Genomic DNA, 72,089 nt, shown 5'->3' with positions numbered 1-72,089 from the left:
AAATTCGACGTAATTGATGTATTGTAAATGGAAAACGTAGAAACATTACCGGTAACTGCAAAAAGTATTAGAGATGAAATAAATAAAGATGCGTTATTATTAAAAATTCGTCAAACCTTGATAAAAGGCAAAAGTTTAGTTCCGCTGGGTTATAATGATGGCGAGTTTGCGTTACAGGATGGTATCGTGTTTAGAAAAGAGAGAATAGCTATCCCGAAAAGCTTAAGAAGTAAAGTATTAAAAGAATTGCACGCAGGTCATTTTGGAATGGTAAAAATGAAAAAACTTAGTCGAAATTTTTGTTGGTGGCCAAAAATAGACAAAGAAATAGAAGAAATAACTAAAAATTGTAAAGCATGTGCCACGTTTTTAAATAATCCAAGAATCAAAGTTAAACACGCCTGGGAAGCGGCGTCAGAACCTTTTGAGCGCGTACATATAGATTTCGCGGGGCCGTTTATGAGCCACACTTTTCTAGTATTGGTCGACTCGTACACAAAATGGCCTGAAGTTCACATTGTAAAAAACATGTCCGTCCAAAACACGATAGAAAAATGTAGGGATATATTCGCAAAATTCGGATTGCCACGAGTCCTAGTGTCGGACAACGGGCGAACATTTATTGCAGAAGAATTCGAAAATTTTCTTAGAATAAACGGAATATACCATAAGCGCACAGCACCCTACCATCCTGCTACAAATGGTTTAGCGGAACGTTTCGTACAAACGTTAAAAAAATCACTACGAAAATTAAATATTAGTAATGGCAACATTAAGACCAATCTATAGAAATTTCTATTTCAGTATAGAGTAACACCTCATGCAGAATTAGATAAATCTCCGGCGGAAGCCATGTATAACCGTAAATTAAGAAGCAGATTGGAGTTAATGTTCCCGAAAACTAATAAAGAAATTGAAATGGAAAATATAATAGTTGTAAGAAATTTTAAAAAAGGCGAAAGAGTCGCCGTGCGAGAATATTTAAACAAAAACGTAAAATGGCGATTTGGGAGAGTATTAGCTAAGCTAGGGAAATTACATTACTCAGTTAAATTAGACAACGGAAAAATTTGGAAACGTCACTCAGATCAAATAAGGAAAATAGGAGAGAAAATTAGTGCCCCGATTGATGAGGCGAATAACCTTGGTGAGGCTGACCATTATGGTCCAGTCGAGGTAGCACGGGATGTTCTAACTCCAAGCGATAACGAGCAAGCGAAAACTGTGCACAAAAACTCTGACCCTGCCAGCTCGAGTTGCTACTCCGAAAATCCCAATACAACGGAATCCGAGGAAGGGGAAGCTGCAAGAGCCGACGACACACGCACGCGTAAATCAAAAATAAGTTTGGAACAAAATGTAAACGAAAACAATGAGGGCCGACCTCAACGTTATAGAAAACCGCCTGATAGGTACGGTATATATTTATCGCAAATTTAAGGTGTATACAAGGAAAATTATATATTAGTTTTAAGTAAAATTGTAGCTGCGAAAGTTATGATAAAATTGTTAAGACACTCAGTTCAATTTCACAGGGGGAAGAGCTGTTATGTATTTAAGATGTATATGGAGAGTTGCGCGCCGCGAGGTAAAGGAGCCTAATCGTGACACCTTTCGGCGTTATCGTTCTAGTTTACCCCCGAATATCGGCTAAAGCCCGGCTTTTAGCCGAGTCATCGTCTCCCGCTGTCGCAGAGACCAGGACAGGCGCGTAGCGAGCGGATGCTCCGTTTATAAGCTCCGGTTACTCCGATTGTGTTCTAACTAATAAATAGTTCTGTGGTTAAACGTGTTCGAATCATTAGCTCCGGTTCTCCTTCTCTCAAATATAATATTCGAATATACAAGAATATAACATATATAATTATTAAATATAATTATTATATATAATTATTAAATATAATTATTATATATAATTATTATATATAATTATTATATATAATTATTATATATAATTATTATTGTTACGTCCGCGACCACCCTTCGGATTATCTCGAAGAAATGTCGCGCGCACTCAAACTCTCACACGCCGGAAATGAATACACTCGCGTAGTAAAGCAATAAACTTTAATATTAGAAGCCAATAAACCGTAGCGATACAATATAATATTACGTGCATTAATCCTAATGCAAATATATCCGCCGATCAGCTGTCAGAGGATACGTCCTCACCGCACGACAGCTAGACCAAAACAAAACGCATCGATAGACATAAACAGCTTCTTAGCGACGATAGAAGATCCTGATAGAAGACCCTGATAGAAGACCCTGATAGAAGATCCTAATAGAAAATCCTGACGATCGTATAATACAGGGATGTATCGTCAAACGGGCGGGACACGGACATAACATTATATATAATTATATATAATCATATATAATTATAAATGTATATATAATTATATATAAATAAAAAATTCTCCTGCAATCTTTCAAAGCGAAAGCGAAAGACACAGGAAAGAAAAAAAAGAACATTGAATATGTGTGTGTGTGCGCGCGCCGTGCGGCAACACCTTATTTGCAAACAAATAACAATCAGCCGCGCGACACAACGCACGAACTCGGGAGATGCGCAGTCCACTTTTCGTCGCCGAAGACAAAGGAACCAAAGATGCCGCGACGTAAGTATTTCACATAATCTCTCTCTCTCTCTCTCTCTCTCTCTCTCTCTCTCTCTCTTTTTTTATCTAATAATTTTTTTTTCTAATTATTTTAGCAAGAAGTGAAGGATACGTCATCCCGAAGAGGAAGACAGCGGACGCGAAGATGGCGACGGCGCCGCTGCCAGCGGACGCGAAGACGGTGACGGCGCCGCTGCCAGCGAACGCGAGGACGGCGACGGCACCGCTGTCAGCGGACGCGAAGACGGTGACGGCGCCGCTGCCAGCGGACGCGAGGACGGCGACGGCGCCGCTGCCAGCGAATGCGAGGACGGCGACGGCGCCGCTGCCAGCAGATGCGAGGACGGCGACGACGCCGCTGCCAGCGGATGCGAGGACGGCGACGACGCCGCTGCTAGCGGACGCGAGAACGGCGACGGCGCCGCTGCCAGCGGACGCAAGGATGATGATGACTCCGCTGCCAGCGGACGCGAGAATAATGATGACCTCGCTGCCAGCGGACGCGAGGATGATGATGAGTATGTATATATCCGGTCTTTTATGTACACTCTGTGTATGTATATTTACACACACACACACACACACACACGCACACACTCACACATCTCTGTGTGTTTTTGTCTCTGTCTCTTCTCTCTTTTCTACATTGCATTTTTTCATACATGCACACGTATATAATAAAAAATATTTTTAACATTACATAAATAAAAATAATTACATACATGTATGTATGTATGTATGTAATTATTTTTATTTATGTAATGCAGAAAATATTTATTATTATATACGTCTGCATGTATGAAAGAATGTAATGTAGAAAAGAAAGAAGAGACAGAGAGACAGGAACATATATATGTATAGATACATAATAACAAAAATTGGGAACATTCTAAAAATGATGGCCTCTCTCAATATTTTCACTCAGGAAAAATCGGAAATATATATATATATATATTAGTATGTATATATATACTGGGTGCCCCAGAACTGGCGAAAAAGTTTATGGCAGATTCCTGGTATCATTTGGAGACGATTTTTCCTGAGTGAAAATATTGAGAGAGGCCATCATTTTTAGAATGTTCCTAATTTTTGTTATTATGTATCTATATAAACCTTATAAATTCTACAAGCAAACTATCTAAAATTAATTGAATATTGTAGTTCTATTAATTTCCACAAGGCTTAGTTTCCAAAAAAGCCTTTATTTTAAACTGCTCTAATTCGAGAATATAATTTGATAAATATAATTCGATAATTATTGGTGTCTCGACATTTTCACGGAGGAAAAATTGTCTCCGAATGATACCAAAAATCTGTCAAAAGCTTTTTCGCCAGTTCTGGGACACCCTGTGTATGCATATATATATATATATATATATATATATATATAGAAATTTTATATTTACATATATATATATATATATATATATATATGTAAATATAAAATTTCTTTTTTTTGCAGCAAATTAACACCGCGGTGCGTAAGGCGGTAAACAAGGAGCGGGCGCGCCAATACGTAAATACGCCGATCGCCGCCTTCATACTCCCGCAGCACCAGGATACGTGCTTGCGCCGCCGACAACACCAGGATATATACCGCCAGCAGCACTAGGATACGTGACTGTACCGCCGGCAACATCAGGATATATATTTGCACCGCCGGCAGCACCAGGATATATATATGCACCGCCGACAGCACCAGGATATATATCCGCATCGCCAGCAGCACCAGGATATATATCTGCACCGCCGGCAGCACCAGGATACGTGCCCGCACCGCCGGCAGCACCAGGATACGTGTGCGCACCACCGGCAGCACCAGGATACATATCCGCACCGCCGGCAGCACCAGGATACGTGTCCACACCGCCGGCAACACCAGGATACGTGTCCGCACCGCCGGCAGCACCAGGATATATATCCGCACCGCCGGCAGCACCAGGATACGTGTCCGCACCACCGGCAGCATTAGGATACATATCCGCACCGCCGACAGCACCAGGATACGTGTCCGCACCGCCGGCAGCACCAGGATACGTGTCCGCACCGCCAACAGCACCAGGATATATATCCGCACCGCCGGCAGCACCAGGATACGTGTCCGCACCGCCGGCAGCACCAGGATATATATCCGCACCGCCGGCAGCACCAGGATATATGCCTGCCTAGATTTATTTTAGTCATTTATTTTATTACATTTTTTTTCATTTTATTTTATTACATATTAGTCACACTTATTCGACTTTTCAATAACTGTGTACTTGGAGGTCGATGAAGAACTCGTCCCACTAAGAACAGAAATAATCCTTCGATCGGTACAATCGTTGAATAGTTAGAAATCATTTATATGATTTCTTCCTTGTCTCTTAAAATGGACTAGTTATAACATCATCAACGATTGTACCGATCGAAGGATTATTTCTGTTCTTAGTGGGACGAGTTCTTCATCGACCTCCAAGTACACAGTTAGAAAATAAACTATTTTTCTTGAAACGTATTACAAGTTTAATATAAAGCCAATTTCTCTTCAAGATGACTTCGAGTATATTAAACTTATTTTTTATTTATGTATAATTGTTGACAAATTGGTTAAATATGTTCTTTTTTATTTTTATATAGTCAATATTACTATTTTTCTTTTTATAAAGTCAATACTTAGATTAAAGATTTCTGATGTGAATGTAACTTGTCACACATTTGCATACACTCGTCTGGATGGCATATTATATGTATTGTTATACACATGGATGTGACAAATTTTCAACTAAGTGTGACTAATGTGTGATTTGTGTATTAATTTAGATATGTCGTATGCAGGACTATGACATAAGATATTGCAATTTTTTTTACAATTTATATATGATAATATCTGTGAAACTGATCGTATAGCCCCCATCATTGAATAAACCGAATTTGCAGATCACCCTATAAAAATTATAACATATCCTCTAATAGTTATAAAAACAATTATTAATAAAATTGAATAATTTAAAAAATAAATATTAGTAATATAAGGAAATACTAATCATATTATTATTATTAAAATAAATCTAATTATTGGGCATATATAAAAAAAATTATAATTAGATTTATAAACATAAAATAATTCTTTATTAAGTAATTTAATAGCATCACTAAAAGGTTGAAATATACCAATAAATCCTACTTTATTAGGCCCTTTACGAATTTGTAAATATTTTAAAATTTTACGTTCTAATAAAGTTAAAAAAGCTACCCCAATTAATATAATTAATAATAAAATCAATAATCTTAATATATTTAATATCCCATAATAATATAATCTTAAATTTTGATAAATTATTACTTGTATAATTTATTTTCATACATTATTTAAATTCTAAATTTAATACACTTTAACTCTGCCAAAGTAATTTAATTCATTAATCTACGTTCAACAATTAAATTTATTCATTTAAAAAAATTCAATTCCAAAAAAAGTCCTTTCGTACAAAATTTTTTTTATTTTATTATAGATAGAAACCGATCTGGCTTACACCGATCTGAACTCAAATCATGTAAAATTCTATTAGTCGAACAGACTAAAATATTAAACTTCTCCATTTAATTTTTATTTTAATTCAACATCGAGGTCGCAATCATTTTAATTAATATGATCTTTTTAAAAATATTACGCTGTTATCCCTAAGGTAATTAATTTTTATAATAACTATTATAAAAATAAAAAAATATTTTTTTAATTTAATAATTAATCTTTTATTAAAATTTCATTAATCAATGTTAAATTATATTAAAATTAAAGTTCATTTTATTTATATAAGAGTTTTAACAAGGCTCTGTAATATAAATATAAATTTAACGTATAAGACGGGCAACAAGAGCCAAATCGCGGATGACAATGCGTTATCCTAACGAAACTAAATAATTTTTCGTTAGAATTAAATACCGGTGCACAAGGCACCAAATTTTACTTGGACACGGCCAAGATTTTAAAATATGAAATAATCTCATATTTGAGATTTAATTTCAATACCCCCTTTAACCCCCCTACGGAAAATAAATAAATGAATGCAAGAGAAAAATATAGATCCGAAAATCGCTGAATCGGGAAGCGAAAGGTCTCGGGTTCGTTTCCCGATTCAGCGATTTTCGGATCTATATTTTTCTCTTGCATTTATTTATTTATTTTCCGTAGGGGGGTTAAAGGGGGTATCGAAATTAAATCTCAAATATGAGATTACTTCATATTTTAAAATCTTGGCCGTGTCCAAGTAAAATTTGGTGCCTTGTGCACCGGTATTTAATTCTAACGGAAAATTATTTAGTTTCGTTAGGATAACGCATTGTCATCCGCGATTTGGCTCTTGTTGCCCGTCTTATACGTTAAATTTATATTCATTTTATTTAATTATCCTCCCAATAAAATATAATTTATAAAATAAAATTTATCTTACCTTAAATAAATTCAAAAATTATATTAAATTCAATAGGGTCTTCTCGTCCCATAATTTCTCTTAAGAATTTTAACTTAAAATTTAAATTTTAAATTTATAAATTAAAACAGTTCTAATTTCATCAATTCCTTCATTCCAGTTTTCATTTAAAAAACAATTGATTATGCTACCTTTGCACAGTCAATATACGGCGGCTATTTAAAAATCACTGAGCAGAAATAATTTTAAATTATTATCAAAAAAACCATGTTTTTGTTAAACAGGTGAATTAAAATTTTAATTAAATAAACTACATTTGCCTAATTCTTTAACTATAAATATTATTTATTTTAAATTTAAAAATTTTTATATAATTAATTATTTATACTTATACTTATTTTATCATTATTTCCTAAAATAATTAATTTATTTAAAATATTTTTTTATTTAATTAAATTAAACTCTCAAATTATTATTATTACAAATAAATTAATACAATTGTCGCTCGTATATTGAAAACAAAGTGATAAATATAAGGCCAACTTATCGAGCTGAATAAATGTTATTCAGCTCGATAAGTTGGCCTTATATTTATCACTTTATTATTATTACATCCTAATTTAAACAATTTTATAATAATAAATTATTAAATTTTATAAAAAATTTTTAATATTAAAAACATTTTTTTATTTTAAATTTTTTATACTATTAAATATTTTAATTATAATTTATAGTTAATTCCATAAATTTTTTATATAAATTTATTAATTAAATTTAACTAATTTTTATTAATTTAATTCAATTCAATTCAATTCAATACTTTATTTGCCCCCTCAGGGATTAAAGGCGCTTTTGAGGAGCGTACCCAAACCTTACAAATATCTTACAATCTTAACTTATAGACTACTCTTACATTCTACTCTTACATCTATCTTACAATTATCTTATCTCTAACTTAATCTACCTATTTACTAATTAAGAGAGAGAAAGAGCTGTCCCTAACCTATTCCTCGCTTCGCCTCGGCTTCCAGTTCCCCATACATTCCCCAACACCTCATTCATACTTTCACACATTCTCCTCATACCTCCTTCCTCCTCTTCCCCTTCCACCCTCCCCTCCATCCTCTTTTTCTCTAATTCCCTCATCCACCCTTCTCCCTCTCCTCCTTCTTGCAGTATTTCCCTCATTTTTTCCCACCAGTTTCCCTTATTCCCCTCTCCCCCACATTCTCCTATTACAAGTTCCCAAGTTTCATCTTCCATCCCACATAGTCTGCATCTTCTTTTCCCCTCCTCTTCCCAGTATCTCGCCCCCCTCATTTCATTGTTCATTCTATACCTCACTATCCTTCTCCATCTGCTTTCCCCCCATCCCTTTCTCAAGTATTCCGGTAAACCCTCCTCCTTCCATTCTCCATACCATCTATTGTATCTCGACTCTCTTATCTTCTCCCATCTTTCCTCCTTTTGCCTTTCTCTGTCCTTCTGCTCCCATCCCTCATATACTTCCTCCCCCCTTTCTCTTTTTTCCTCCATCTCCCTCTCTTCTATCCCCCTTCCTTCAAAAAATTTTGCCCTCTTTTCTTCCCACACCGTTTTCTCCTTTCCTTCCTTTACCCTCTCCTTTATCTCCTCATAGCATTTCCTCGCTAAACTTCCTCCCATTCCTTCCTCTAATTTTTTCTCATACCCTATCGCTCTTCTTCCTGCTCTTATCCTGAATTTATCCTTTCCTATCTCTTCTCTTACCATATACCCCGGCGTACACCAATCTACTCCTAACATCCACCTAATCCATCTTTCCTGCATTGCCTCTACTTCTCTCCTCTCCTTCCACCCCCATATTTCCGCCCCATACTCCATCACCGTTCCCACCAACCTTTCCATTAACCATACTCTTTTCATCCAGTCTCCTGCAAATCTTCTCTTTCCCATACCCCATACTTGTCTCATCACCGCTCCTGCTTTCCTCACTCTGTCCCTCACCTGCGCCTCCTGTCCTCCATTCCTTTGTAACTTATATCCTAGATACTTGAACTCTTTCACTTCCTCTAATTTTTTCCCTTTCCATCTCCACTCCATTTTCCTCATTCTTCCTCCCCCCTTTCTAAACCTCATTATTTTTGTCTTATCCACATTTACCTCTAGCCTTTTTTTATCCATGTAATTTTCCATTTTCCCCAACATATGTATCATCCCCTCCTCCTCCTCCGCCAACAACACCATGTCATCCGCATATGCCAAGCAGTGCATTTTTTCCCCTTCCAACTTTACTCCTCCCAGCCTCCTTTTTTCAGCACTTCCTCTATATCCGCTATCAACAAATTGAACAAGTGTGGGCTTATTGGACATCCTTGCCTCACACCCCTTGCCGTCCAGAAGTTTTCTCCTTCCTCCTTCCCCGCTCTTACTTTACTCCTCGTTTCCTTGTATACCTCTTCTATCCTACTACTTAACCCTTCTCTTACCCCCCTCTTCCTCATCGCCTCCATTAACACCTCCCTATCCACTGAGTCAAACGCCTCCTTCAGATCTATGAAGGCCGCTACTACCTTACCTCCCTTCTTCTTCACTTTTTTATTGATCAGGTAGTTTAGCACATATATACTGTCAATCACCCCCATTCCCTTCCTAAAGCCTGTTTGACTCTCCGGCAACATATTCCCCCTCTCTATTTCCTCCTTTAACCTTTCTGTTAGAATCCCCACATACACCTTATATAACGTTGGCATCAAAGTCACCCCTCTGTAGTTTTCCACCCTATTCCCCGTTCCCTTTTTTAACAGTGGTACTATTATCCCCTCTTTCCACCTCTCCGGCCATCCTTCCCCTCTCCAGACTCTGTTGCACATTTCCCATACCCACTCTTCTACCCTCTCTCCTCCATATTTCCATACCTCACTCGGTATCCCATCCTCCCCCGCTGCTTTTCCTTTCTTCAATTTTCCCAATATCCTCTTTACTTCCCCCCTGCTTATCTCCTGCTCCTCATCCCTCTCCCTTTTCTCTTTCCCTCCTCTTACAACTTTAACCTCTACCCCTCCCAATAAGTCCATGAAATATTTCTTCCACTCCTCCGCTTTTATCTCCTCATTCACTCCTTCTCTCTTCTTCCTTTCCCTGTTTATAATTTTCCATACCTCTCCTTCCGTTCTTGCCTCTATCGCTTCCTTGTACCATCTTATCCTCTCCTCCTCTCTTTTTCCTTTACACATTAGCTTATATTCTGCCCTTTCTTTTCTGTATCCTTCTCCTCCTCCTCCTTTCTTCCTCCATTCCCTTAGCTTTCTCCTCACTTCTTTCCTCTTCTCCTCACATTCCTCATCCCACCACCCTTTCTTTTTTCCTTCTCCACTCTCTTTTTCTCCTTCTCTCAATTCCTCTTCTATCCTTCCTATTTTTTCCTCTAGCTCCTTTTCTATTCCCTCTTTTCACCCCTCTCCCCATTCTATTTCCTCTCTTATTCTTTCTCCTCCCCTCTTCGTCCATCTCCCCTTTTTTCTTATTCCTTTTCCTTCCTTCCTCTTCCCCTTTTCAGCATCTCCTCTTCTTTCTAACGTTACAATCAAAGGGTGATGGTCCGACTCTATGTTATCTCCCACCTCCATTCTCTTTATCTTTTCCTTTACTCTATCCTCTCCCACCACATAATCTATCACCGATACCCCTCTTCCTCCTGTATATGTGTACTCCCCCTCCATATCCCCTCTAATCCCTCCGTTAAAAATTCCCCATCCCACTTCTTCTAGCTCTTTTATCAACTTTCTCCCATCCTCATTTACCTTCTTGTCCTTCGATCTTCTTTCCTCTTCCTCCTCTCCTCCTATCACTCCCCCCCTTTTACCTGTCCTTGCGTTGAAATCTCCTCCTAAAATCGTCCATTTGTCTTCTTCTTTCTCTTCCATCCATTCCTTCATTTCCTCCATTTTCCTTTCCATGTCCCCGTTAATGTATATACCTATTACCCTCCACTTCTCTCTTCCTACCTCTAACTCCGCCATCATTATTCCCTCCGCCTTTTCTCCCATTCCTGATACTTTTATCCTTCCCCTCTCCTCCTTTACCCCCATGATCATTCCCCCCATCGGTCTTCCTTTCTTCTTTCTCTTCTTTGCTGCTTGCTTCTCCCATCTATATCCTTTCGGTAACCTCTTTTTACTCGCCTCCCACCCCTTTTCCTCTATCCATGTTTCCATCATCACCACTACCTCCCAATCCTCTATTTCCTTCCAGAATTTTTCTTCCTTGTTTTTCAACCCTTCCACATTCCAAAAACATATCTTCCATTCCTCTCTTACTTCTCCTTTTTCCTTTCTCTCTTGCTCCTTTCTTCTTTCTATCTCCGTCTCCCTTTCTCCCTCCACCTTTCTCTTCTTACTACTCTTCTTCCTTTCTCCTTTCCTTCCTTCTTCTCTTCTCCCCTCTTCTATCCCTTTTTTCCTCCATTCTTGTCTTCATGCCCCCCTCTTTCACCTCCATTTTCTCCATTCCTTCTCTAATTTCTCCTTTCCAGTTCTTGAGCATTCTTTCTTCCTCTTCCCATTTCCACCAAACATCATTGATTTTTATCCTACCGTAGTTTGTCCACACCTTGTTCCCTTTCCTCTTTTCTTCCTCCGCAATTTCCATTATTCTCCATTTCATCTTTCTTTCCTTCCATGTTAGGTCGTCCTCTATCCTCACCCTCTTTCCTCTTAACAGACTCTTTTTTTCCATTACCTGTCTCTTTTGTTCTCTGCTGCCTAGTCTTACAACCACCATTTCTCCTTCCTTTCCCTCCTTTCCTTTCAACCTTCTTATCCATTCTATTTCCGTTTTCGCTCCTATTTCTTTCATTATTTTCTCCACTCTTTCTTTTATATCTTCCTTCCCTTCTTCTATTCTTCTTATCACGATGTTATTCCTTCTTTCTTCTCTCTCTTTCCACTCTAACTTCTTTCCTATGTCTCTCATTTTCCCCATTATTGACTCACCTAACCCCTTACTCCCTCCTTCTCCCCCCTCTCTTTCTCTTTCTTCCTTTTTACTTCTCTTCTCTATTCTTGCCTCCAACTCTATCACCCTTTCCTCCAGTCTTTCTATCTTTTTTCCCATTTCTTTTCTTTCTTCTCTCCATTCCCCCTCCTTTTTCCATATTTCAATTTTCAATTTTCTTATTTCCTCACCCAACTTCTCTGTAATCTTCTTTCCTATCTCCTCCATCATCCTCTTTAACTCCTCCTTTTCTATCCCCCCTACTTCTCTGTTCAGCCTTTCTGTTTTTTTGCTCCTTCTCAGACTTCTTTCCTCTTCATCCTTATCCTCCTCTCCCCCTTCTTCTCTTTTCTTTTTCAAGAAATCCTCTATACATCCCATACTGCTCCTCCTCTCTTTCGCTAACTCATCTACTCTTCTCGGCCTCCCTGCCTTCTTTTTTACTTCCTCCTCATCTCCCTTCTTTCCCCCTTCCTCAACCATCCTATCTCTAGTAGTCTCTATCCTCCTATCTCTCTACTATTCTCTTCACTACCATTCTTTTCCTCCTTATTCATTTTTCTCTTATCGCTTTCTTTCTTTGGTTCACTTACTCTATGTTCTAATTCGCTCCAACTCGCTATTGAATTCCCTAGTGAATTCCCTATTGAATTCCCTATCTTTCTATCTGCACCTGCTCTCTACACCTACTCTCTTTCTTCCACGTGTCTACGTGTCCACGTGTCTCACCTTTTCCTGCTTTCTATTTTCTAACTCCTTACCCCTTTTCCTTCTCCTATCCTTTCAATCTATCCTCCTCTTTTTCCTACGCCCTCTCACCTCCTATCTCCTATTCTCCTCACCCCTTTTCTCACTCTTTCCTCACAAATACCTGCCACGCTTTCACACACCTGTCACTCACACTCTCACCGGAACCGGAAGCCTTTATTAATATTAAACCAATCTATGTATATTATGTTATTTATAATTTTGAGTGAAATATCTAAAAAACTTATGCTACGGTTATCTTCTCTTTCTATTGTGAATTTTAATCTATCGTGACATTATAATATATATTATAAATAACATAATATACATAGATTGGTTTCAGAAAAAAACATTTTCGGGTAGAACACTCTCATATCATTCAAATCATTCTATATGCCACAAAAAAGTGTAATATATAATTTAGTAGACCGGTCAATATTATTATCACATCCCCGTTTTCATAGTAAAAATTTAACATTAATCATAGAGATTTTATTGAGCAATAGTTATCCTCTTGATCTCATTTTCTCAGAAATCAATAATAGACTGAAGTTCCTTATTGTTAATAGATTAAACAAAGAAATGACTCAAGATATAAATAACGAAATCATAAATGATGACAATAATAAAAAATTCATAGCAATACCTTATATTGAAAGAATCTCGGAACTAGTAGCATCAGAATTAAAGAAATCAAATATAACAGTAGGCTACAGATGTCTAAAGAAATTAAACAGAGTCATAAAAACGCAAAAAGACAGAGATGAGCTCCAAAATAATTCGGGGGTCATATATAAGATTTCGTGTAATAATTGTGATGCTACATATGTAGGACAGACGAAAAGACAATTAGGTACAAGAGTAAATGAACATAAAAATAATATTAGATTAGATTCAGCAAGGCACTCGGTGGTTTCTGATCATATTGTAAAATTTACACACAATTTCAATTGGAACGACACAAAAATCCTAGATTATGAAAAGAATTATTATAAAAGGTTGATATCAGAAATGATATATATTAAAGAAGAAAACAACAGTATCAAACTAAAAAAGGACACCGAGCGTCTTGACGGTTCTTATTATGATATTCTAAAAAAATTGTCTACGTCATCTTAAAAATTGGGTATATATACAGCGCGCCGACATTGTAAGATACAGATATCGATTTGTTTTTTAAAAAAGTACACATTGTGACTATGTTAAGTAAAAAGAAATAATTTTTTTAAAAAAAGTGTTATGTTCGTTGACAAAAAAGTAAGTTAATACTATTTATTAAAAATCTAAATGTAATATTTGAGCGGATATATTAATTTGTTCACAGTGTCGTTACATAATATAACAGCATCTGACGCTCTAACTCATGCCAACAAACATGAATTTTGTACTGCGTTCGTCATATAATCTCATAATTGTTGTATTTATAATAAGGTCGAAATGACTAAATTAATTTTTTAACATATTATTAGGATATTGAGAAAGACTGTCGTACAGTCGAAACGTTTATCTTAACTTTTGTATAGTATGACGTAAATTAATAAATAAATTTTTCAATTAATAGCATATAAGCTCGTTAAGTTGGCTTTTATTATATCACATAACTTAATTTATATATTGATTAAAATAAAAATATTAAAATTCCTACCTCATTAACTAATTTTTCATATTTATTTAACTAATTTATTTTTTAATCAATATGTAATTTTTTTAATTATTAAATTTAATAAATATTTAATTTATATATTGATTAAAATAAAAATATAAATTTAACATATATAAGATAGGCAATAAGAGCCAAATCGCGGATGACAGTGCGTTATTCTAAACGAAACTAAATTTTTTCGTTAGAATTAAATACCTGTGCACAAGGCACCAAATTTTACTTGGACACGGCCAAGATATAAAATTGGAATAATCTCTACAAGAGATTTTTAATTCCATGTATCCCCTATTCCCCCTAAAGAAATAAATGCGAGAGAAAAATATAGATCCGAAAGTCGCAGAATCGAGCGAAAGCGAAAGGTCTCGGGTTCGATCCCCGAATTAAATTAAAGATAAATATAAATAAAATAAAATTTAATAAAAAAGGAAAAATAAGAATCATTAAAAATTTTATGTGAATTTTTTAAAATTTAATAAAAATTTATATATCTTTAAGTTTATTTATTAATAATTATTTAATAATTAATAAAATTTATATTTATTTTATATATATATAAATATTTTATTAATTACTCACTATTACTACTTCTTTTCCATTTATTCTCCTCCTTTCTTTCCTTCCTCATTCCTTCTTTCTCCTCCTACTCCCTCTTTCTCTCTCGCGCGCTCGCGTCTTCCTTCTTCCTCTCTTTCCCTCCCTTCTTTCTTTCCTCCCCTTCTTCTCCTCTTCTCTCCCCTCTTTCTTCCTCCTTCCCTCTTTCTTTCTCTCCCTCTCTCTCTTTTTCTTTTCCTCTACCTTTACCATATCTAGATAGGCAATAAGAGCCAAATCGCGGATGACAGTGCGTTATTCTAAACGAAACTAAATTTTTTCGTTAGAATTAAATACCTGTGCACAAGGCACCAAATTTTACTTGGACACGGCCAAGATATAAAATTGGAATAATCTCTACAAGAGATTTTTAATTCCATGTATCCCCTATTCCCCCTAAAGAAATAAATGCGAGAGAAAAATATAGATCCGAAAGTCGCAGAATCGAGCGAAAGCGAAAGGTCTCGGGTTCGATTCCCGTAACTAACTATATTAATATATTCATGTTTAAGTTGCTTAAAAATAACAATATGAAAATCAAATTATATTTATTCAATTATATTATTTTTAATTATAATTAGAGGTTTACTAATTATCTTTCTTTATTTTTAAGATTAATTTCAAATGAACAAATAATCTTAAAATTTAATAATTTTTTATTATACTCTTTTATTTTAAATTTTTTAATTATAACATCATTAATTTTAAATCTAATACACTTATTTCCGATAAAACAAAATTTTACAGAAATTTTGCCAATTAATTTATTAAATAAAAAATTTTTTCAAAATATTTTAAATCTTTATGAATATCCATTAAATAATTTAACTATTATAACCATAATATATCTTCTTATATCTCTATTCATTATTATCAAAATTTGCTCAACTAAATCTTTATCTTTACGAAAAATTAATTAAATTCACTACATTAAATTATGAATAAAACTTTAATTAATATAATTAATAATACTTTATTAAAATTACCAACTCCAGTAAATATTTCTTACTGATGAAATTTTGGTTCACTATTAGGTTTATTTCTTTTGATTCAAATTATTAGAGGATTCTTTTTATCAATACATTATTGTCCAAACACAAATTATGCTTTCAATAGAATTATCCATATCATTCAAAATATTAATTTAGGATGATTAATACACAATATCCATATTAATGGGGCATCAATATTTTTTATTTGCATATATATTCATATAAGACGTGGATTTTATTATAACTCATTTAAACTTTATAATACTTGATTAATTGGTGTAAGAATTTACCTTATTTCAATAGCTACGGCATTTTTAGGATATGTTCTCCCCTGAGGACAAATATCTTTTTGAGGGGCTACTGTAATTACAAATTTAGTTTCAACTATTCCTTATATTGGTAACTTAATAGTTCAATGAATTTGAGGAGGATTTTCTATCAATAACGCTACTTTAAACCGATTTTTCTCTATTCATTTTATCCTCCCATTTATTATTATAATAATAGTTGTAATTCATTTATTCTTTCTCCATTTAACAGGATCCTCAAATCCATTAGGAACAAATAGAAATTTAAATAAAATTCCTTTCCATATTTATTTTACATTAAAAGATATATATGGATTTATATATTTTTTTTTTTATTATTAACTTAGAAATACCTTATATTTTTAGTGACCCTGATAATTTTCTCCCAGCTAATCCAATAGTTACTCCAATCCATATTCAACCTGAATGATACTTTTTATATGCATATGCTATTCTTCGATCTATCCCTAATAAATTAGGAGGAGTAATCGCACTATTATCATCAATTATTATCTTATATTTTTTACCTTTAATTTCTATAAAATTTAATTCATTATCATTTTATCCTTTAAATCAATATTTATTTTGAATTTTTATTAATATTTTTATCTTATTAACATGAGCAGGAGCTCAACCCATCGAAATACCTTTTATTCTAATTAGACAATTATTATCATTTTGTTACTTTTTTTATTTTATTATTCTTTCTCTTCTTATAAAAATATGAAATTTCTTAATATTTAAATAAATATCTTAAATTTTATATATATATACTATTATACTTATTTATTAATTTTTTTATTATTAAATAATAAGTTAATGATCTTGAATTTAAGTTTATGTTTTGAAAACATATTAAAGAAATTTTAATTTTCTATTAACTTTTTAAGCTCTTATTATTATTTTTTATTTAAATTATTATTAACAATATAAATTTAAATCCAAAAATTAATATAATATAAACTAAAATTATTGGTAAAATAATTTTTCAACATAAATATATTAACTCATCATATCGTATTCGAGGTAATATCCCTCGTATAAAAATTACCATTCTACATATAATATTAATTAAAATAAAAATTAAAATTATCGAATATCTCAATAAATTTCTAAATATATAAATTCTAATTAATCTAAAAAAAATAATCATCCCATATTCAGATAAAAAAATTAATGTAAACCCTCCTCTAAAATATTCAATATTAAAGCCAGAAACTAATTCTGATTCACCTTCAATAAAATCTATAGGTCTTCGATTCGACTCAGCTAAAATTCTAATAAAAAATATAATAAATAAAGGATATAAAACTACTATATATCATAAATAACATTGATAATTAATAAAATCAAACAAAGAATATCTTATATAAATTTAACATATATAAGATAGGCAATAAGAGCCAAATCGCGGATGACAGTGCGTTATTCTAAACGAAACTAAATTGTTTCGTTAGAATTAAATACCTGTGCACAAGGCATCAAATTTTTTACTTGGGCACGGCCAAGATATAAAATTGGAATAATCTCTACAAGAGATTTTTAATTCCATGTATCCCCTATTCCCCCTAAAGAAATAAAGTGCGAGAGAAAAATATAGATCCGAAAGTCGCAGAATCGGGAATCGAACCCGAGACCTTTCGCTTGCCGGGCGACTGCTCTTCCAACTGAGCTATTCAGATCCTTTCGATTCTATACTTTTCTCTGTTATATATATTAATGTTGGTAAATAAACGCCTTTAAGCCAGCGTGTATAAATTAAGAGTTTAACTAGGCTCTGTAATATAAATATAAATTTAACATATATAAGATAGGCAATAAGAGCCAAATCGCGGATGACAGTGCGTTATTCTAAACGAAACTAAATTGTTTCGTTAGAATTCTTCTCTTATCAATATAATAATTAAAATAATTAAAATAAATCTAACTTCATATGATAACTAGGAGTCGGATTGTTCTTCATCATGACAATGCGAGCTCTTACACATCGGCTCAAACAAGAGACTATTTGAGCACTCAAAACATCGAATTGATGGGTCATCCGCCGTACAGCCCTGATTTGGCACCCAATGATTTCTTTTTGTTCCCATCCGTGAAGAATAAACTGCGTGGTCAACGATTTTCATTGCCCGAAGAAGCTATTGAAGCGTTCAAAAATCATGTTTTGGAGATACCTCATTCGAAATGGAATAAATGCTTTGAAAATTGGTTTAAGCGCATGCAAAAGTGTATCGATCATCGTGGCGAGTACTTTGAAAAACAATAAAAATATATTCGCAGCTTAACTATTTGTTTTTGTTCCTATTCTCGAAATATAAATAGTGACCCTCGTATTAATGTATATGTATATGACTAATATATACATATATATTAGTCATGTATACATAAATATTAGTCATTTATTAGTCATATACATACACATTGATGTTTTGCAAGTATTTATTTATCAACAAGTTTATCAACAAGTTTATATTTTATTTTAAAACAACAATCTTATAACCAGAAAATATTAACATATTCTATAATTCTAAAATCTACAACAGACATTAATGTAATAGATAGATATATAAGATTGTTGTTTTAAAATAAAATATAAACTTGTTTAATTTCGAGGAACTGTCTCATAAATCTTGCCAATCTGCAGTGAAACAATAATGAAAAATCAGCAAAATAGAATATTTTATAAATTAGCTATTTTATTTTCATCGTCAGACTCATTTGATACAAAAAAGATATCATAGTCTTTTACATCGCACAACTCTTACCTCGGTAAAAATCGATATTATAACAAGGATAATGTACTTCCTTCGCATGTACAATATTTTATGGAGTAGAATTGTAGTATAGTACTCGAATTATGACATAAAATAAAATGACTTTTTGATCAATAGTACATCTCATAAAATATGTGAATCACAAAAATAATAATAGATATATATCATTTAATTACAAGCACTAAGAAATTAATCGTTATAAAGTTGTGACTCTTTGGCACAATGTATTAACTAAACAAAACTAGTTATATTTGTACGTAAGAAATAATAAAATAAAAAGAAAAACACGAAAGTGTACAGGCCACAATTCTCACATACATATGTATGGCAGTTGGGACTGATAGGTTTGCAGAAAATTAATTACAATCTTGTCATAAAGATTATCTGATCTTTGGCACAGAGTATTAATATTAATAGAGTATTAATAGAGATTCTATACAATGAATGATATAATCTCTAAAAACTTACCTTTAAAAAAAAGGTAAAAAAAGGCGCCCAGTTAACGGCGCTCAGTTAACGGCCAGTAACAAAAAATTACCCATTTCAAACCCATGTAGAATCCTATAAAAAATTAATTATTGCAAACCCATGTAAAATTCTATGCAAAATAAACCATTGTAAACAAATGTAGAGAATTGTATGAAAAATTATCCATTGTAAACCCATGTAGAATTTTACTATAAAAGTAATGATATAAAAAAAATTGTGCCAAGTGAAAGTAGAAACTTGTACTAGTGGAAAATTAAAATTGCAATATATATTAAAATCATACAAATTTATTGAAATTTCGACCTAACTAAAAGCCAGTACAATTTAATTACAAACACTACGTTTCGACCCTTAGGTACGGGTTCTTTTCAAGTGTAACTGCACAATAAAAATATACAATGATTAAGATATGAAACAATAATTTACAAAGTTGTTACCGAAGAAATTTAAAATAATATAAAAATAATGTAATGTACCTTTCAAGATGTTGATTGGACAGCAGTAAAATTACTAATGTTAAACCGGAAACAAGTAAATCAATTTAAGTCAAACGTTAAAAACACAATAATATCAAAGTTCTACAATACAACGAAATGAATAAATAAATAAATAGACAATCATATACTGTGAATCAACTTATCATAAATCGGATTTAGATTTTCTGTGTTTTTTTGCAAATTAATATGTTATTCTTATATTTTTTAATAAAAAACATCTCCGCTAATTCTCTCTTCCTTCTATGTTTTTCGCAATGCAAAATCCTAGGTTCCATCCACTTAAAATCATGGTCATATTTTTTTCGATGTTTGCTAATTACGTTAAAATTGCTATGATGTTGTTTAATATTTCTACAATGTTCGTTCACGCGTGTAGCTAATTGTCTTTTTGTTTGTCCTGTATATGTTGCATTGCAATCGTTACATTCTATCAGATACACAACGTCAGTTTTTTTCATATGGTTGATCTTATCTTTACCTCTCTTGATTAATCTATTTAATTTTTTCGGGATAGTATAAACAATGTCGAGGCCACATTTTTTTTAACGCAATACTCAGATTTTCGCTCAAGTTTTATATATAAGGTATTTTATATCGATAACAATGATCTCGTATTAAACTTTTTACATCTATTGTCATTAATTATCAAATATTCTCTACGGTGTTTTAGAGTTTTCATTCTCTTTTCAATATATAGTTCAATGAAAGGTTTCGGGAAGCAATTGTTGACCAAAATATCCGTAATAATTCTGATGTTATCAGTGTGAAAGCATTTATTTGAGAGTAATAAAGGACTGTCGACTAAACTTCTAATCGTGTTGATTTTGTACTGAAGGGGGTGGTTAAAAAGGAAATTTAGATATCTGCCAGAAAAAGTGAGTTTTCTGTAATTAAATTGTACTGGCCAGTTAGGTCGAAATTTCAATAAATTTGTATGGTTTTACTCATCACTGGCGGCTTCATTAATTTTATCATTATATATTAAAATATATTTTAATTGCAATAAGTTTTAAAGTAACAAATAATTAAATTTTAATATCATTAGAATATATTATTTAGCAGTGCGCCAAGTTTTTTAACTAAAATTTTATTTTTTTAAATTTTATATTAATTATAAATTTGCATAAGTTTTTAAATTTTAATTTTTTGTAAAAATTTTTATTTATTTGCGCAATTTTTAATTTTTACTAGTTTATTGTACGACTCTATATATGTTTGCAATTTTAATTTTTTACTGGTACAAGTTTCTACTTTTACTTGGTGCAATTTTTTTATGTCATTACTTTTGTAGTAAGATTCTACATGAATTTTACAATGAATAATTTTTCATATAATTCTCTACATAGGTTTACAATGATTTATTTTGCATAGAATTCTACATGTGTTTGCAATGATTAATTTTTCATAGAATTCTACATGGGTTTGCAATAATTAACAATTAAGATTAAATTACGGCTCTGTAATATATTAAATATAAATCTAAAAGCGCAAGAAAGGAGTAAAGAGCCATACGCGAATGTTGCTGCGTACATTTCCAACGAAACTAAGTTTTCGTTGGAAATAAATCGTGCACAAGGCACTGTATTATTCTCGGTGTATTACCAAGACTTAAAATTTTTAAGTTTTAAGTAACTTAAATTTAAGTCTTGGTAGTATACACTGCCGGCGAATAGGCATCATTTAGAGTATAAGCAGAGAAAGGTATAAAATCGAAGGGTTACCAAAACTTAAAAATTTTAAGTCTTGGTAATACACCGAGAATAATACGTGCCTTGTGCACGATTTATTTCCAACGAAAACTTAGTTTCGTTGGAAATGTACGCAGCAACATTCGCGTATGGCTCTGTACTCCTTTCTTGCGCTTTTAGATTTATATTTAATATATTACAGAGCCGGCGTGTATACTACCAAAACTTAAAAATTTTAAGTCTTGGTAGTATACACGCCGGTGAATAGGCATCATTTAAAGTATAAGCAGAGAAAGGTATAAAATCGAAGGGTCTGAATAGCTTAGTTGGAAGAGCAGTCGCCCGGCAAGCGAAAGATCTCGGGTTCGATTCCCGATTCAGCGACTTTTGGATCTAGATTTTTCTCTCGCAATTATTTATTTATTTCCATAGGGGGGTTAGGAGGTATTTGAATTTAAATCTCAAGTATGAGATTATTTCAAAAATTTTAAGTCTTAGTAGTACACCGAGAATAATACGTGCCTTGTGCACGGTTTATTTCCAACAAAAACTTAGTTTCGTTGAAAATGTACGCAGCAACATCCGCGTATGGCTCTTTACGCCTTTCTTGCAATTTTAGATTTGCAATGATTAATTTTTCATAGAATTCTACATGAGTTTTGCATAGGTAATTTTTTGTTACTGGCATGCCGTTAACTGGGCGCCTTTCTTACCTTTTTTCAGAAAAACATCAAACAAAATTTTTTCAAAGTCTAAAACCGAAAACACTTAAAAGTTATACAAAACTATTTTTTTTTTTTTGGTATTGTTAAAATATTTACTTTTTTGTTTGTCAGAATAAATTCTTTTAATTGTTACGAATAATGTCCTGTCCATGAATCAAGCAGTAACAGACTTTTTTCTCTTTCGTATTTCGTCTTTATTTTATTTCTCAAGAACTAATTTCCGCAACATAACTTTATTATAAATAATAATCCTTAAGGTTGCCAGTAATAATTAATAAAAAACCACTCCTCAACGTTTAAAGTCGACCAGACTGGCGATAATTTATTATGAATAATTATTTGAAATACAACGTTTCGGCTGTCATTGCAGCCCTTTTCAAGTACATTTATAAAAAGTTCCATCAAAATAATTATAATTTAATACACTTATTCGCAACAAATAATTATACATTTAAAAACAAAAATGTGTTACATACCAAATTTAAAACAGTAAATCAACTTCCATGCACACAACCGACAATGTTAACGCTTGTTTTGATGAACAATGCAAGACTGACAGAAGTAAGCACAAAATAAATAGATGTTAACTGTTCGCAAGAATCTTAGTCACTAAGCGTTAAGAAAATAGAGACGAAACTAAATGTGTCTTTCGCAATTTAAATCGTCATAATAAAGTCAAATAAATAAAAATAAATAAATAGGTGGATATAAAAATAAAAATAAAAGTAAAAATAAAAACGACTTAAATAACGTCAAGAACACGATCATAAATCCCACTAAAATTCTCCGTATCTTTCTGTAAATTAATACTTTTTCCTTGTTTTTTTATGTAAAACATTTCTGCAATTTCTCTTTTTCTTGTTTGTTTTTCTTCATGCAGAATCACCGGAGAATCCCAACGGAACTCATGATTGTTGCAAGTCCGATGCAAACTCACGACAGAATGCAATGTCGTGTCTTTTTTTATGTTATTTCTATGTTCTTTAATGCGCGTTTCTAAATGTCTCTTTGTCTGTCCTATATACGCCGAATCGCAATTCGCACATTCAATTTTATAAACAATATCAGTTCTTTTTAAGTTTTCGATCCCATCTTTACCTCTTTTTATCAATGTGTCCAATTTTTTTGGGACAGTATATAAAGCATCAATTCCATTTTTATTAATGCAACGCGTAATATTCTCGCTCAGATCTTTAATGTAAGGTAACACAATGCAATTTCGCGTATCAAGTTTATTTCGATTGGGCGAGTTAAGATTACCGCCAAATTTAATCGCTCGAAGTCTTTTATTAATGTTTTTGTTTATAATTGTTAACGGGTAACAATTATTAATAAGAATTCTTTTAATTAAATTAATATTTTTTTCATGAAACATAGGGTCAGCGAGTAAAATAGCCCTATCAACTAGGCTTGTAATCACGCTGATTTTATATCTCATAGAATGATTTGACAGAAAATTAATATAGCGGCCTGAATACGTAGGCTTGCGGTACCAATTGGTCGTCAATCTACCACCAATACGTATAACGTTCGTATCCAAAAAACTCAGAGAACAATTTTTCTCTAGTTCGAACGTAAACTTAAGTCGAGTGTGGAAACCATTGAACACACTAAGCATATCCTCAATTTTTCCTTTCGGAATAATTGAAAAAATATCATCGACGTACCTAAAATAACAATAGGGTTCGAAATCCAATTGACGCAAACAATATGATTCCAAATCGTCCATAACAATGTCAGAAAGAATCGGAGACAAAGGAGACCCCATCGGAGAACCGAAAACCTGTTCGTAAAATTTTCCGTCAAAAACGAAACTCGTTGAGCGCATAACCGTGTCAATGGCGTGTAAAAACTGCGCAAGGCTAAACGAAGTAAATTGTGAGATGTCATCCCATCGGTTTTCTATTGCTATTTTAATTAATTCCCACGGGGTGTTAGTAAAAAGTGAAGTCACGTCCAACGAAATCATAACATGGCTGTCGTCGATGTTTCTGTCTTTAATAATTCTCCACAAAGGACCAACTATCTTTGACATGAGATCGAGGTTTATTGACTGCATTTTGTAGTATCTCACTCAAAAAGGATGCTATGTTGTAAACAGGACTTCCTACAGTTGAAATTATGACGCGGAGAGGGTAACCTACCTTATGAATCTTTGGTAAGCCATAAGCACGAGGCAAATTACCATTCGTACACCTCAATTGTCTGTATGTGTTATCATCTATTAATCTATTATCCAACCAAGATTTTAATAAATTAGCGACCCTCGTGCTTAGTGACTTCAACGGAGTCCTATTAAGTGATCTATACGTAGAATCGTCTTTCAATAAAAAATTCATTTTCTCAACATAGTCTGTCCGGTCCATCAGCACAGTAACCTGGCCTTTATCAGCTTTAGTTGCAAAAATATTTTTGTTAGATTTCAAAAATTTTGAGCAATCGGAGTATCTATTACAAATGTAATTATCGATGTAACCTACATGTTTTTGTTTACTCAGAAACTTATGTACCGAACTCGCTATCAAAAATCTCAAATTATCCAGGTTGTCACTGGGAAACTTTCTATGATTAACTTCAATATTCTTTATGTTTTCTAATGCAGAGATTTTCCTATCATCTTTATTATTTCTACAAATGGGTACGCCAAACTTATCACCCAAACCGAGAAACCCCATCACCGAATCCGGAACGCGACAATTGCTGATATTCACGATCCATTTGCTGTAATCTATTTTTATCAATGGATTCCGAACCCCATAATACTTGAGACAAATGTATTTAAATTTGTTTCTTAGACGCCACTTCTCACTATTATTATATTTATGAATGATATGCCTATTGTGATCAAAAAAGCCAACGACAAACTCAAAAGGTAAATTATCAAATAATCGCTTTTCGATATGATTCAAATTGACACGTAACGCACGTAATTTACAATTAATATCTTTAATCTCTAAGTTTAATAACGCAATTTTGCTACAATGCTGGAGACGTAGCCATTTAAGTGTAACTTTATTATATTTCTACATATATAGTTGAATTTGGCGTAATACATAAGCTTTAAAATATATATAATTTATAAATTTTCTCAAAATATAAAAAAAAATTGAGTGGGAAAGAGTAGTTTGAAAAATTGTATCATTTTTTAAAAATCCAAATACGCCATTGTAAAGTACAGTTGAAGCCAAACTTTTGTGTAACATTGAAATCTTTTATATTTCTATTCGTCTCGACGATATTTGCTTCGGAATGTAAAAACAGATTTTCTGACGATTGGTTGCACCCCTAAACCCATTTTTAGCAGTAACAAAAATAGTTTCGTTATTGCGACTTTTTATTAGAATTTTTAGTTATATTTATTTATTTATTATATTGTTTATTGCGCATTGAAGAAGACTGATTACAGGTCGAAACGTTTGTAATTGGTTTTTTAAATTAAAGTTTTTCCAAGATTTATAATAATTTTTTATTTGCTCGTTACACATGGCCTCGTAATAGTTAATAAGTTATCATTGTGATAACTTATTATATTTATACATATATAGTTGAATTTAACGTAATACATAAGCTTTAAAATATATATAATTTAAAAATTTTCTCAAAATATAAAAAAATATTGAGTGGAAAAAGGGTAGTTAAAAAAATTGTATCATTTTTAAAAAATCCAAATACGCCATTGTAAAGTACATTTGAAGCTAAACTTTTGTGTAACATTGAAATCTTTTATATTTTTATTTGTCTCGACGATATTCGCTTTGGAATGTAAACACAGATTTTCTGACGATTGGTTGCACCCCTAAACTCATTTTTAGCACTAACAAAAATGGTTTTGTTATTAGACTTATTACCCTAAAATTGTGCTGAGTTTCAGATTTTTAAAATTTTCAATTTACCGAACGTTCCTTGTCAGCCAAATATAAACTTGTATCAATTTTGCAAATTATTATTTGATTTGATATATAGAATTACTTTTGTATTTTGAAAGATGCAAATTTAAAAACGATTTAAACCTGACAGTGAAAGGATTAAAAAGACGAAAAATTTGGCCCGGGTCGAGACATTAAAATGACATCAATTTTTAATACAAGATCTAAATCGTTTTGACTATATAGATGATAACATCATACATAAAAATACATAGATGATTCTGTGTTAAATTTTTCAGATCAGATCTGCAAAATTAGAATCTGCAAAAGTAATACAAAATATATGGCTGAGTAGTTTTTTTAAATATTTAAAATAATAAAATTTTATTTATATACTTTAATTTTTATTTATTTGGCGCAGTTTTTTGATGTCATAATTCTTTTGTAGAATATATATAATTCGTAGAATTTATATAACTGAATTTTGTAGAACAATTTTTTGTGGGACAATTTCTTAGTAATTAAAAAATAACATTGTTTTTTTTTATATAATATTTTTACTTGGCGCTTTTTTACCTTTTTTTAAAAAAGTAAGTTTTTTTATGGAAGTAGTCTTACATTTATTTAAGTACTATTTCTTGCAATACAATAGAAGCTGCATTGCAGCATTGAAATACAATATTTGTGTCGCATTATATCTATTTTGACTTATTTAAATTTAAAATTCTAATAATATCCGTTGAACTTTGATTTATTTAAATCTTACATTTATTTAAATACATTTTCTTGCAATACAATAGAAGCTGCTTCGTAGCATTAAAATATTTGTGTCGCATTATATCTATTTTGACCTATTTAAATTCAAAATTCTCATAATATCCGTTAAACTTCGATACCGCATGCAATATGTTAATTCAAATTGAATGAATAATCTATTTTATTTTGCATATTCTATTTTGATAAATACAAAAGTCAAGGTTTTTAAGCTTATTAATATTCAATATGATGTATAAATACTAATGAATGTGTATGTGTAAAGTGTATATTGTTACGTCCTCCGGACGTTCTTTCTCGCAAAAGACGTCTCTCGCACACACTCTCACTCACTCGCGGCTCGCGAAATAAATACACTCTCTTATGAAGAAATGATCCTTTATACAATGATGAAATACAATGACTAATGTACACGCGAAAGGAAGAAGATTGCTCTCTGGTCAAGTCACGTCCGTACGAGATGACAGCTAGACCAAAACTGTCATGGAGCCTGAAAACAACCACCGGGCGGTTGTCAATAAACAACCCCCCTTAACGATGAAGCTCCACCACACAAGGGATGATATTCAGGGGATGAAAGATCAGGGACGTAACAATATATAAAGGCTAATAAACTATAAATATTAATAACCTCAGAAATAAATATTTTTATCGGCTCTCAATATAAAGAATATAAATATGATGTTTTTTAAATCGGCCAACAGAGCCAAAGCAAGAAAAATTAATTATTCGGAACTGTATCTCTTGGTTTGAGATCACAAAGTTCCATATATAAATTAATCTTGAAACTTACATATGAAGAAATAGGCGCGAAAAAGTGAAAGAAGCGGGTTCGATTCCCGCTTCAGCAACTTTTCGGGCCTATATTTTTCGCACCTATTTCTCCATATGTCGAGATTAATTTATATATGGAACTATGTGATCTCAAACCAAGAGATGCAGTTCCGAATAATTAATTTTTCTTGCTTTGGCTCTGTTGGCCGATTTAAAAAACATCATATTTATATTCTTTATATTGACAATTAGCGAAGCGGCCAATTATGAGCTGTGTCCTCGAGTCACCTCGAACACAATTTAAATTGCTCACAATAATTGGCGTTTCCCGAGAGGGTGGGTTTTCTTCGGGAAACCATAAAAGAGAGCTTGCACCCGAAATTCGCGCCTTATCGCATTCCGCCGTGAACCGCATAACGCAAGTCCGCTCTTAGTTAAACCGCAGGAAATTGTATTGACGACCACCGCTTATTCTTTGATTTTGATTCTCTCCGCTGAAACTGAGTTAATTTTTGTGTTAAATTTTATGCGTGTATTTTGTCAAACAGTGTACTATATTATTAATTAAAATTCTTTATACAGAGAGTGACTCATCTTTTTGTGTCGTAAGATCTCCCCTCACGCTGCGCGTTCTCGAACAAGCTTCAAAAAAGTCTTGACTTTTAATTTTTCGAAGTAAGATATACAATATAAAATAAATGATTTATTCAATTTAAACTAACACGTTGAAGATGGTATCAAAGTTTATCGGATACAATACCCAAATTTTGAATATTTATTCAAAATAGATACGATGACATAAAAATATTTTAATGCTGCAATGCGAAGTAGAATATACAATATAAAATTAATTATTCATTTAATTTAAATTAACATGTTGTACGTGATGTCAAAGTTTATAAAAGACAATACAAATTTTGAATATTTAAGTAAGATCAAAATAGATACAATGACACCAAAATATTTTCATAAACGCATTTCATTGTTGCAAGGAATTATATTTAAAATTTAAAACGTATTTTTTGATTAAATTATAATATGTAAGATTACTATATTTTTATAATGCACTAAGAAATTGTATACGTATATAAAATATATATCTTTTTATATTTAAATTTTACTGATCAAATTTTAAAAGAAGTGTAATGTCTGCTTGAAATTTAATGGCTAAATTTTTTCTTGATGTTTTTACTAAACATTTTTTGACCATGAATATAATACTTCCATCTCTAATACTTAAGAACAATAAGACTTTCATAAATCTAAAAATACTGTATACAACATTATAGAAACATTCAGCTATCGACAATACCCACAAAACAATTGATATGATGATATATACATTTATGTATGTTGCATGGGCATGGGATTTGCATGGGGTTGCTGGGATTGGATCCTTCCATGAACACATTATTAATAAATGAAATATTTTTGGGATTTTTTATTATTATTAAATTATTTTCGATATTGTGTATTGTAACATATAATAAAAAGAGCTATAAATATCTACTCTCTCTCTCTCTCTCTCTCTCTCTCTCTCTCTCTCTCCCTTTCCCCTTCCTCCCCCCCCTCTCTCTCTTCTTCTCCTCTCCCACTCCCTCTCTCCCCCTTTCTCTTCCTCTCCCCTCTCTCCCTTCCTTCTTTTTTCGCTCACCCATCCTCTCTCCCTCCCTCTCTCACTATATTACCTTTCTTCCCACCTTATTTTATATCCAAAATAATTCTTTGCAAAAATTAATATATATTTTAATGAACTTTGCAAAAATATGTGAAATCCGTAAAAAAGACATCACAGATGTTAAAAAAAGTGTTAAGCGTAAAATGTTATATGTATAAATCATTTTATATAATGTAAATTTATACGTATCAATCACAAATATATTTCTTGTGACCATATTTGCTCAGTTGTGAGCTGACAAACCTTGAGAGATTTTTGATCCATGCAAAATGTCCGACACTGTTACCGTCTTGCGCATACAGCAAATTGACGTGCTTGTCCCTTTTCTGCTCCGAAAGCCGTAGCGGGATAATGCCGTTTTCATTGCTGTAGACATTGATTGAGATGTTATTTCAAATTTTTATATTTGATTCAGAGTCACTGGAAACTCAATGTCTTTGCAATTCAGTACTGTTGTGTAATGGGGATAGGAGGATTCCCGATCCACATTTCTCTTAGCAGGGTGAAACACAAAGCCGTGACTACCGCCCACGCGAAACATGCATTGTCTTTGGTTTGTACGGTTACTTCGTTTTTACAAAACACCTTACGAACTAGTCTACCCAAAGCGAAAAGTCATATTAATAATAGTTTTGATTTGTACAGCATATTGTCTGGTAAAAAGATTGATGAGAATGATAGGATGTTTTCCTTGGATGTGGTGTCTTTGTTTACGAACGTTCCTCTGGATCTTGCGATTGACGGTATTAACGATAGATGGGATCACATTGGAATAAATACTAAAATACCAAAAAACAAATTTTTGGGGGGTATAAAATTCATATTGACTTCTACATATTTTACATTTGATGACATAATTTATAAACAGACGTTTGGGACCCCTATGGGGTCACCGTTATCACCAATTATTGCAGACCTGGTTATGCAAGATCTTGAGGATACAGTTCTCAAAGCGTTGAATTTGGAATGTTTGTTTTATTTTCGTTATGTGGATGACATAATAGTGGCCACCTCTATGATTAATATGACTCAGATTGTGAATAATTTTAACAACTATCATGAAAGACTTAAATTCACGGTCGAACAAGAGGTTAACCATAGCTTGAATTTCTTAGATTTATCAATTAAAAATATTAATAACAAAATATATATAGACTGGTATCAAAAAGAAACCTTCTCAGGAAGGACGTTATCATTTTATTCAAACCACCCACTATGCCACAAAATAGGAATAATATATAACCTTGTAGACAGATGTCTATTGCTATCACATCCACTATTTTTTAATAAAAATTTGGAGTTAATTATTAATATACTCAGAAGCAATGGTTACCCCTTGATCTGATTTTTAACAAAATTAATCATCGGATAGAACACATCATATCTAAGGGGAGCATTATAGAGAGACAGGCCAACATAGAAAGAACAAAAAGTATAAGAAATGACTCGGTCAATAAAAAATTCTTTGTCATTCCGTATATAGATGGGATCTCAGAAATGATTGTTTCCTCGATAAAAAATAAAAATTGTATGGTAGGGTATAGATGTCTCAACAAACTGGATAATATTATTAAAGCGCAGAAAGATAAAACTAAACATCCATGCAATTCGAATGTTGTTTATAAGATCAGTTGCAATAATTGTAATGCATCTTATGTAGGCCAAACAAAGAGGCAATTGCAGACGCGAATAAAAGAACATAAAAATAATATTAGGTTGGACTCAACGAAACATTCAGTAATTTCTGAACACATAATAAATGAACATCATACTTTTAATTGGGACAATGTTAAGATCATGGACAACGAAAATAATTATTATAAAAGACTCATTTCTGAGATGCTACATATCAAGGAACAAAAAAATGGACTAAATTTAAACAAAGATACTGAGTTACTTAGCGAGTCGTATTTTGATATTTTGGATATATTAGCGAACAAGAAATAATAATAGGACAAATAGGACATTAACGAGTAAAACATAGATATTAGATCATATATAAACACGCACGCTCTCCGATCAAGTAGAGTTTAAAATGAGCTGTCTTTCTGTATTGTTGGTTTGTTATGTGTCATCCTTAATAACTGTTAATAAGTAGCAAAATTATCAAGAAGAACGATGATAGGTAAGCATACTACCAATTGTAGGGGATACATATTATATTTAACGTATAAGACGGGCAACAAGAGCCAAATCGCGGATGACAATGCGTTATCCTAACGAAACTAAATAATTTTTCGTTAGAATTAAATACCGGTGCACAAGGCACCAAATTTTTACTTGGACACGGCCAAGATTTTAAATATGAAATAATCTCATATTTTGAGATTTAATTTCAATACCCCTTTTAACCCCCCTACGGAAAATAAATAAATGAATGCAAGAGAAAAATATAGATCCGAAAATCGCTGAATCGGGAAATACGTCTTATACGTTAAATTTATATTTATATTACAGAGCCTTGTTAAAACTCTTATATTTGATACATATTATAATTTGGACATGCGTTGATCGGTAATTTTTCTCCCGACTGCTGCCAACCGTAGGTTGGCGAAAAGAGAGGAAGTATGCGTTTCATCGAGCCCGGATCGGTCGTGACCTTAATTCTCGATAACTACTGCATAGTTTTATATCAACTTTGGAACATAAGTTTCTTATTAATCAAGGAAGGTTTAAAGCGTATTATTATCGTTATTTATTCTATTAATAAAAAGTGAAAAATGAGTATTATTTCGTCAATACGGTCTCTCATTGGCTGCTGTGTGAACCTAAGAGGAAAAATGATTCACCAATGAGATAGATTCGTTGTAGTATCCGGATAGGGAATGTTGGTGACATTGGTATATACATCTCAAAGTAATAATGACGGGACTGATAGGATAGGTTAGCTGTCACCTGTTGCGTGTTATTGTCAACAACAATATTAAGTGAAGTGTATTATTATGGATATATCTCAAGAAGATATAAATAAAGGAGTAAGTTTCTTCTTTTATATTTGTTGTTTTTTTCTTTATTTAGGATATTGTTAATTATTATTTATTTATTGTTTCTTTATTTATATGTAGGAAGAAGATACTCGCTTGGAGATATCTGAAGAAGAAAACATTATTAATAATAGAAAACGAGTAAGTCTTGTTATTAATAATTAATAAAAATATATAATATAATTAATAATATAATTAATCTGTTGTAGTCATAACATGGCTATATGAATTTATATTTGTCTGCGTAGCCACTTATTTGCTATTAAATTTGCTATGTAGCCACATTGCTATAAATATCCACATATATAATTGTATAAATGTATATAGTTATTTTTTCTCTTATTTGTATATTATATAATAATTATATAATTAATTAAAAATATGTATACAAATATATTTATAGTTATACAAAGATATTAGCGCACCAATAATTATGGCAATGCAGACAAATATATTAACTTACATAGCCAATTATCTACTACAAAAGATTATTCACATATGTAATAATAATTAAGGCTATACAAATATATAAACTTACTTGTGATTACATAATGTATAAACTTATATAACCATAAGAAAGTTAATATATTTGTCGAAGCCATAATTATAACTGCGTACAAGTTTACGTATTTGATATAAGATATTGTTGTCATCTGTCTTTGTCATCTGTCTCTCTCTATCTATCAATCTATCTATCTAGCTATTTTTTTTTATTTATCTCTCTATTTATATTATATTATATTAATTAAAAAAATTGTAGCAGAAAAATATTTGGAAAGAATATAGAACATTGCAGTCACATGGTGAGTGTATGTGTCTTTATTATTATTATTATTATATTATATACATTGTAATATATATATTACATAATAAAAACTTTTACATGTGTAGGATGAAGAAGCAGAGAGACAAAAGAATGAAGAAACAGCATAAGAACAGCAATAAATTAGAAAATAAATAAAAAAAAAATAATAAAAAAATTAGAAAATAAAAAATAAAAAATAAAAAACAATTAAAAAAAAAAATAAAAAATAAAAAACAATTAGAAAATAAATAATAAAAATAAATTAGAAAAAAAAATTAGAAAATAAAAAATAAATTAGAAAATAAAAAAATTAGAAAATAATAAAATTTTTTACAAAAAAAAAACTCCCGACTGCTGCAAACAAAGTTTAAATGTTTAAATTAGAAAATAAATAAAAAAAAAATAATAAAAAAATTAGAAAATAAAAAATAAAAAACAATTAAAAATAAATAAAAAATAAAAAACAAAATTAAAGTAAAAAAAAAAAAAAAAATAAAAAATAAAAAAAAAACAAAAAAATTATAAGTATAAAAAATAAGCTTGTAAAAGTTGGAAATAATCACACATAAATAAAGTCTGTTGTTTATTATATAATTTTTCTTATTTAAATTTATTGTTATCATACATATTTAGCGCTATATAATTTACAAATTTACAAGAGCAGTCGGGAGACGCCGCTCTAAATTTGAGACATATACGTACGCGCACGTTTTATGTAATAAATAGACACAAACACAAATATCGATACTCAACGGACGTACTCACACACTCATACACATGTACGCGCACGAAGTCACGCGCGCACGTACGCACATATGTACGCACTCATGCGCGCAAACACGCGCATACGAACATATGAATACCCGCATTCATACACATACTGACATGCACTCACATACGCACACACGCATATGTATACTGACGCTGCGGAACACACACTTAGCGCGGCGTCTCCCGACTGCTCTTGTAAATTGTAGAATTAATAATAATTATAATTAAAAAAAATTTTTGAATTCAAAAATCTGAAATTTTTGTAAATTATATAGCGCTAAATATGTATGATAACAATAAATTTAAATAAGAAAAATTATATAATAAACAACAGACTTTATTTATGTGTGATTATTTCCAACTTTTACAAGCTTATTTTTTATACTTATAATTTTTTTGTTTTTTTATTATTTTTAATTTTTGTTTTGTTTTTTACTTTAATTTTGTTTTTTATTTTTTATTTATTTCTAATTGTTTTTTATTTTTTATTTTCTAATTTTTTTATTATTTTTTTTTTATTTATTTTCTAATTTAAACATTAAAACTTTGTTGGCAGCAGTCGGGAGTTTTTTTTTGTAAAAAATTTTATTATTTTCTAATTTTTTTATTTTCTAATTTATTTTTTATTTTCTAATTTTTTTTTCTAATTTATTTTTATTATTTATTTTCTAATTGTTTTTTATTTTTTATTTTTTTTTTTAATTGTTTTTTATTTTTTATTTTTTTGTGTGATTATTTCCAACTTTTACAAGCTTATTTTTTATACTTATAATTTTTTTGTTTTTTTATTATTTTTAATTTTTGTTTTGTTTTTTACTTTAATTTTGTTTTTTATTTTTTATTTATTTCTAATTGTTTTTTATTTTTTATTTTCTAATTTTTTTATTATTTTTTTTTTATTTATTTTCTAATTTAATTTATAAATCGCAGCGCCTACGGAACGGGTTAATTTCTCGCATATTAACGATGAAACTATCCGAGATCTGAACAAAATCAGGGATCATATCGAGGCGAACATTGTTGGACAGGACGGATTGAAACACGCGTTAATTGCTCAAAAACTCTTGATTCTGAATAACTATAATTAAATTTCGATATTATGTGAATTGTAAGAATTTATATTTCAATAATTATACTGAAGAAGACCGCGTGCGGTCGAAACGTTTATAGAATGATTGTAATTTGCGTTAGTTTTAATATAATGACTGTAGTTTTATAATTTATACATGTAATAAATGGTAGTTGACTGAACATCTCGAATATTCAGCTCGATAAGTTGGCCTTATATTTATCACTTTATAAAAAATAAATTATTTATCTCTAAATAATTATTTAATTCAAATATATTTAAACGTATATTCAAAAAAGGTAATATAAGGCACAAAGAATTAAATTTAGGAAATTAAAAAAATTTAAAGTTAAATAAAAATTTTTAATTTAAATTAAAAAATAAAAGTAAAAATAAAAGTAAAAAAAATGTAATGTACAAAAAATACTTAGCGCTGTTTTTGTATTATAGCCCTTTGACTACGAAACGTCCTTAAAAATGATGATTAGTAACGAAATGTGTATATACAGAATATATCACACACAGAAGTCGCATCCTATCTTTGAAGAGTGAAATGATGAAGTCAAAATAAGTCGAAATTAAAGAATCATGAAATTATATTTGACCCTTTTTTATAAAAAAATTCATAATGAAAATAATGCGCTTTAAACATCTATCTCGAAACTTTGATTGCGATCAGGAAAACATTGCAAATGCTTTAAAACATGTATCAGAATAAAGAAATTTTTATTCATTTATATTTTGATTGATCAATTAAACACTTTGAAATGCTCCATATACATTAATTAATATATGTATACATCAGGGTTGGGAAAGTTACTTTGTAAAAGTAACTAGTTACAGTTATTTCATTGAAAAAATAACTAGTTACAGTTACAAGTTACCGATTTTAAAAAATAACTCGTTACAGTTACTCTAAAAGTAACGAGTCGTTACTTTTCAGTTACTTTTTAAAAATAATTATACATTGTTTTAAATATAAGGAGCTTACATTTTATGCACAATTACAGTCAAGTATTTAAAAAAATTCTTGAATGTAATATTGATCGATTTGCTTGCGATTTTGCAATTAACATCAATGTATGAATGATCTTTATATACAACAGTAAAAATAGTTATAGTAAGTTACTAAATCGCGCTTTCGATTGATATGGTCATCTTTTGAAAAATATGTTTCCGTTCATGAAATATTTCAAATTTTTGTTTTCAAGGTTACGAAAATCGTGTTACGTCCGGTAAAGGATACACAGTAGCGTCCTACGGATAATTTTCGCTATTGTTTCGATATTTTCGCTATCTTTTCGATATCTTTCGATATTTTTTTTTGTTTTTTTGTAGATTGTATTTTAATTTGACGAATAAAAGATATAACTTAGCGAGACGCTACCGCGTCTCCTGATAACATCTTGCAAGCATCGGATTCTACTTGTTGATATTTATAATCAAATTGATTATTCGCGATAATCCCCAACCACTATCACGTTCTTGAAATTCTTCAAGCGATGCTAGCGTGGGCTCGATGACGCGGTGCTCAAACCATTCGCGTATATCAGACGTGCGAAAAAGTTCATAGTTTCTCGTATTTATACTTTTATTGGCATGTTTATTACCCGACACAAACTCACCATTAAACACAGTGTTTACTTTAACACTAGTATACTTTTGCAACACTTTTTGCACGTTCTCGATCACAATGTCTTTAGCATTTTCAAGAAATTGACGAGGTTCGATGTGATTACAATTTATGACCGCACTAGTCAATATGCGGCTCTCAATTCCTCGCCATATGAGTCTGTTTTCTACTTCCGGCACCTGCGTGTATAAAACGTCTGCGTATAGTATTCTTCAAATTTTCCAGACGAGCAATTTGGGCGACAAGCGATTGCCGAACTCCGATCGCTAACCGTGGACGTTTAATTCGACTTTGTTCTTCCAATAATGCAATAAATTCATCACATTGCTGCTCCCACACAATGTATTCTTCCATCGAATTTACTCTTGTGGATTGTTCCAACAAACTTACTTCCATCTTGATGCTCTTGCGGAACCTTGATAAAATACTGACAGAGTATGTCTCTTTGCCATGATTTTTATATGATCATTGACACTTGAAATTTTTGATATATTGCATTTTTATGATGATTTCATCTGAGGATGTCACAGCAGCCGTATTGGCGTTTGTGATACATTTTTTGCAAATCGGATAATTTTGTCACGTACGGTTTTGATTCATTAGCGCTTGAAATTTTGGATATGTTGCACTTTGCACATTTTATTTAACCTTCACACTAATTCTAACATTTCATCTGAGAATGATGTCACAGCAGCCCTATTGGCGCTCGTGATACATTTTGCAAATCGGAAAATTTTGTCACGTACGGTTCTGATTCATTAGCGCTTGAAATTTTGAATATGTTGCATTTTGAACACCTGAGAATAATGTCACAGCAGCCGTATTGGCGCTTGTGATACATTTTTTTGCAAATCGGATAATTTTGTATGGGTTTACTCATCACTGGCGACTTCATTAATTTTATCGTTATTTTTGAATTACGATAATTTTTAACGAAATTATAAACAATTAAAATCAAAATACTCATTTTTTACTTGATTCGCGATAATGCAATAATAAAAAATTTTAGAAACATTAAAAAAATGATTTTACAGGGACAACTTTAAACTCTCACATTCCAAAGTTAAAAATTGTCGTAGATTTTTTGAGAAAGTGAGAATTCCACAAGACAAAAATTTTTTATTTTTGTTATATCCCTAAGAGATATAACTATTAAGAAATAATTACTCGTATTACATCCGCTTGACGACGGACACTGACCGCGTAAAAACGCATACGATGCGAGATATACGCGGAACCGAAATTGCTCAACGCGCAAGCAAAGCAGAAAGACTTTGAATCTGCTTCGCTTGCACTTTGGTCCTTGACCAAGGGGGCCTGTTGCCAGGCACCCCTTCCGATCGAGAAAATCCCAAAAAGTGATACTATAAAAACGAAGCAGAAGACGCACCGCTCAGTCGAAAGTCGCTTTCAAGACGCTTTCGCGTCGTTCGTTAAAACGATCTCGCTAGCCGCGTGCGATCTTAACATCTTCTCGCAGTCGCGCGCGATACGCGAAGTTATAGTTAAACAGTGCCGTAAACCAATATACGCACAAGTGTAACAGTGGTGAAACAAATAAAAGTCAAGCGGTTTACTTGAATAAAAGTTTTAATAATAAAAGTGAAGTGCATTTATTTCATCAACCCGAAATAAGTCCTGACGCCCCGGATCCTTATCCTAATTTGGCGCGACCCCTTGTGTCTCACCCGAGGCACACAACATTTTATTTAATTCATGGTTTTCAAAAATTAATAAATTCACCGAAACTAAAAAAAGTAACATTTTATAAAGATTGCAAGCTTTGAAACTCTTTCTTTGGATTTAAATTTTGTTCATTTTTATCAAAGTTGTTTAAATTTTGCTTATTTTTAAAGAAAAATTAAGAGAACTTAATTTTTATAAACAGTATAAATTTACTACATCATGATTGGAATGTCATTAACATTATAATGATATTCAAATGCAAAATAACAATAGATTAATATTAATGTTCATGTACAAAGTACACTACGAAATATTTATAAAATCAACAAAGTGACTATAGAAATGACAAAATCGATCTAACTTTAATAAGTATCAGAAGTGAGCATAGTTATTGACGTTTGTAGTTATGATAAAAGAAATTTATAATTATTTATTTGTAGAGCTCTCTGGTAAGTGATTTTATCTTTTTAACAAAATAATGCGTGCATTTTTTAAGATGTAAAGAAATTTATTAATTATATGGTTATAAATTTGAACTGACAACACTGGCTTCAATTTAGAGTTGTTAATATATGTTTATTTTAACGTTTCGACCATACGGGTTGTGGTCCTTATCAAAAATACAATTGTGATATTCTAAAAAAAACCGATATTGTTACATCAGCCACGCTAATTTTAACAGTTCCTGTCTCAGTGAATGCCACAAATCTGAATCACTTTGCTTTATTGTATTACGTTCAATTTGTCTCCAATTTTTCCCATTTTCAAACAACTTTTCCAAATAATTTTGTAGAAGTTGTTCAAAAACCTCGGGTAGAAGATCAGGTTTTTGTGATTGCGGACCGTAATGACAATCTGTTCCTGACTTTCTTTTACATTTTTGTCGTTCATCAATTTTCCGAGATTTTCTAGTTCTTGCAACTTTAATTTGTCGTCGCTTTTCCAGAATCTCGACAGTAGGAGGAACATTTTTATCCATGCTTTTATGCATTTCCGTAAGACCTTGTTTCGAATTATATTGCAAAACTGCCTCCGCAACTCTAGCATTGTAAGAGCCTCGGTTACTAAAATTAATGCGCTTACCAGCAATTTTTTTGCAGATTATCGAATTGAACGACTCTACAGGATTGTTGGTGTATTTGTACAACAAACCGTCGGAATAAGCGCTTAAATATATGATAGCCTTCTCTACTCTTTGGTAAAGATCGTGTAATTTGAGAAACGGTACATAATTTTTCTTCGTTTCATCAAGGTCACATACGACCGCGTTTCTTACATCGTTTATGTTCACCAAATATATGACTAGGAATGTTTAATATATCTTTTTGTAATTCTCTAGCTTTATCATGGTGAGGTTGCTCTTGTTTATTTCGTAAATCAATTGCTTCTATCACTTCTGTTCGTATGTTCATAATGTTGTTCTTTACAACATTTCGTAGCTGGACAAAACCGCGCTTTCTATGCATTTTTGGCTGAGTTGTCCCTGCTACCGCCTGCAGCTTTTTGCATAGATTGCACAGCAAATGATTGGTGCATTCTATTTTTTTCAAGGTCACCATTTGTTCCCGATATGGTCTGCTATCAATGACGACCTGATAGACGCTGCTATCGCCATCGTCAATAACTATTCTAAAAATTAATCCATGCATTTCCAGGCTACTTTTAAAGCCTTCTGCAATGGCGTCGCTCTTCATACTTGTGGAGCTTGCGTTACGATCGAAATTTCTATAGCATTTATGGTTTTTTGGTTCGATTCCGTTTCGTTCCGCTACATCGTATATCGTGCAATATTTATTGCGGATACCGATAAAAAGAACTTTTTTCGTGTGGTAACCATTAAAGTACCAACACCGGAAAGAGAATCGTAGGCGTGGCCGTACGATCTTTTACTCCAACTATCATCAGCTATTACAGTTATGTACGGAATACCGTTTATAACATCGTTCCTTTCGAGAGCCAGTTGCTTTTCAGTTTGGCCAGCCATTTTCATATTTTCCATGGCTGTTTTCTCAAACTCGTCTACTAACATATCTCGATTTTGATTATAACTTTTATCGGACATACATTGAATATTCATAGCTGCACACAGCTCTTCTAATTGGGCATGGCCAATTCCCACTGTAATAGTTTCTATTGCAGCAGCCATATCAATGCTTAATATTTTCGGATCTTTGGGTTCTGACCAGAATTCGGCTTCAGTATTGCACATTTGGCATTTGAAAGTAAAATGCGTCTTAAACTTTTCGGTTTTAGTTTTTATGAGTTTCCAATTTTTAAATTGGCACTCTATTCCTTTCATATGATTATTGAATACTCTCTGGAGTTCTTTCCATACATGAGAAAAGTCGACAATGCGACGGCCTTCAGGCAAGCGTTCCTGGATACGATTTATATCCAGAGGGCCATTCTCGATAACAAAATAATCATCTTCGCAAAGTTCGATATCTTTATTACAAATATCTGTTTCAGAAATTGACTTTAGGCATTGCACTTTTTGAGTACTAACTTTAGAATCTATTGTATCGAAATTCAATTCCACCGATTTTTGAAAATCGATGGATTCATTGCTAGTATTCTTAGATGTGCTATTCCTAGAGTCATTTTTCTCTTGGCCTTCGGTTTTAGTTTTTAAGACTTTCCAATTAATTTAAATTGGCACTCTATTTCTTTCATATGATTATTGAATGAACTCTGAAGTTCATTCCACATATGAGAAGAGTCGACAATGCGACGCCCTTGAGGCATGCTTTCCTGGATATTATTTATATCCAGAGGGCTATTTTCGATAACAAAATGATTGTTATCTTCGCAAAGTTCGACATTTTTACTACCCGTACCTGTATTTGAATTTGACTCCAGGCATTGCATCGCGGGTACTAACGATTGGATACTAACTTTTCAATCCATTGTATCAGATAGCAATTCTGCCGATTTCTGATTATCGATGGATTCATTGTTAATATCCTTAAATGTGCTATACCTGGAGTCATTTTCCTCTTGTCTCTCTTTCTTCAGCATCCGTCGCCTGCAAAAAAAAATAATGTTAAAATATTGTTAAAAAAATTAAATGTATCAGTTATTATATAATTATCAAAAGATTTTTGTGAAAAATAAATGCAGTCTCTTGTTTATAAATCTATATCTTATTCAAACTATATTATACAATAAAGTTTCAATATAAATATTTTATTTTTATACTAAGCAGAGGATACATAAACCGTATCTGATGTAAAGAAGCAGTTTACGAATAAATAAGTCCGGCATAAAATATCTTCCAGAACGCACATGCAAATCGTTCTGGGAGAAGATATTTTAAAAGCAACTAACAGACGAATAAATCGTCTCTGATATAAAATATCTTTTTTTAATAACCAGAACGCACATGCAATTCGTTCTGAGAGAAGATATTTTTAAAGCAACTAACAGACGAATAAATCGTCTCTGATATAAAATATCTTTTTTTAATAACCAGAACGCACATGCAATTTGTTCTGGGAGAAGATATTTTTAAAGCAACTAACAGACGAATAAATCGTCTCTGATATAAAATATCTTTTTTTAATAACCAGAACGCGCACATGCAAATCGTTCTGGGAGAAGATATTTTTCTTTTTTTTGTTACTACTGCAACTTTATAACTATTAGTATTACTATTGTACTATTGTAACTACTACTTATTATTACTATAATATTTCTACTACTAACAACTATTTAAAATAAGCAAGAGACTGCTTTATATTTCAGAAATTGTTACTTTAGAAAATATGTATATAATGTAAAAAAAATTTATAACAATTGAACTCCATAAATATTGAGTAAGAATATAATCTATATATATATATAAATATATATATACACACACACACACACACATATATATATATATATTTATATATATACAGAGTATCCCAAAAAGATCGGAACACTGAAAAATCTCGAAAAATATACGTTTTACAAAAAAAAGTTTTAGACAAAAGTTATAAAAATCTACTTATTGATCTGATCAGTTTGACCTTGGACAGTGTTACCAAGGTCAGAATAAGGTTACCTTAAATTTCTTAGATGTAATCCTATATCTTTTATTACATATTTTTGTAGCTTATCTCGAAGGCTTTCCAAAACACTATAATAAAATGATTTTTCATAAAGTGCTCTTTGAGTTATAAAGGTTAGAAGCTAACAATTTTTTGACATAAACTATATCTTTATAAAATATTCCATTTTCGATAATCATACGTACTTTTTTGCACAGTATAATAAGAAATCAATTTATTAAAGAAAACAGATAATTGAATATGTAATATTCAATATGCAGCAGCATACTTTTTTTATAAGCAACTGTGTTTTTTTACACCAATTCATTGGTCTCATTATTCCGTGCAAAAAAGATATGATTACCGAAAATGGAATATTTTACAAAGATATTTTATATTTTATGTCAAAAAATTGTTAGCCTTTATAAATCAAAGGGTACTCCATAAAAAATATTTTTATTAGTGTTTTGGAAAGCTCTCCAGATAAGCTACAAGAATATGTAATAAAAATTATAGGATTTCATCTAAAAAATTCAAGGTGACCTTATTCTGACCTTGGTAACGCCGTCCAAGGTCAAACTGATAAGATCAATAAATAGATTTTTTATAACTTTTGTCTGAATCTTTTTTCTGTAAAACGTATACTTTTCGAGATTTTTCAGTGTTCCGATCCTTTTTGGGACACTCTGTATATATATATATATATATATATATATATATATATATATTATAATATATACACATACCTATTGATTTATTTAGCAATCTGTCTATCTATCGAACTATCTATCATCTATCGATCAACCTATCTATCTATCTATCTATCTATTGATTTATCTGTCTCTTCTTTCTTTTCTACATTGCATTCTTTTATATATGTACACGTATATAATAATTTTTTAAAAATATTGTACATTACAAAAGTAAAAATAATTAAATTTATAATCTAATAATATATAAAAATCTTTTATGAATATAATAATTACAAAGTTTTAGTAGATAATTTTTTGTAATAAATAAATGATTTATTCTTATCTAAATACTGCTCTGTTTTGATAATAATAGCATTATTATGTATTCAATCTCTAAAATACTTTTATATAAATCATTACAAAGAATTATTTACTTTATAATCAATTATAATTATTATAGATAGGCCTGTTTATACACATACACAGACATATATATATATTGTGTGTAAGTGTGTGTATGTGTATAAACAGGCCTATCTATAATAATTATAATTGATTATAAAGTAAATAATTATTTACTTTATAATCAATTATAATTATTATAGATAGGCCTGTTTATACACATACACAGACATATATATATATTGTGTGTAAGTGTGTGTATGTGTATAAACAGGCCTATCTATAATAATTATAATTGATTATAAAGTAAATAATTCTTTGTAATAAATGATTTATATAAAAGTATTTTAGAGATTGAATACATAATAATGCTATTATTATCAAAACAGAGCAGTAGTTAGATAAGAATATATCATATAAATCATTTATTTATTACAAAAAATTATCTACTAAAACTTTGTAATCATTATATTCATAAAAGATTTTTATATATTATTAGATTATAAATTTAATTATTTTTACTTTTGTAATGTACAATATTTTTGAAAAATTATTATATACGTGTACATATATAAAAGAATGCAATGTAGAAAAGAGAGAAGAGATAGATAGATCGATCGATAGATAGATAGATAGATAGATAGGTTGATCGATAGATGATAGATAGTTCAATAGATAAACATATTGCTAAATAAATCAATAGGTATGTATATATATATATATATATATATATATATATATTCAGCATTGCCGACAGCACCAGGTTGATAATCCCTGAACAGGGCCCAGGACTTATAATTTTGCAATTTTTTTGAATAAAATAATTTATTCATGAAACTAATAAAATTATAACAAGAATATGTAATAAGAATATTTTTAAATTGATCTGTGTATTGGTTTAATTTATCGTCATCGAAGAGGAAAGAAGAAAAATCTCCGATTACGTTTATTTGTCAATCATAATTAAAAATATTCGAAAAATCATATGCTTTTGTTTTGTAATTGTCAATCTAATCTTTGATTGACTTTGCACGATAAGAAAATTAGTTATATTTTACAATTTTACATTATAAATGTTGATAAAAATTCAAGTTGTGAACTTTGACTTCGGAATCGAGCAAATTCAATCGAAGATAGTATCGACAATTTATCATTTGATCGAATATCTGATTGATAAGAAATAAACATAATCGGAGATTTTCTTTTCCTTCCCCTTTGATGACGCGATAAATTGAACCAATATATTGATCAATTTAATAAAATTATTCTTATTAGTTTGATGAATAATTATTTTATTCATAAAATAGATTGCAAAAATAAAATCTTGGGCTTTTTTGTACGTGGATATCATTCTAATGCTACGGGCAGTGTAGGCACATTTGAAAATCTATATTTATAATTGTGCAAAAAATTATATACAGGGTGTCCGGTGACTCGTGTTCCAACTCTCGTAGATAGGTAGAGTGGGCCAAACCGAGACGAAAAGTCCTGTAGCATTTTGCGAAATTCTTAATAATTAATGATTTATTCATAAAAAACGTCGGCCAATTGTACGCGTCTTCACTCGGAGGCGGAGACGTCACTAGGCGCCCGGCGCCGTCATTAAGCGCGCTGGGCGGAGCGTTCGACAAAAGACAAGCCCGATCAGGACGGCTGTGTATGTGCTTATAAAGTGGAGGCTTGAAAAATTATTTTTTACAATTTTAAAATTTCGACCTCATATTTGGTAATGTACTATAAAAAATACGTAAAATTACTAATATAAAAATAAGTGTAAAATTACATGATAAATAATAAAAAAATATTACATTTCCATTATTTATCGCGTAATTCGGCATTTATTGTTAATGTAATTTTACATAACTTTTTGTGTATCTCGAAATTCAGAATGCATAGGAAACAGAAATTCGATGCAAGTTACACGATAATACTCGGATACGTTTAGTCGAAATTTTAATATGAATAACAAATAGTCATTCTCTCAAGAAACTCTCTCTCTCTCTCTCTCACTCTCTCTCACTCTCTCTCTCTCTCACTCTCTCTCTCTCACCCTCTCTCTCTCACTCTCTCACTCTCTCTCTCTCTCTCTCTCTCTCTCTCTCTCTCTCTCGTGGCATATTTGTCATCTTTTCCTCACCACCTTGCGGTAGATAACATGGCGCATTTTTTTTTAAGTGGTATCCCCAATAGGTCTAATTCACTCTCATATTTTAATTCAACAGTTGTTCGAAGTGATTTCCTCCTTCGCGCGAACACAATTCGGCTCTTCGAACCATATTTCGCGTAGCGCGATACGTCATTTCCGGCGTGATGCTATTAAAAGCAGCGAGAATTGCTTCTCGTACCTCTGCTTCTGTGCTATCACGCCTGTGCTCGACTAAATTTTTAATGTGTCCCCACACGAAATAGTCGAACACATTGAGATCTGGCGATCGCGCCGGCCAAATAATTGGTCTACCTCGACAGATCCACATGTCGGGATAGTGCGCATTCAAAAAATCGCGCACTTGACGCGCGAAATGCGCAGGTGTCCCGTCATGTTGGAAAATGAGGCCTGCTCTTACATCGAGAGGGACATCCTCGAGTGAATCACATAACTCATTTTCCAGGAAACGTCGGTAGAATTCACCATTTAGTCGCGGCGGTAAGAAATAAGGGCCGATCTAAAAAAACGTCACAAAAGAATTTATTAAAGTTGCAATGGAAAATTTCTTAATTAATAAGAAAATTTATTATTTACAATTTGGTTTCCAATTATTCCTGCCCACACGTTTGTGGTCCACCGATACTGAAATGCCTATTGTCGAATAACGTGCAAGTTTTTTTTCCGCCCAATAATAATTTTGGCTATTAAGTACGCTGTTCGGTGTAGGTAAACCTCGCTTTGTCTGTCCAGAGAATGCAATCCGGAAAAGATTATCTCGCCGGCATTGAGCATAAAATCCTACGCATTTTCATAGATTGTTGATATTTATTAAATTTTTAATAACGCGAAAACATGAAATAAACATGAAAAAAATATCTTCACAAAAGTAGACGTGCGATGCTCTATTCTCGATAAAAGTTGTACCCGCTGAAAATAATACGGGTGCAATCCGTTTTGGCGTAGAGTACGGTGCACCACGTATCGCGAGAGACCGAGTGTCCGAGCTGCACGGCGCACATTGTTCCGGGGATTCTCTTTGAACTTTCTCAGAATTCTTTCTTCCGCGTTTACATCATAATGCAATGGTACATTTGCATTTCGACGATTTGGAAGAATATTTCCTGTCTCGCACGTTGAACACATCTTAATATGGTGAGAAGGATATCGCTCACGCCCGGGGAATCTCTCCGCGTAAATGCAAACCGCGGCACGAGCCTTTTCTCCGATTAATTCGTACGCAATAATTATACCAGTATACTCCTTTGTAATTATTGTATTTCATTTCTTATCAGGCATGTGTGATCGCGACCGAATGCAAGGCATAAGCATTTTAAACAAATAAATGTTTGTAAGCTGGTAACATTTGTTTTGTTATTCATTTGTTATCATTTTCTTCTTTATCCCGTTGTTTCTCGACACTAGTCGCTGCCCAGCATTCGACGTATACGTCTCGACAAAAGATTAAATTAAATATTAAGAAATGTATACTACAAGGGAGTACACAGATATGATTATCGCATACGGTTTAGCCGGAGAAAATGCTCGTGCCGCGGCTCGCATTTACGCGGCGAGATTCCCCGGACGTGAGCGATATCCTTCTCACCAATTAATATTGAGATGTGTTCAACGCGCGAGAGAGACTGGAAATGTTCTTCCAAATCGTCGAAATGCAAATGTACCATTGCATTACGATGTAAATGCGGAAGAAAGAATCCTAAGAGAGTTTGAAGAGAATCCCAGGAGCAGTGTGCGACGTGCAGCTCGGATACGAAGACCAATTATTTGGCCGGCGCGATCGCCAGATCTCAATGTGCTCGACTATTTCGTGTGGGGACACATTAAAAATTTAGTCGAGCACAGGCGTGATAGCACAGAAGCAGAGGTACGAGAAGCAATTCTCGCTGCTTTTAATAGCATCACGCCGGAAATGACGTATCGCGCTACGCGAAATATGGTTCGAAGAGCCGAATTGTGTTCGCGCGAAGGAGGAAATCACTTCGAACAACTGTTGAATTAAAATATGAGAGTGAATTAGACCTATTGGGGATACCACTTAAAAAAAAATGCGCCATGTTATCTACCGCAAGGTGGTGAGGAAAAGATGACAAATATGCCACGAGAGAGAGAGAGAGAGAGAGAGAGAGAGAGTGTGTGAGAGAGTGAGAGAGAGAGGGTGAGAGAGAGAGAGAGTGAGAGAGAGAGAGAGTGAGAGAGAGTGAGAGAGAGAGAGAGAGAGAGTTTCTTGAGAGAATGACTATTTGTTATTCATATTAAAATTTCGACTAAACGTATCCGAGTATTATCGTGTAACTTGCATCGAATTTCTGTTTCCTATGCATTCTGAATTTCGAGATACACAAAAAGTTATGTAAAATTACATTAACAATAAATGCCGAATTACGCGATAAATAATGGAAATGTAATATTTTTTTATTATTTATCATGTAATTTTACACTTATTTTTATATTAGTAATTTTACGTATTTTTTATAGTACATTACCAAATATGAGGTCGAAATTTTAAAATTGTAAAAAATAATTTTTCAAGCCTCCACTTTATAAGCACATACACAGCCGTCCTGATCGGGCTTGTCTTTTGTCGAACGCTCCGCCCAGCGCGCTTAATGACGGCGCCGGGCGCCTAGTGACGTCTCCGCCTCCGAGTGAAGACGCGTACAATTGGCCGACGTTTTTTATGAATAAATCATTAATTATTAAGAATTTCGCAAAATGCTACAGGACTTTTCGTCTCGGTTTGGCCCACTCTACCTATCTACGAGAGTTGGAACACGAGTCACCGGACACCCTGTATACAGGGTGTTCGGCAACAGGTGGGCCAAAATGTAAGGAGTGGTTCTACATGATAAAATAAGACGAAAATCAAGAATGACAAAATTGCGTCCGAGACTTTGTTTATTAATTATAAATATTTTAAACTTCGCATTAAGGGCGCCTCACGCACGGAAATTTTCCGATATTTTGCGTGCGTAAGGTACATCGGTAGAGTCGCCGTCAAAATACACTGTGACGCATAAGTATACAAAAACTTACATCGTAACAGTTGATGTATATTTTGCAAAATGTAAAATATTTATAATTAATAAACAAAGTCTCGAACGCAATTTTGTCATTCTTGATTTTTGTCTTATTTTATCATGTAGAATCACTCCTTACATTTTGGCCCACCTGTTACCAAACACCCTGTATATATATATATATGAAGATAAAATTATATATATATATATATATATATATATATATATATATAATTTTTTGCACAATTATAAATATAGATTTTCAAATGTACCTACACTGCCTGTAGCATTAGAATGATATCCACGTACAAAAAAGCCCAAGATTTTATTTTTGCAATCTATTTTATGAATAAAATAATTATTCATCAAACTAATAAGAATATATAATAAGAATAATTTTTTAAATTGATCAATATATTGGTTCAATTTATCGTGTCATCAAAGGGAAAGGAAAGGAAAATCTCCGATTATGTTTATTTCTTATCAATCAGATATTCGATCAAATGATAAATTGTCGATACTATCTTCGATTGAATTTGCTCGATTCCGAAATCAAAGTTTACAACTTGAATTTTTATCAACATTTATAATGTAAAATTGTAAAATATAACTAATTTTCTAATCGTGCGAAGTCAATCAAAGATTAGATTGACAATTACAAAACAAAAGCATATGATTTTTCGAATATTTTTAACGTAATCGGAGATTTTCCTTCTTTCCTCTTCGATGACGATAAATTAAACCAATACACAGATCAATTTAAAAATATTCTTATTACATATTCTTGTTATAAATTTATTAGTTTCATGAATAAATTATTTTATTCAAAAAAATTGCAAAAATTTAAGTCCTGGGCCCTGTGCGGGGATTATTAACCTGGTGCTGTCGGGCAATGCTGAGTAATTATATATCCTGGTGCTGCGGCGGTGCAAGGGGGGGGGAGAGCGACATTTATCGCCATCATCACATCCTCGCGTCCGCTGGCAACGACGGCCATCGCATCATGCAAAAAAGGCAGTATGTCCTACGCGGACTTGAACCCTAGTTCGCACGATGATAATCCCACGCTCTAAATTGGGGCCACAGAACTCTTGTATCAATATGGATTTTCATGAGATATTTGAATTAAAGAGAAATGTTTTAGTAAAAATATTATTCATCTACTTATTTCAAAAAGATAAAATAAAAAACAAAACTACTTTTATCTGTTTGAAATAAGTGGATGGTTTATATATTTGTTCTATGTGACGAAACGTAAAATAATTTATAGTATTATTGGCGCTATATACGTTTTATGATATCAATATGGATTTTTATATTTGAATTAAAAAGAAATATTTTTTAGAAAAAATTCGTCCACTTATTTTAAAAAGAATACAAAATAAAACTACTTTTATCTTTTTGAAATAAGTGGATAAATAATATTTTTTCTAAAAAATTTTTTTAAATTCAAATAGCTCATAAAACACCATATCGATATTGTAACGGCGCAGCCGTTACTAACGCCTCGTGGGCCGATCAGCCGCCCGCCACGTGAGGCTTTGGCGCCTAAAGGCGCCCCTAATCGTTCCACACGGGCCGCCCCACCCCGGGGACGCCCCACCGCGATCCCGGCGCGGTACCCCCGCCACGGACTCGACGCGGAGTAGGGGACCGCCGGACGGGTATATAAGCCGGCTCGGCGGACGAGCTGGCACCAGTCCCGTTCCAAATCTCCCAGACCAGGCAACGGGCTTCTCGTTGTGAAAGTGCCGGGTTTCTCGGTCGCTGGTTCCTACCGTTAGTATCGGGCAACGGGTTTCTCGTTGTAACACCGGGTTTCCCGGTTTCCGGTCTCCTCCTGTAATACGCCGGGCGACGGGCTTCTCGTCGTTACACTGGGTTTCCCAGTTTCCGGTCCATCCTGCTATCCGCCGGGCGACGGGTTTCTCGTCGTTACACTGGGTTTCCCGGTTTCCGGTTCATCCTGCTAACATCCGGGCGACGGGCTTCTCGTCGTTATACTGGGTTTCCCGGTTTCCGGACATCCTTATAAGGCTATATGCCGCCGCACGTTGGCTTCACCGCTCTCCGTTTGGAATAAAGGCGTTACGCCCCGTACCTAGTATCTCCAGCATCGTATACCGGGTAAATTGTAAGTCCCATCAGGACACCGCTATAGGCTATGCGCCTCCACCTGTTGTATCTCCAGCATCGTATACCGGGTAATTCGTAAGTCCCATCAGGACACCGCTACAGGCTATGCGCCTCCGCCTGTTGTATCTCCAGTATCGTATACCGGGTAACTTGTAAGTCCCATCTGGACACCGTTATAGGCTATACGCCTCCGAGCTTGTAAATACACCGGACGCTCCGTTCGAGCCTCACGCTTTGTACATATACCGGGTAGCTCTAAAGTTCTTTGTTCAGGCTTTACGCCACCGGACGTTCCGTTCGAGCCTCACGCTTTGTACATATACCGGGTAGCTCTTAAGTTCTTTGTTCAGGCTTTACGCCACCGGACGCTCCGTTCGAGCCTCACGCTTTGTACATATACCGGGTAGCTCTTAAGTTCTTTGTTCAGGCTTTACGCCACCGGACGCTCCGTTCGATCCTCACGCTTTGTACATATACCGGGTAGCTCTTAAGTTTTTTGTTCAGGCTTTACGCCACCGGACGCTCCGTGCGATCACCGTTCACTACGTATACCAGCGATCCGCTAAACCCGTAGGATGACCTGTACCCTGCTATTAAACATTCTTTTCGTTGTTCTTTTTATTTGAATAAACCCACTATTTTTTATATTAAGGAATAAGCGAGTCTGACTTTCCCCCTTCCTTCCGAATCCTGGAACCGGCGAGCCGATCCGCGGCGTCGGGAAAGGTGAACCGTTACATGGCGCCCGAACAGGGACCTGCCCAGTGGAGATTCCGACTTGCTTAGACCTGTTTAAATGCCCGCGTGGATTAACCGATTGTCAAAACCCGAAGCCATTGCCTTGGCCGAGAGGCACGGGCTTGAGAGTCAGGGGACTCTTGACGAGATCCGCCGACTCCTCCGCCGATTTGTCGGGCAAAACCCCGCGTTATTCCAAACTCGTATGACCGTGCCCACTATTCGCGTCGGGATGGCCACTGAAGGCCCAACCAAGGACGAAGGACCTACCTCCCCGACACTCATCGAACCAGCCAAGGTCATGAATCAGATCCGGAAATGGGGGTGCCATTTTGATGGCAAAGACCCCTTGGCATTCCTCGAACGCACAGAAGAGCTGTGCCTGGGGTACGGATACACCGACGCCCAGATGCTACTGGGACTACCAGAACTCCTACGGGGAGATGCCCTGCTATGGTATCGCAACATCCGCGATACCATAGCCAGCTGGGCCGACTTTCGACAAGCCATCCGTCGGCAATACTTGCCGAGCGGGTACGAACGGCAAATGAAAATGACGATCCAGGGACGACAACAACGCCCGAAGGAGTCCTTCCAGAGGTACGCTACCGAGGTCCTGACAATGATGAGACGGGCTGGGGGATATTCACCCCTGGATCAATTAGAACAGTTATATGAGAACATGGACCCGGAGTACCAACTGCACATCCGTCGAACCGACGTGCTCAGCGTCGGAGACCTCAGCTTCCGAGCCGCCGAATACGAGGAGGTCGACCGACGCAGGCAAGAACGGCGAAAGGACACCCTGCCGAGTCACACCCCGGTCGTAGCTTCCGCGACCTATAGTCGGGAGGAATGTTGCTGGCGGTGTAAACAACGAGGGCATACCCGCATAAATTGTAAGAGACCGCCTAAGAAATTCTGCTCCAAATGCAGCAAAGACGGGGTCCTTACCCGCGACTGTCACCCCCCGACGGGAAACGGGGCGCGGGCCGGAGACGTCGCGGCCGTCGTCCAGCCCGACTCTGCTTAAACTATAATCCAAGACCGCACCTCCTGATCTAGATCGCCGGGCAGCAGTATTGGGGCCTCCTCGATTCCGGCTCGGAGATATCATTTCTTAATGCCAACACAGCCCGCCGAGTTAGCCGCACATCATCGAGTCCAGACCCCAGGGCAACAGAGATACGCCTGGCCGACGGGACCCAGGTCCCTATCGTCGAGACTATCGAGACAACGGTTAAGTTGCAAGGAAAATCGCACCGACACCGCTTCTCCGTGCTCCCGCAACTGGACAATGCCGTGTTAATAGGCGTGGACCTCTGGTCAAAACTAGGGGTAGAATTGCGCCCACCGCCCAAGTCCATCACTCATGCCACGACCAAGGAGGGGGCCGCCACGGCCAGCATCAGGCCGGGCACCGCCAGTGAAGCGCTAAAGCTACAAGCCTTCCTGAGTAGCGAGCTCCCAAAATTCGAAGCAGTCCGCGGCCCGACTGACAAAGCCGTCCACCAAATTCGGCTCAAGCCGGGGCCGCCTATCAAACAGCGGTACCGTCCCCGCAATCCGGCCATGCAGACCGTCATCGACCAGGAGGTCCGAAGGGGTCATTGAGCCCTCCACCAGCGCCTGGAGCTCCCCGATAGTACTGGCCAAGAAAAAGGACGGGACCTACCGGTTTTGCATCGATTTCCGCCGGCTAAACGCGGCCTCCGAGAAAGATGCCTACCCGCTGCCTCATATTACCGCCACGTTGGATAAGCTGCGAGGCGCACACTATTTATCCACGTTGGACTTACGCAGCGGGTATTGGCAGGTACCGCTGACGCCGGAGAGCCGCCCCGCAACCGCCTTTACTGTGCCAGGGAGAGGGCTGATGCAGTTCCGTGTCATGCCGTTCGGACTGCACTCAGCCCCAGCCACCTTCCAGCGATTACTCGATACCGTGCTGGGACCTGCCTTGGAACCCCACGTCCTCGTTTACCTGGATGACATAGTCGTCGCATCACGCACCTTCGAGGAACACCTGGGCCATCTGGCCGAAGTTTTTCGTCGCCTGCGAGACGCCCGACTGCGCCTCAACCCGGAGAAGTGCCATTTCTGCCGACCAAGTCTCCGGTACCTCGGGCACGTGATCGATCGCCACGGAATCCGGACAGACCCGGAGAAGGTGAGGGCCATTACCGATTGGCCCGTCCCCACGACCCTCCGCAGGGTACGACAGTTCCTGAGGGTAGCGTCGTGGTACCGCCGATTTATCGCCGACTTCTCCACCATCGCCGCCCCCCTCACTCGCCTCACCAAGAAGGGGGCACGCTGGAACTGGGCCGTGGAAGAAGAAACCGCGTTCCAGAAATTAAAACAGGCGCTAACCACCGCCCCCGTCCTCGCCTGTCCGGATTTTACCCAACCATTTGTACTCCAGACCGACGCCAGCACCCACGGGTTAGGAGCCGTGCTGACTCAGCACCTCGGCGAGGGAGAACGAGTCATCTCGTACGCCAGCCGAACCCTCAACGCGGCAGAGCGAAATTATAGCGCCACCGAGCTGGAATGCTTGGCCGTCGTGTGGGGCATACGCCGAATGCGGGATTACCTCGAGGGCTACAGGTTCACCGTCGTGACCGACCACCAAGCTCTAAAATGGTTGCAACGAATCGAGGCCCCTACCGGGCGACTGGCCCGCTGGATGTTCGAGTTGCAACAGCACGGCTTCAACATCCAGTACCGGCGAGGTACGCTCAACCAAGTGGCGGACGCTCTCTCTCGCCTCCCGGAAGCCTTAGCCGTGACCCGGCCGAAATGCCGGTGGTACCACCGAAAGTTAACCGAGGTACAAAGACACCCAACCGAGCACCCGGACTACAAGGTACAGAACCGACAGTTATATCGGTACATCCTCCATGATCTGGACTTCCGGGAGACGCCAGCTGAGGAACAGTGGAAGCGGTGCGTACCTACGGATCAACGGCCTGCGCTACTGCAACGAATGCACGACGACCCGGCCGCCGGACACCTGGGCATCTCTAAAACACTTGCTCGGGTGGCCCAACTCTATTATTGGCCCGGCATGTTTTGGGAGATTGCCCGGTATGTCCGAGGATGCACTAATTGTGCGCGGCATAAGGCCTGCCAACAACGACCGGCTGGGCGGATGATGGCCACCCCCGTCCGAACACCGTGGGAACAAACCGCCGTAGATCTGATCGGCCCCCTGCCTCGATCGAATAGCGGCCATACCTGGCTGTTAACCATCCAGGACCGATTTAGCAAGTGGGTCGAGATGGTCCCACTCCGGAAAGCCACCGCCGTCGCGGTGGCCCGAGCGCTTACCGACCGGCTAATATACCGACACGGATGTCCGACCACCCTCGTGTCCGATAACGGGACCCAATTCATCGCACGACGCGTCGAGTCCTTGCTAGCCGCCTATGGGATCCAGCATCGGACATCCCCCGTATACACGCCACAATGTAACCCGGTAGAACGAGCCAACCGCACGATCAAAACAATGATCAGCCAATACGTCGGCCGACGGCACAAGGATTGGGACGAGCGAATTCCCGCCTTGCAATTCGCCGTCAACACCGCCCGACACGAGGCCACCGGATACACCCCGGCCTACATAATACACGGCCGGGAGCTCGCCCGACCGCACCCGGAGGACCGACCGGGAACCGCACCGGCCCCAGGACCCAGCACCCGCCAGACCCAGCTGGAGGACGCCTACGAAGTGGTCCGGATCCACCTCGCACGGACCTTCCACCGACAAGAAAAACCATACAACATGCGGCGACGAGACTGGCGACCGCAGCTGGGCGACCGCGTATGGAAGCGGGACCGCCTCCTATCCAACAAGGCCGACGCGTTTAACGCCAAGTTAGCCCCGAAATATAGCGGGCCGATGACGGTTCGACGGATTATATCCCCGGTGATCGTCGACCTGAAGGACGCCCGAGGACGATGGCACCGCCACATCCACGTGCAGGACCTCAAGACGGCACCGGAGGAAGGGGACGAGGACATTAGCGGGACTTAGCCCCCGGACCAGCAGCCGCAGCTCCTCCAGCACACCGCCCTGCCCCCCCCCCCGCCATCTCGCGGCCCTCCATAACAACCTCCCGACTCGGCCGGTACAAAAGTAAGACCGCCTAACGTGGGCACAAACCTCCTCCGGCACACCCACCCCCCGCCATCTCGCGGCCTCCGACGCAACCTGCGACGGCTCACCGACGGACCGCGTAGTCCGACCCCCCGCCGCTAGGATCCGCAGGAGGAATTTGATTTCGCGCACTCGAAAAACCCCCCGCAGGGGTATATAAGGGAGCCGGGTCAATGACCCGGCACATACTGCCACGATGAGCGATAACGCTAACATCCAGGCACTTTTTGGAGACTTGTCCTCCGATGAGGGCGACGGACCGATCGCCGAACCGACGGGGCCAACCGACAACCAGGCCCCGGCGGCGCCGGTCCGGCTCCCGCGGCCGGGGATCTCGGTGCAGCGGTCCGACGCGCAGCAGGAACGCCGAAGGGCTATTCTGCTGACCGCGCCGCCGCCACCGCCGGGACCACGGCCGGGGAGAGTCCGGACCGGACCGTCACGACGGCCCGCCGCCCCTCCAACACCGCCAACCCGGGGCCTCCGCGAGGGGGTGGCGGGGGTGGGGGTCGTTACTGCAGTGGCGGCACCCTCCTCCCAACCACCCACTCGAGAGACCCACGGACCGCCTCCCGCGGCGCCCCCCGTCAAGGTCCTCCTTGACGACGGGCACGTGGTGACGGTCCCGTGGTTTTGCGCGCTCATAACCCGGAAGTTCCGGGCCACCTCCCCTTCCGGGCGGTGGATCATCCGGTTCGACCGTTTCGGTCGGCCGCGTATGATCCGCCGTCTTGAGAGGGGGTAATGTAACGGCGCAGCCGTTACTAACGCCTCGCGGGCCGATCAGCCGCCCGCCACGTGAGGCTTTGGCGCCTAAAGGCGCCCCTAATCGTTCCACACGGGCCGCCCCACCCCGGGGACGCCCCACCGCGATCCCGGCGCGGTACCCCCGCCACGGACTCGACGCGGAGTAGGGGACCGCCGGACGGGTATATAAGCCGGCTCGGCGGACGAGCTGGCACCAGTCCCGTTCCAAATCTCCCAGACCAGGCAACGGGCTTCTCGTTGTGAAAGTGCCGGGTTTCTCGGTCGCTGGTTCCTACCGTTAGTATTGGGCAACGGGTTTCTCGTTGTAACACCGGGTTTCCCGGTTTCCGGTCTCCTCCTGTAATACGCCGGGCGACGGGCTTCTCGTCGTTACACTGGGTTTCCCAGTTTCCGGTCCATCCTGCTATCCGCCGGGCGACGGGTTTCTCGTCGTTACACTGGGTTTCCCGGTTTCCGGTTCATCCTGCTAACATCCGGGCGACGGGCTTCTCGTCGTTATACTGGGTTTCCCGGTTTCCGGACATCCTTATAAGGCTATATGCCGCCGCACGTTGGCTTCACCGCTCTCCGTTTGGAATAAAGGCGTTACGCCCCGTACCTAGTATCTCCAGCATCGTATACCGGGTAAATTGTAAGTCCCATCAGGACACCGCTATAGGCTATGCGCCTCCACCTGTTGTATCTCCAGCATCGTATACCGGGTAATTCGTAAGTCCCATCAGGACACCGCTACAGGCTATGCGCCTCCGCCTGTTGTATCTCCAGTACCGTATACCGGGTAACTTGTAAGTCCCATCTGGACGCCGTTATAGGCTATATGCCTCCGAGCTTGTAAATACACCGGACGCTCCGTTCGAGCCTCACGCTTTGTACATATACCGGGTAGCTCTTAAGTTCTTTGTTCAGGCTTTACGCCACCGGACGCTCCGTTCGAGCCTCACGCTTTGTACATATACCGGGTAGCTCTTAAGTTCTTTGTTCAGGCTTTACGCCACCGGACGCTCCGTTCGAGCCTCACGCTTTGTACATATACCGGGTAGCTCTTAAGTTCTTTGTTCAGGCTTTACGCCACCGGACGCTCCGTTCGATCCTCACGCTTTGTACATATACCGGGTAGCTCTTAAGTTCTTTGTTCAGGCTTTACGCCACCGGACGCTCCGTGCGATCACCGTTTACTACGTATACCAGCGATCCGCTAAACCCGTAGGATGACCTGTATCCTGCTATTAAACATTCTTTTCGTTGTTCTTTTTATTCGAATAAACCCACTATTTTTTATATTAAGGAATAAGCGAGTCTGACTTTCCCCCTTCCTCCCGAATCCTGGAACCGGCGAGCCGATCCGCGGCGTCGGGAAAGGTGAACCGTTACAATATCATAAATCGTATATAGCACCAATAATACTACAAATTGTTTTACGTTTCTTTACATAAAAAATATATAAACCATCCACTTATTTCCAAAAGATAAAAGTAGTTTTATTTTGTATCTTATCTTTTTGAAATAAGTGGATGAATAATATTTTTTTTTTAAATTATTTCTTTTTAATTCAAATATCTCATAAAAATCTATATTGATAACATGAATCCCGTGGCGTTAATTTAGAGCGTGGGATTACCACCGTGCGAATTAGGGTTCAAAACCGAGAAAAACTTTTTTTTTTGTATAGTATATCAGACATGTTTTTTTTTATTATATACATTTATAATTATATATGATTATATATAATTATTAAATATAATTATTATATATAATTATTAAATATAATTATTATATATAATTATTATATATAATTATTATATATAATTATTATATATAATTATTATATATAATTATATATAATCATATATAATTATAAATGTATATATAATTATATATAAATAAAAAATTCTCCTGCAATCTTTCAAAGCGAAAGCGAAAGACACAGTAAAGAAAAAAAAGTAACATTGAATATGTGTGTGTGTGTGTGTGTGTGTGCGCGCCGTGCGGCAACACCTTATTTGCAAACAAATAACAATCAGCCGCGCGACAACAACGCACGAACTCGGGAGATGTGCAGTCCACTTTTCGTCGCCGAAGACAAAGGAACCAAAGATGCAGCGACGTAAGTATTTCACATAATCTCTCTCTCTCTCTCTCTCTCCCTTTTTTTATCTAATAATTTTTTTTTTCTAATTATTTTAGCAAGAAGTGAAGGATACGTCATCCCGAAGAGGAAGACAGCGGACGCGAAGATGGCGACGGCGCCGCTGCCAGCGGACGCGAAGACGGTGACGGCGCCGCTGCCAGCGAACGCGAGGACGGCGACGGCACCGCTGCCAGCGGACGCGAAGACGGTGACGGCGCCGCTGCCAGCGGACGCGAGGACGGCGACGGCGCCGCTGCCAGCGGACGCAAGGACAGCGACGGCGCCGCTGCCAGCAGATGCGAGGACGGCGACGACGCCGCTGCCAGCGGATGCGAGGACGGCGACGACGCCGCTGCTAGCGGACGCGAGAACGGCGACGGCGCCGCTGCCAGCGGACGCGAGAATAATGATGACCTCGCTGCCAGCGGACGCGAGGATGATAATGAGTATGTATATATCCGGTCTTTTATGTACACTCTGTGTATGTATATTTACACACACACACGCACACACACACACACACACACACATCTCTGTGTGTTTTTGTCTCTGTCTCTTCTCTCTTTTGTACATTGCATTTTTTCATACATGCACAAAAAATATTTTTAACATTACATAAATAAAAATAATTACATACATGTATGTATGTATGTATGTAATTATTTTTATTTATGTAATGCAGAAAATATTTATTATTATATACGTCTGCATGTATGAAAGAATGTAATGTAGAAAAGAAAGAAGAGACAGAGAGACAGGAACATATATATGTATAGATACATAATAACAAAAATTGGGAACATTCTAAAAATGATGGCCTCTCTCAATATTTTCACTCAGGAAAAATCGTCTCCAAATGATACCAGGAATCTGCCATAAACTTTTTCGCCAGTTCTGGGGCACCCAGTATATATATACATACCAATATATCTATATATGGTGTCCCAGAACTGGCGAGAAAGTTTATGGCAGATTCCTGGTATTATTTGGAGACGATTTTTCCTGAGTGAAAATATTGAGAGAGGCCATCATTTTTAGAATGTTCCCAATTTTTGTTATTATGTATCTATATAAGCCTTATAAATTCTAAAAGCAAACTATCTAAAATTAATTGAATATTGTAGTTCTATTAATTTCCACAAGGCTTAGTTTCCAAAAAAGCCTTTATTTTAAACTGCTCTAATTCGAGAATATAATTTGATAAATATAATTCGAGAATTATTGGTGTCTCGACATTTTCACGGAGGAAAAATCGTCTCGGAATGATACCAAAAATCTGTCAAAAGCTTTTTCGCCAGTTCTGGGACACCCTGTGTATGTATATATATATATATATATATATATATATATATATATGTAAATATAAAATTTCTTTTTTTTGCAGCGAATTAACACCGCGGTGCGTAAGGCGGTAAACAAGGAGCGGGCGCGCCAATACGTAAATACGCCGATCGCCGCCTTCATACTCCCGCAGCACCAGGATACGTACGTGCGCCGCCGACAACACCAGGATATATACCGCCAGCAGCACTAGGATACGTGACTGCACCGCCGGCAACATCAGGATATATATTTGCACCGCCGGCAGCACCAGGATATATATATGCACCGCCGACAACCAGGATATATATCCGCATCGCCAGCAGCACCAGGATATATATCTGCACCGCCGGCAGCACCAGGATACGTGTGCGCACCACCGGCAGCACCAGGATACATATCCGCACCGCCGGCAGCACCGGGATACGTGTCCGCACCGCCGGCAACACCAGGATACGTGTCCGCACCGCCGGCAGCACCAGGATATATATCCCCACCGCCGGCAGCACCAGGATACGTGTCCGCACCACTGGCAGCATTAGGATACATATCCGCACCGCCGACAGCACCAGGATACGTGTCCGCACCGCCGACAGCACCAGGATACGTGTCCGCACCGCCAACAGCACCAGGATATATATCCGCACCGCCGGCAGCACCAGGATACGTGTCCGCACCGCCGGCAGCACCAGGATATATATCCGCACCGCCGGCAGCACCAGGATATATGCCTGCCTAGATTTATTTTATTACATTTTTTTTCATTTTATTTTATTACATATTAGTCACACTTAACTTATTCGATTTTTCAATAACTGTGTACTTGGAGGTCGATAAAGAACTCGTCCCACTAAGAACAGAAATAATCCTTCGATCGGTACAATCGTTGAATAGTTAGAAATCATTTATATGATTTCTTCCTTGTCTCTTAAAATGGACTAGTTACAACATCATCAACGATTGTACCGATCAAAGGATTATTTCTGTTCTTAGTGGGACGAGTTCTTTATCGACCTCCAAGTACACAGTTAGAAAATAAACTATTTTTCTTGAAACGTATTACAAGTTTAATATAAAGCCAATTTCTCTTCAAGATGACTTCGAGTATATTAAACTTATTTTTTATTTATGTATAATTGTTGACAAATTGGTTAAATATGTTCTTTTTTATTTTTATATAGTCAATATTACTATTTTTCTTTTTATAAAGTCAATACTTAGATTAAAGATTTCTGATGTGAATGTAACTTGTCACACATTTGCATACACTCGTCTGGATGGCATATCATATTATATGTATTGTTATACACATGGATGTGACAAATTTTCAACTAAATGTGACTAATGTGTGATTTGTGTATTAATTTACATATGTCGTATGCAGGACTATGACATAAGATATTGCAATTTTTTTTACAATTTATATAAACATGAAACCAAAATAATATGAATATAAATTTAAAGATATAAGACAGGCAGTAAGAGCCAACTCGCGGATGACAGTGCGTTATCCTAACGAAACTAAATTTTTTTCGTTAGGATTAAGTATCTGTGCACAAGGCACCAAATTTTACTTGGTCACGGCCAAGATTTAAAATATGAAATAATCTCATATTTGAGATTTAATTTCAATAACCCTTTCACCCTTCTACGGAATTGAAAGGATCTGAATAGCTCAGTTGGAAGAGCAGTCGCCCGGCAAGCGAAAGGTCTCGGGTTCGATTCCCGATTCAGCGACTTTCGGATCTATATTTTTCTCTTGCATTTACTTATTTCCGTAGGGTGGTGAAAGGGTTATTGAAATTAAATCTCAAATATGAGATTATTTCATATTTTAAATCTTGGCCGTGACCAAGTAAAATTTGGTGCCTTGTGCACAGATACTTAATCCTAACGACAAAAATTTAGTTTCGTTAGGATAACGCACTGTCATCCGTGAGTTGGCTCTTACTGCCTGTCTTATATCTTTAAATTTATATTTATATTACAGACCCTTGTTAAAACTCTTACAAAATAATATGTTTTGCGTTATATATAAAAATGTTGCCAAATAATATTTAGTCAACAAATTTTTTTTTTAAAGGATAACTTTACAGTATTATTAGAATATATTTAGAAATTATGATAACTGATAAGTGAATAGTTTTGAAGGAATTTTTAATTATATATATATATATATATATATATAATATATAGTTTATTTTCATAGTATATTTAAGTTTTCTTCATTCTGAAACAAAGAGAATAAATGTATAAGATAGACGTGCCATCATTACTCTACTTTACTCAGTCAAATGACTATCCACAGACGTATTATGTATTTTGTATTCCATATTTGTTTATGATTATTTCGGACATGTATTTTATTTTACATATTGTTGTGCCTCGCGTGAGACACAGAAGGGATGTTGCCGGATTAGGAAGTGGACTTCTGAATCGTCGGGGTTTCTCCGTAGATTTTAGTCTTGTTTAATGTAGTATTACTTCTTTATTCAATATATATATATATGTATACTGGTATTGTATATATAGTCTTAACAAGACTCGGCGTATGGTTATTTAAAAAACCTCTGGTAACTTCGTTTCTCTTTTTCGTTCGTTTGACGCGACTCTAGATTTATTCTGACTTTAGCTAATTAACGACTCGTCTGATTACGAGTCGGGAGTTATCCTCGATGTGTCTTGGTAGGTTGGTCTAATTCAACTCGCTCTCTGTTCACTCCCGAGTTCTTACGTGAACTCAGTTTTTCGTTATTTCATTTGGAAGGGGGGGTGCCTGGCGACAGGCACTCGATTGGTGCGAAGCTTTTGCATACGCGGCTAGATTTTGAGCTAAGAGCTGTTCGAAAGATGAAGCTCTTAGCTTGCGTCTTCGCGGTTTCCGGCCCGCTGCTGCATCAGCGGTCTCCACGCGGATTTTATATCCGTTAACTTGTAATTATAGCCTTTTGGGCTATAACATCCCTCCCCCGTTAAAAAAGAAAAACGGAGGTACGAAGTTTTTTGTTATATCATTGGTTTTAACAATATTTGATTATGTTGATATCTTATTCTATGTACAATTATAGTTTCTCCGATACATAGTAGGTTCTATAATCGTTTCTTAAAATCTAGTACTTTGACTTCTTTTTAGTATTGATCGCGGTATTTCAAAGTCATCGTTTATTATTACTCTTGGCTATTTTTCGTTTTTATTTTTATTATTTTTTTTTCTTTTTATTATTATCTTATCTATGCTACAATGGCTATTGCGGGTACTGTCGTTGTTATTCCGATAAATGTCATTGGGTAGACAAATTGCTTCTGTGCAAAAAAAAATTTTGTTCGTTGTTTTGTAAGTCGTTGTCTATAGTTTCTGTCTGTTTCATGTAATTGTCAATTTGCTAGAAATATATTCCTGGACCATGTTTGAATTCTGTTATCTCATACGGTTGACCCTTCTCACTTTTCTTCTTGAGTACTGCAGCGTTGCAGGCTAAGAGTGAGAGTGCCTTGTAATGATATACATATAATTCTTCTTACTACTTTGTCCTTGATTGTGAGTATATGCTTTTGTTTGCAATTTTTTATCAAGCAAGAGAAGCGTTCGTTCTATATGTCTTTTGTCGTCCCTTTAGTCTTATGACAACCTTTGCTTTATTACTACCGTTGCGTCGTCTAATACAAAAAAAATGTTTGGTTCTGATATGTGGTTTGATTGCGATTGCTCGCGATGCCATGTAGAGTTTGTGCCCTGGTGGGAACCGATATGTTTCTTTTGTTCGAGGTTTCTTAGATGTGTGGGCCCAGTTGAGGGGCCGGCATTGCCGACCAACCGTTTTGAACGGGCTGTCGCAAGATATGCGGCTAGCTCCTTTCCGTTCTCTTTACACGTGAGTGTAAATGTACGGTCTGGTATGCGCGTTGTGCGCGAAGGTGCTTTGGTGCCTCCCGAGGAGGGATTCATGATTCCGGCCATGCAAACCCTGAGGGCTCTGCAAGAGGGGCTGCCTCTCCCTTATGGACGTGTATGTCACGAGGACGAAGCAGACAATTAGGTAAGTCCTAATTTTCAATAAATAGTTTTAATTTGTTTGTACATTAGCTTTGTTGTGTGTATGCGTATCGCTTTTTCTTCCTTTCTTTACTGTGTAATTGACGCTTGAATTTTTTTCTATTATTGTATACGGTCCTGCCCATAAGGCAAGGCGTCAAGTTTCTTTGGTTGTCCTTGTCGTAGCGTTTCATCGTATACAAGTACCTTATTTCCGACTTTAAATTTTATTTCTTTCGCGTTTTTATCATAATAGTTTTTTGATTCGATTTTTTTTTCTTTGTTTACGCGATGTCGAGTTATACGCGTCACCTACTCGTATAGTATATATCTCGTGTGCGTTATCTTCACATATGTCTTCTACAGTTACAAGTGGCGTGTCAATCTCTACGGTAGTATCAGTCGTATTAATCATGCTGACAGGGCATCGAAAATTTTTTGGTTCGACTAGGCATCGTCTGATAAAAATTCCTGGCGCGGTTTGTTCGGCTTTTATCACGCCTATTTTGTTACAATTTGTTGTAGTTTGTACAATAGTTTTACTACGCGGTTTTAATAGAATCTTTTTATACGGGCGCAATTTTATTACCGCGTTTCCTATTTGCAGCTGCTCCTGTTTCCTATAATCGCACGAAACTTCTTGTTTTTTCAGGAAATCTATTCCTATTATCCCATCATATTTCATCGGGAAATCGTCTTTCACGACGTAGATTGCGTGTTTAATTTTTCGGTCGTCCAGATCGATGGTCGCGAAAAATTTTCCTATTGTTCGCGCTTTGTGCCCGGTTATTCCGATCAAAGTAATTTTGTTTTTATGGATTTCGGTTTCGCCTTTTAAAAGTTTGACCTTTATTAGAGAGACAGTAGCACCGGTATCGTAAAGCATATTAATTTTGCCGGTTTTTATTTCTCGTATCGGTAGGGTTATCAAGTTTAAGCTTGCCTTCTCGCGAAGCGTCGAACTCACATGAGTCACCTGATATTCGAGCGCGCGAGTCTTCTTAACCTTATCTCCGCGCTCTCCGTCTTCATCGCTGTTTCGCTCGTCCTTGTCGCTGCTACGCTCGGAATCCGTATCACTGTTTCTCGTTTTCGGATTCTTACGACTTTCGGTTGCATTAATGTTACGCGATTTTTTATTACTGTTTGTTTTATCGTGACTTGATGTCGTTTTTGGCCGTCTATTTAAAGTCCAGCACTCGTCGCGGTTATGCCCACGCTTCTTGCAATAGTTGCAAAATTTTTCTACCGTAGTTACGCGATCTTTCTTCTCCGGTTTCGGAAACGCGTATTTACTACTACGGCATTCTCGCCCGATGTGGCCTGGTTTTCCACATTTGTAGCAAATAATTTTTTCGATATCTCGCAATGACGACTTTATATCCCGGTGGTTATTTTTAGTCAATCGGGTCGCATTTGCGTTTCTGACCTTTTCTTCCGTTATTGCTGCGTTAATAGCATCTTTCAATGTACGATAATCCCGTGATCTAACGATGGTTTGAATTTCCTCGCGTAGTCCTGTCTGGAAATTATGCAACGCCTGACTTGACTTTGTATCGTCTCGAGGATAACGCGTTTTTCCGTCGTGGAGCGCGCTCGTCCCTCGATCATTGACTCATAGAGCTCCATTGCAATAGTCTCGACGCGAATTCCGAAAGCTTGTGAGTCTTCGTTTGCTTTTTGTTTAAGGGAATTAAACTCGATTTGTAAATGGGTAGTCGTATGCTTGCTTTGATACGTTGATTCTAATTGTCTTTTTAACTCCTCGTAAGTACGTATATCTTGCGTTTTGCAATCAAGCCAAGCCTTTCCCTTGACTTTTGTGCTAAGAATGCCCCAAACGAGACTGTCCTCGTCGCGTCTATCTATATGATTGATAGCATACGTGCATGCATCTAGGAATTCATTGAGTTCGCGCTGTGACTCGCCGTGGAAAGTGGGTATAAGTTCCCTTGCTTCCTTTAGTGTCATGTGTCTTCCGCGCGTATTTCTACGGTTTTTTACGTCGTACTCGCTGCCGTCCGTATGCGATGTCGGATCTCTCTTCCTCACGTCTGTCCAGGACTCGGTCGCGTGAGCAGTCTCGCGAGTCGCGTCGATTGTCGTACCTATCGTTCGCGTCTCTACCATATCGATTTCTGTTCGCGTCTTGATAGCGTACATCGTCGCGTATGTTCTGTCGATTGTCGTACCTTACTATATCGTCCCGGTCGTTAATGTATTCGTGGGAATTTCTTGGGTTATCGCGATCCGGTATCATGTTTCGGTTGTGCGTACGCCTGTGGAATTCTCGACGGCTGTCGTCCGATTCCTCTCCGCGAGACAATGACGCACGTATTTCTCTACGCATTTCCTCGCGCATTGCATCTATTTCCGCACGCACATCTGTTTGTATTTCGCGCATACCTTGTATTAACTCGCGCAATAAAGGACTATCGGCGTCTACCCTGCGATTATCAGGTGATCTATTCTATACGCGTCATAGTCGCGTGCTACAGCATCACGTAGGCGGTTGATTTCACGGTCAACAGCACCCTCGGATACGTTCTTGGCACCGTTTGGCGGTGTTCGCGACATGTCGTTCTGATATTCGTTAGGATCAAAAATGCTGCTGTCGTAGGACGTAAGCGAGAATTCTCCGCGTTGCGACACGTTACTAGGAGTTCGACTTACGCGTACTTTAATTTCTCTTCTTATTTTTATATCGGCGTCGATTTCTTCTTTCGCAAATAGACTTTCGTCGAAAGTATCAAACGGAAATTCGAGTTTGGTTATCGCGTGAGTAGGTAATTCTGAGTCGCTTTCGCTCGAGTAACGCGCTTCTAATTTTATTCGCACCGTTTCGAGATTTTCTAAAGTTAGTGGCAATGCCTTTATTGCCTGCTTGGCTGAGTCGCTAAACAGCCACGATTTATTCGCTATCGGTTGCTGAGGGGTTTCGGGTCTTTCCGACATCCACGCAACGCAATTAATAAAATTCGGACTTACAGTACTACGGTTCGCATCGTTACGCTCTATACGGGTCGGCTGCTGCTGCTGCAACTCGATCTCTCGTGGGCTGATAACGGCTGCTCCGTGTTGGTGATAGATACGGCGGGTCGTCGCTCGTGATGATGCGCTGCCCTTGAGGTTGTCGTAGGTCGACGTTGTCCTTGGACGTCGGCGATCCTTTTCGATTCTCTGCTGCTTATCACTCGTTGCACTGCTTATGTTGTCCGCTCTCTCTTTCTCTCGTTCTTGTCGTGGTGTCTGTTTGTTCCCGTCAGTATTACTGACGTGCCCGTCTAACACATTTATTAAATTTTGTGTTTTTACAGGTCTTCGCCTTGTGAGGGAACCTCGGCGATCTCCGGCTATCCCACCGCTGCCACCAAATTGTTGTGCCTCCGGGAAGGCACGGAAAATTTTGGGGTCTCAGTCGACTGAAGGATGAGGATCCTAGGATCGGCGGGCGTCTCCACTTCACTTTGACTAACTTCAATCATAAGTCAGAAAATCATTGAGAGTCACTGTTATCTCGAAAAGCGCGTTTTGGGCGTTCGGATCTCCGAGTTCACCGCACTCAAAAAAAAAAAAAGGTCTGAAGCGGAGTCCGTAAGTCTTAAATCTCAACGGCAAAAACCCCCCGTCCAATAAAATTGCAAAGCCGTGAGGGGGCGTTGCACTCGTGCACTTCAACAAATTTCTGACACTCAAATGCAAATTCGAAAAAAACGGATACTGGGGTCGTGACCGTCACGGGCCGGAGCCCCCGGGCTTACCGGAGCAAACGGCAGCGCGCGATCGAGAGAGCCCACTAGAAAAAAGAGCGGAGAGGGGAGCTTCGGAGCGCGCGGGGTGAAAACCGTCTCTCTCGCTCTTCGCGTCTTGGAGAGGCGGCGAGAGAGAGAGAGAGAGAGAGAGATCTTCGGAACGCGCGCGACGGTGATCCGTCTCCTCTCGCTCTTCGCGTCTTCGAGAGAGAACGAGAAAGAGAGAGAGAGAGAGAGAGAGACTGTTTCGGAGCGCGCGCGACGGCTAATTGTTGTGTAGCGCGGTCTCACTCCCGCACACGGAGTCTTTCTACTCCAAACGAGAACGCGTAATTAGCGGATTTCTCGTGCCGCGGATCACTGCGTTTTTAACTTTACTGCCCCGATATAGGCACACGAGGCAGAAATTGTCAATCGTTCGAATAAGGTACGAAACAAAGGAGCCCGTTCTTTTCGCGATTTCACTATCACTCGATTGGTTTTTAAAATCCGGCTCGAAGGACCATTTTATATGTATAAGATTTAACGTTGTAGGATGCCGGGTTAACGTGATCAAATGATTGTACGCGTTTTGAAACGGTTTAAATTAGTTTAACGTATAAGACGGGCAACAAGAGCCAAATCGCGGATGACAATGCGTTATCCTAACGAAACTAAATAATTTTTCGTTAGAATTAAATACCGGTGCACAAGGCACCAAATTTTTACTTGGACACGGCCAAGATTTTAAATATGAAATAATCTCATATTTTGAGATTTAATTTCAATACCCCTTTAACCCCCCTACGGAAAATAAATAAATGAATGCAAGAGAAAAATATAGATCCGAAAATCGCTGAATCGGGAATCGAACCCGAGACCTTTCGCTTGCCGGGCGACTGCTCTTCCAGCTGAGCTATTCAGATCCTTTCGATTCTATACTTTTCTCTGTTATATATATTAATGTTGGTAAACAAACGCATTTTTTAAGCCAGCGTGTATCAAATATAAGAGTTTTAACAAGGCTCTGTAATATAAATATAAATTTAACGTATAAGACGGGCAACAAGAGCCAAATCGCGGATGACAATGCGTTATCCTAACGAAACTAAATAATTTTTCGTTAGAATTAAATACCGGTGCACAAGGCACCAAATTTTTACTTGGACACGGCCAAGATTTTAAATATGAAATAATCTCATATTTTGAGATTTAATTTCAATACCCCTTTAACCCCCCTACGGAAAATAAATAAATGAATGCAAGAGAAAAATATAGATCCGAAAATCGCTGAATCGGGAATCGAACCCGAGACCTTTCGCTTGCCGGGCGACTGCTCTTCCAGCTGAGCTATTCAGATCCTTTCGATTCTATACTTTTCTCTGTTATATATATTAATGTTGGTAAACAAACGCATTTTTTAAGCCAGCGTGTATCAAATATAAGAGTTTTAACAAGGCTCTGTAATATAAATATAAATTTAACGTATAAGACGGGCAACAAGAGCCAAATCGCGGATGACAATGCGTTATCCTAACGAAACTAAATAATTTTTCGTTAGAATTAAATACCGGTGCACAAGGCACCAAATTTTTACTTGGACACGGCCAAGATTTTAAATATGAAATAATCTCATATTTTGAGATTTAATTTCAATACCCCTTTAACCCCCCTACGGAAAATAAATAAATGAATGCAAGAGAAAAATATAGATCCGAAAATCGCTGAATCGGGAATCGAACCCGAGACCTTTCGCTTGCCGGGCGACTGCTCTTCCAGCTGAGCTATTCAGATCCTTTCGATTCTATACTTTTCTCTGTTATATATATTAATGTTGGTAAACAAACGCATTTTTTAAGCCAGCGTGTATCAAATATAAGAGTTTTAACAAGGCTCTGTAATATAAATATAAATTTAACGTATAAGACGGGCAACAAGAGCCAAATCGCGGATGACAATGCGTTATCCTAACGAAACTAAATAATTTTTCGTTAGAATTAAATACCGGTGCACAAGGCACCAAATTTTTACTTGGACACGGCCAAGATTTTAAATATGAAATAATCTCATATTTTGAGATTTAATTTCAATACCCCTTTAACCCCCCTACGGAAAATAAATAAATGAATGCAAGAGAAAAATATAGATCCGAAAATCGCTGAATCGGGAATCGAATCGATTTTCGGATCTATATTTTTCTCTTGCATTCATTTATTTATTTTCCGTAGGGGGGTTAAAGGGGTATTGAAATTAAATCTCAAAATATGAGATTATTTCATATTTAAAATCTTGGCCGTGTCCAAGTAAAAATTTGGTGCCTTGTGCACCGGTATTTAATTCTAACGAAAAATTATTTAGTTTCGTTAGGATAACGCATTGTCATCCGCGATTTGGCTCTTGTTGCCCGTCTTATACGTTAAATTTATATTTATATTACAGAGCCTTATTAAAACTCTTATAAAAGAGATTTATATAACAGTTTTAAACATCCTCTTCCTATTTCCCATCTACTTCTATTGACTCTTTTAATTTTAGCGAATATTTTCCTGACTTTCTCCTTAGTATATCTTATATGCGGCAAAAACGATAGCTTTTCATCCATGTATACTCCGAGATACTTTATTTCTGTACAAAATTTTATCTTTTTTTGCCCTAAGAAGACTTTAAGAAAGCTTCCTTTCAGCATCCAGATTCCCTTTTAATAACACAGCCCTTGTTTTATTTTCCTATATTTGTAAACCGCTATCCGTACTCCATTTCATTATCCTGTTTATTCCTTCCTGCGCCTCTTCTCTAATTGTGTTCCCTGAATTTGCACTGGCACTAGGATAGATATCTCCGCATATGCGATGTATTCAGATCTCGTTTCAGCTTCAGTTTTGTTCACTAATACTTGGTCCAGAACTATGTTCCATGCTGTGGGCCCAAAAATGGAACCCTGAGGACAACCCTTACTCAGGTTGGTACCCCCAATTAACCCCCCGGTTGCCAATTGTACCTCTCAAATTTGAGAAGTAATCCATGAAACACCTCAAAAAACTTCCTTGTGCAGTGCACACTCCTAATCCTTTCCAAAATCCCAATCCAAGAAAGATTGTCGAATGCTCTACTTATACGACAAAATGCCTATTACGTACTTTGATTCGGCCGATTTCACGCTGCTGACCGCTCTGCATATTCGTCCTCCGTTGATCGTCCTTTATGAAGCCATATTGATTGTCGGAGCCATTTCTTTCGTACACTTTCCCAACAACTGACAACAGTGAGATTGGCCTGTACGATTTAGGATCGCTCGTGATTCCGGTTCAGGGCTTTGAAGCAGCAGTATTTGTAAATACGCCCTCCTGTTTCCATTGCTTTGGAAAAGCATGGTTTTGTATCAAAGCAATGGTGGTTGAATCAGATGAGTAAAGTGGCGTTTGGTGCTGCCTTCCAAGATATTGTTAAAATATTCCGTTCCAGCTGTTATTTAAATCCGGACCGATGAACTTTTTCTTCTTTGTTCTTTTAAATTGCTTCAATCTATTTCGTCCATTCTTATTTCCGGTGCATATTGTAGTTAAGTATTCGCTATAAATCTGTTCTTATGTTTTGTGGAATCCTCTGCTTCTGTACGTTCCTCTCCATCCGCATTACTGTTTCAAAAGTCTCTTCGCCGATGAAGTTCCAATCAGTTGTAAAATCGCTACCCTAATTTCAAAAAAATCGGACTTAGGATATTACTATTTTAATCTTCCCATCATTAGCTTAGTAGCCAGTCCCCAAGGGTTTTTCGTAGTGTTTCGGTTCACGAAATCATTCCACGAGTCCTTTTTTGCCTTTCCAATCTCTCTCTTGTAGTCCCTTCTTAGTCTGCAGTATATATCAAAACTGTATTCATACGCCTTTTCATATTAAGTTTCCTGTACCGTTTACAGCTTCTACGAGATGCCGCCAATCTTTTCTTTAAGTTGGTCAGTTGTTCGCTCTACCACGGTACTGTTTTCCTAGACAGAGGTCTTCTCCTACTTAGATTGCTACTGCATATAAGATCAATCTTTCTATTAAATAGATTAACGGCGTTCTCCGGACTTGTATTTTGTGATTTCTTTACAAAAGGTCCCATTGAGTTCTGATTTAATAACATCGCCAAACTGATCCCAATTGACCTTCTTTAAGTTATAGAGTTGTCCTGTGATTACCTGATTTGTTTCTGAATTTTATTGTTGTTATGTTCAAAGTATATACAATTATGGTCTGAGGA

At 36.4% G+C, this 72,089-nt stretch overlaps 1 protein-coding gene, 2 long non-coding RNA genes and 1 pseudogene across 3 annotated transcripts; 3 read left to right on the top strand and 1 right to left on the bottom strand.

The window, feature by feature from the left end:
• The first annotated feature begins 2,443 nt into the window (after positions 1-2,443).
• On the top strand, positions 2,444-4,148 carry LOC146722606 (uncharacterized). The gene is made up of 3 exons (XM_085484156.1): positions 2,444-2,621; positions 2,717-3,139; positions 4,084-4,148. Exons 1-3 carry the CDS (start codon positions 2,612-2,614, stop codon positions 4,089-4,091), a joined length of 441 nt encoding a protein of 146 aa, XP_085340282.1. The 5' UTR covers positions 2,444-2,611; the 3' UTR covers positions 4,092-4,148.
• A 28,285-nt stretch (positions 4,149-32,433) lies between these two features.
• LOC146722605 (uncharacterized) lies at positions 32,434-33,543 on the top strand. The gene is made up of 4 exons (XR_014925035.1): positions 32,434-32,548; positions 32,639-32,698; positions 33,318-33,366; positions 33,449-33,543. It is a non-coding gene; the product is annotated as an uncharacterized LOC146722605 (long non-coding RNA).
• A 5,313-nt stretch (positions 33,544-38,856) lies between these two features.
• On the top strand, positions 38,857-67,572 carry LOC146722603 (uncharacterized). Its single transcript, XR_014925036.1, has 3 exons — positions 38,857-38,970; positions 63,849-64,119; positions 67,433-67,572. It is a non-coding gene; the product is annotated as an uncharacterized LOC146722603 (long non-coding RNA).
• LOC146722604 (uncharacterized) lies at positions 39,001-41,159 on the bottom strand (annotated as a pseudogene).
• Positions 67,573-72,089: the final 4,517 nt, after the last annotated feature.

This window comes from Nylanderia fulva, unplaced genomic scaffold (genome assembly GCF_048542155.1).
Source record: "Nylanderia fulva isolate GAGA-0341 unplaced genomic scaffold, ASM4854215v1 Scaffold298, whole genome shotgun sequence".
Classification (NCBI taxonomy): Eukaryota; Metazoa; Arthropoda; class Insecta; order Hymenoptera; family Formicidae; genus Nylanderia; species Nylanderia fulva.
Note: the sequence above shows the minus strand (reverse complement) of the source record. Positions and strands in the feature narration are given on the sequence as shown.